The sequence below is a fragment of the Cyprinodon tularosa genome, unplaced genomic scaffold, assembly GCF_016077235.1.
Source record: "Cyprinodon tularosa strain WSP-4 unplaced genomic scaffold, ASM1607723v1 ctg207, whole genome shotgun sequence".
NCBI lineage: Eukaryota > Metazoa > Chordata > Actinopteri > Cyprinodontiformes > Cyprinodontidae > Cyprinodon > Cyprinodon tularosa.
The window spans coordinates 2,240,265-2,296,041 of NW_024038767.1; the positions used below are offsets into that span (position 1 = coordinate 2,240,265).

At 38.3% G+C, this 55,777-nt stretch overlaps 3 protein-coding genes and 2 long non-coding RNA genes across 6 annotated transcripts; 1 reads left to right on the forward strand and 4 right to left on the reverse strand.

The window, feature by feature from the left end:
* Nucleotides 1–733: 733 nt before the first annotated feature.
* On the reverse strand, nt 734–21,314 carry wdr35 (WD repeat domain 35). The gene is made up of 28 exons (XM_038285167.1): nt 20,952–21,314; nt 20,758–20,875; nt 19,053–19,124; nt 17,511–17,603; nt 17,302–17,430; nt 17,034–17,167; nt 16,653–16,818; nt 16,421–16,566; nt 16,188–16,313; nt 15,916–16,101; nt 15,768–15,803; nt 15,624–15,684; nt 13,688–13,832; nt 13,278–13,347; nt 12,991–13,044; nt 12,751–12,860; nt 12,444–12,660; nt 12,286–12,366; nt 11,912–12,048; nt 11,122–11,325; nt 10,899–11,045; nt 4,328–4,460; nt 4,121–4,231; nt 3,594–3,758; nt 3,040–3,180; nt 2,774–2,930; nt 1,323–1,563; nt 734–1,132 (listed from the first exon to the last, which is right to left on the reverse strand). The coding sequence occupies exons 1-28, from the start codon at nt 20,973–20,975 to the stop codon at nt 982–984; spliced, it is 3,555 nt and encodes a 1,184-aa protein (XP_038141095.1). The 5' UTR covers nt 20,976–21,314; the 3' UTR covers nt 734–981.
* A 3,059-nt stretch (nt 21,315–24,373) lies between these two features.
* Nucleotides 24,374–38,056, reverse strand: LOC119783584 (matrilin-3-like). 2 transcript variants are annotated; one of them, XM_038285179.1, is made up of 8 exons: nt 37,790–38,056; nt 35,747–36,322; nt 33,396–33,515; nt 32,759–32,878; nt 29,892–30,011; nt 27,768–27,887; nt 24,716–24,817; nt 24,374–24,583 (listed from the first exon to the last, which is right to left on the reverse strand). In XM_038285179.1, the coding sequence occupies exons 1-8, from the start codon at nt 38,028–38,030 to the stop codon at nt 24,531–24,533; spliced, it is 1,452 nt and encodes a 483-aa protein (XP_038141107.1). In that variant the 5' UTR covers nt 38,031–38,056; the 3' UTR covers nt 24,374–24,530. The 2 variants fall into 2 exon arrangements, with proteins under 2 accessions (XP_038141107.1, XP_038141106.1); XM_038285178.1 differs by having other exon boundaries at nt 35,654–36,322.
* Nucleotides 38,057–40,685: 2,629 nt separating this feature from the next.
* LOC119783553 (G-protein coupled receptor family C group 6 member A-like) lies at nt 40,686–55,424 on the forward strand. Its single transcript, XM_038285136.1, has 7 exons — nt 40,686–40,888; nt 40,965–41,277; nt 49,382–50,143; nt 50,259–50,471; nt 50,544–50,664; nt 55,058–55,245; nt 55,419–55,424. Exons 1-7 carry the CDS (start codon nt 40,722–40,724, stop codon nt 55,422–55,424), a joined length of 1,770 nt encoding a protein of 589 aa, XP_038141064.1. The 5' UTR covers nt 40,686–40,721.
* Nucleotides 44,652–45,745, reverse strand: LOC119783535. Its single transcript, XR_005280814.1, has 2 exons — nt 45,566–45,745; nt 44,652–45,012 (listed from the first exon to the last, which is right to left on the reverse strand). It is a non-coding gene; the product is annotated as an uncharacterized LOC119783535 (long non-coding RNA).
* Nucleotides 48,386–48,798, reverse strand: LOC119783534. Its single transcript, XR_005280813.1, has 2 exons — nt 48,587–48,798; nt 48,386–48,478 (listed from the first exon to the last, which is right to left on the reverse strand). It is a non-coding gene; the product is annotated as an uncharacterized LOC119783534 (long non-coding RNA).
* Nucleotides 55,425–55,777: the final 353 nt, after the last annotated feature.

A 55,777-nucleotide genomic window follows, 5' to 3' on the forward strand; every position in this document is an offset into this window, starting at 1 on the left:
ATTATACATAACTATGTTATTTATCATTACCTATGAGCTCAGCCTCTTAACCTTAATATTTGCGTCGCAGAGCCAACAAACTAGCGATTGCGAGATCGCCAAAACGTCACAACGATGTAGAAAAAATAACGGGTATATTTATTATCTAAAGTCTACATGAAATCTATACCCTACACAGACTAATGAAATACTATCTGTAAAATTATCTATGTAAACAAACCTCATCACTTGAGAAGGTAGGTGATGTGGACGTCGTGGAAGACATTTTGTCCCATAACGCTCGCCGTACTGTTGGGGGGGAGAAGCGGTGGGGGGGAGATGTTCATGTTGCTGCGGTCTGCAGTCTGACCGCTAGATGTCGCTAAAAGTTACACACTGTAGCTTTAAATATCCTGAGAAAAGGATGGTTTTCATAATCTGTAGCCATAACCATCAGAAATGTTTCAATCTATGTGAAATGAATCTATATGAAATGATCAACAAAAATATCAAAGTTTTTTTACTATATTCTAACTTTTTGAGATGAACCTGTTGATCTTTTTTTTCTGGAAGGATGTTGGAATTGCAGAGAATGAAATAAAAAGAGAAAGATATCTGCGTTTCTCTCCTGGACGGTAAGATTTATGTTCAAATCTCACAGAAACGGAGGAAATGGATAAATAAAGGTTTAGCAGAATTAGCGTGAGGAAGGAAACACTTAAGCTCTTCCTCCAAAGGAAAAGAAGCTCTCCAAAACATTGAAAACAATTTATTTATTATAAAAGCAGATAAAAAGTTACATTGAAGCATGTTTGATGTTAAAATACATTTAACTGTAAAGAAACATAAAGTAAATTAAGCTAAAGACTAAATTTCCTGCTTTTAAGATAAATTAAGCTGCTTGTCATATTTTACCATCTTATGAACACTTTGCACAAAATAAATCAGTTAAAACCGTCCTTTATGCTGCGTGGATCAGAGTCCTGACAGGAAATAACTTCTTCATGCTACCGTACTGTGGCACAGCGGGCAGCAGCTGTATTTCCTGATCTCATGTTCCAGAGCGCAGTGTTTACACACGCCGCACACCCAAAACTGGTACTCCTGGATAGGACGCCCCGTTACTATGCAAGTGGGCAGTTTCTCCTCAGACCTAAGGAGAAAAGAAAAGCAGGCTAAAGGAATATCGGGAAATTCACAGCAGTGAAGATAAAAGTCTAGAAAAGGTCTGATTTATTGTTAACATTCAGAAATAAACTCAGTGGAGATTCATGCAGAAGGTTTATTGCTAACACTGGTTTACTGAGAGTCAGGGTTTGATCGGATCACTGTGGCGCTCTCACCCTTCTGATAATCTTGTGGCCTCCATCATGCGGCTGTCCTTTGGAGGGTGTTTAGTGAAAATCTGCAGGGCCAGATCCTCATAGAGCTGCTGCTGTTCAGGGCTCAGGCTGTCCAGAGATTCCAGCTTGATGAAGGCCTTTGAGCAGGTCCCAAAGGCCCGGTTGGCTGCAGAGCAAAGAGCCAGCAGGGAGTAGATCTCAACTGCAGGGATGACATCCTCGTACTCACGAAGGTGAAGCGCTGCGAGACGGAAAAACACACAGAACTCAGTCCGGTAGAAACCAGTCATCATTAACCCTTTAGAGGAAATGTTACTGTTTTTGATCACTTCCTGTGTTTCCTTACAAATCAAACCCCCAAAAAGTCCTGCTTTCTCGGAGTGCTTTTCATGGATATCTTATAGAAAAACTTTTGTTATTTTTCTGAATATATTCAGACAGGTTGGCGTTTTTTGTTATTACATAGATATTAATTCTTGCCATCAAAATATAATTTTTTTTTATGTTACAAAGGTAATAAGGTTTTATTCTGGGTTCCAATGAAACTATTGTCTTGAAATTTTTATTTTCAAAGTATTTCACTGAGCGCCCTCTAAAGTTATAATTTTAGCTCTCTGAGAATATGATCAGAAAAATACTTTAGGTGGTTTAGAGAAAAAAAAACTTCATTTGAATTAAAACTCAAATATCTGTTGGTGGAATAAATTCAGAGGTCTGAAGTTTGAGGAGCTAACAGTCGACTGCAGTGGTTGTTAGAGAAGTTGAAGCTGTGATCCGTCAGGCAGGTCTTTGACCTCACCTGCAGTCAATCCTATTGGATCCATTTACCTGCTTTAGGTCATCTAATCAGATCCAGTTTGTTGAAATTGGCAGAAAATAAGACACCATGGAAGATTAAGACCAGCTGAGTTATGATGAAGGAGGAAACATGCAGGGATTTGGTTACTGTGGTTTTTGACCACTAGGTGGCGGAAGACTCAAATAAAACCAAAGCTAGCGCTCAGTCTGTAGAAGCTGTCCTGCTTCATCGTGTTAAATAATCACAAATAAAGGTGATCATTTTATTTATTACTTCTAAAGTATCAATTCATTAAAATAAGACATATAAATGTTATTTACAAGAATCACACATGTAAGGATGTTATTATAACCTAGAAGAATTAGAGAATCCTGTCTTTATTATAACACGTATAGATATATTATACATCATAACATAAGAATAGAAACCAGAAAACATATTTTGATGCAGTCTTTCCCTGATATTGTCAACCTATTAAATTATTTCTGCATTTCCAAAACAGTTAATCCAGCATACAGTGGGTAAAGGCTGTCAGGCTAGAAACACCACAGTAAAGGTGGGCTATAAAATCTCTGCTAATTTTTCCATTGCTAATGGCTAACATTTCCACACCCCCCCCCAAAAAGTGGTAATAACTGTAAACTGTTGGAACCTGTGCGCATGGCGTTCTCTGCGTAGCCGGCATGGAGCTGCCTCTGAGCGAGCAGGAAGAAGTGATACGCCTCGGCTCCTCGCCAGGCGCTGTCAATGATGCGACTCTCTGGGGATAAAGCATCTTCTTCCAGGAGGCCAGTGAGTGTGAATGTAGCCTAAGAAAACACAATCATGCATGGATGAGTAGGCTGAAAAAGCTCACCGATGGTCCAAAACATTATGTTAAAGAAAAACTAAATGTTGAGATAAAGTTCAGTCAATCACCTCAGATTTCTTCCCTTTGGCTTTGGACTGCTGAGACGCCTTCACCTGATCGTGATAATCCTCAACAAGCAGAGCTGCCAAAACGTACAGCTTCTTCACCCTCAGAGGTCGGCTCATTTTCTTCGTCTCTTCGTCGGCTATCTGCAAACAGAAGCTGCTATCACACTCATATATTCAAGGTTTGAGATTTAAAAACGTCACATGACGTCTTTTGTTCTGTGTAGAAGCTCAGGCTGCGTTTAAAGGTTACTGCAGACAGACTGGAGCAAATAAAAATAAATTTAACAGTTTTATTCAATGTAAAAAGAAAATCATGCAAAGTCTGAATCATCCTGCTGAAACAGAGTAAAAGAGTTGAAACAAAAAATAAATATTCGTTGTTTAACAGACCAGTGTGTCATTTGGCCAAATCCTTTCAGCCTTTTTATTTTAGTTTAACTCTGGGGAGCCGAATATATAAAACAGGATAGATTATTTGATGTGTAAAAAAACAAAAACTTTAAAAAACAAACAAACCTTTTGCTGTAATGATGAAGATAACATCTTAAGCTTACCTTAAACATGAGTTTGGCTGCATCAAGGAAGTGGTGAGCCTTCCGGTAAAGTTCCACTGCTTCCAGAGTTTTATTTTCCTCTAGAAGATGAGAGGCGCGTTTGGAAAGAATTGATTTGATCTCCTTCATGTTGTGGGCCCTCGCCAGTTCCACGGCTTTGTTCCACTAACAAAAAAACATTCAATAAAGAGGAAGAGCTTTTGATTGTAATTCAATTCTATAATCAAAGACATTAATTGTAAAAATAAACACTTCTTTAAAGCCTACTTATAATTACAAGAATTGAATGAAAAAGCTTGAGCTCTATAAAAGTGGGGCAGCATGACGGTTACTAGGAGAGAGTTGAGATCATGTTGATGGCAACAAAAGACTAGTTTGTTTAACATTGTGAGAAAAACATAGACGTTCACACTGCAGAGCTAAAACCCAGAGGCTGGGTGGGCAGGAGCAGCCAGGCTGGCTGCTGATGTAGGATCCATGCGTCACTCAGAAACTGCGGCGCCAAAGTTTGTCTCTCCACTTCTCACCTGGTTCAGATGGACGCATTTGTCCACTGCTGCTTTTGGCTGGTTGCATTTAAGGTAGGCCTTCACAGCCTGCTCACACATTCCCACGGTGACAAACATCTGTCCGATTTCCTACAGATGGGCAGTAAAAGCAGAGCTGCATCAATTGAGCAATTCTGCTAAACGCCAGTAAATGTCATAAAGAACGGGTGTCTCTCTGTGACGTACTGCTAACAGTTTGTGATTTTCAGGGAGATCCGCGGCTAGCTGCTCAAGGCTGTCATAGTCTTCCAGCCTGTAGTAGCAGTCTGCTAACCTTTCCTGGTTTCGGCCCATGCGGTAGGATCGAACTGCTTCCCCCCTTAAAGGAGGATGTTTAAAGGTGAGAACAATGAACATGAACATTTCCTCCAAAAACAGGGTAAACTGTTGGCCTCCTCTCATCTGCAGCTGTCCATTCTCAGAATCAACCTGTCTTCCCCATTTCTTTAAAAGTTTTCTTTGACAAAATATCTTTGAATTCAATTAAGCATCACTGATGTATTTGAATCTAATTATATAATAATAAAAACAACCAAAAAAAGGGAAACTTTTTGGAGCAACTGGTGATCTGTGAAACCACAAAACTTCGAACGAAAGGTGTGTTTGTTAGGACTTGACTACAACATAGAGTCTCGAAAGGTTTCATCTTATATTTGAGAACCAGAGACCAGGGGGGGGGGATTAGCTCTGGGGAAGTGAAAAAGGTTCCCGTTTTCCTCATCCACTAAAAACATTCCTTCTGCTGAAAACACTTTCTAACCCCAGATTATGACACATCTTGTATTTCATAACAGTGCAAGGAATTGGTTGGGTGGGGAGTCAACAGCCTGACCATTGAAACAATATAGTTGTTTACAGAAATAATGGTTTTCAGTGGAGGAAATAATTCTTCCAGTGCATCAACTGATGTCCTCTGATTTTATTCATGATCTTTTCCAACTCTTCCTTCTTCCTCTCCTCTCTCCTGCTCTCTGTGTCAGATGTTCAGTTATTCCTCTGCCTCCTTTAGTGATAATGGGATGTGTAATAAGTGTAGTATTTTTGTAGCTTTGGAGGCGAGGGTGTCAGAGTTAGAATCCAGGCTTCAGGCTGTTGAACATCCAGGAGTTAAAGTAGGCCCCCCACGTAGCTGTCCTCCAAAAGTGCCTGAGCAGCCAGGCGATTGGGTAACTGTACGCAGAAAGCGTAGTCGTGGATCTCTGCCCACTGGTCACCACCAACCCGTTCACGTTTCTAACCGGTTTTCCCCACTCAGTGACACACCCACTGAGAAGCCCACTCTGGTGATTGGCAGCTCCATAGTCAGAAACGTGGCATTAGAGACACCAGGGACCATAGTCAAATGTTTGCCGGGGGCCAGAACGGGCGACATCAAATCCTACCTGAAACTACTGGCTAAGGATAAGGTTAAATACAGTAAGATTGTTATTCACGCTGGTGGTAATGACACCCGGTTACGCCGATCGGAGGTCACTAAAATTAGTGTTGCTTCGGTGTGTAAGTTTGCCAAAAAAATGTCGGACTCCGTAATTTTCTCTGGTCCCCTCCCTGATCTGACCAGTGATGACATGTTTAGCCGCATGTCGTCATTCAACCGCTGGTTGTCTAGGTGGTGCCCTGAAAACAACGTGGGCTACATTAATAATTGGCAATCCTTTTGGGGAAAGCCTGGTCTGATTCGGAGAGACGGCATCCATCCCACTTTGGATGGTGCAGCTCTTCTTTCTAGGAATCTGGCCACATTTATTAGTCCTCCAAAACCCTGACCACCCAGGGTGCAGACCAGGAAGCAGAGTTGTAGTTTAACACACATCTCTGCAGCTTCTCTACTGTTACCCACTCTTTACTCCATCCAGACAGTGTCTTGCCCACGACCAAAATCTAATAAATTAGCAAAGATTCCCAAAGGAGTAAATCATGATAATCTAATTAAAATCAAAATAACTCAAATTGGGGAAAAAGTTAAAACAATTAAATGCGGTCTGTTTAACATAAGATCGCTTTCCTCTAAAAGTCTACTAGTTAATGACTTGATTTGTGATAATCACATTGACTTGTTTTGCCTTACAGAAACCTGGCTGCAGCAAGAGGATTATGTGAGCATAAATGAGGCAACTCCTTCAAGCTATTTAAATTTTCACATCCCCAGAAGTTCTGGGCGAGGAGGAGGAGTAGCAACAATCTTCCAGTCTGACTTACTGATTACTCCCAAAACAGTTAATACCTACAACTCTTTTGAACATTTAACCCTTAATTTCCCTGATCCAAATTTCAAGGCAAGAAAACCTCTTCTTTTTGTAACTTTGTATCGTCCACCAGGTCCTTACTCTGAATTTTTAGATGAGTTTTCAGAGTTCCTTTCTGATTTGGTATTAAATACTGACAGGGTCATCATAGTGGGAGATTTTAACATCCATGCTGACATTGAAGGCGATAGCTTAAGAGCAGCCTTTAATGCTATCTTAGACACTATTGGCTTTGTTCAAAATGTGAATAGTCCCACGCATTCTCATCTTCATACTTTGGATCTTGTGCTGACATACGGCATAGAATGTGAAGAAATAACAGTATTTCCTCACAACCCTGTCCTCTCTGACCACTTTCTAATAACCTTCAGGATTACTTTAACAGAGTTCTCCTCCCCCAAAAGAAGGTTCAATTTTAGTAGATCTTTATCAGATAGTGCAGTTATAAATTTTAAAGAATCTGCTTCACTTTCTCTCTCCTCTGTGTCACTGAGCAGTGCTGCAGAGTGCAAAAGTTTAGCTTATTCCCCTTCACAGGTTGATGATTTTGTTGATGGGGTTGCTAGTTCTCTGCGTATTGCCTTAGACAACGCAGCTCCTTTGAAAATGAAAACCGTTAAAAATAGAAAGCTTGCTCCTTGGTTTAATGCAGAGCTGCGTACTTTGAAGCAAAATGCTAGGAAACTGGAGAGAAAATATCGCTCCACAGGCCTGCGAGAGTCCTTCCTAGTCTGGAAAAATGGTTTACTGCTGTATAAGAGGACCCTTTGTAAAGCAAGAGCAGCATACTTCTCCTCATTAATAGAGGAGAATAAGAATAATCCTAGATTTCTTTTTAATACAGTTGCCAAACTCACCCAGAGCCATAGCTCTGTTGAACCGTCCATTCCACCTGCTCTTAGCAGCAATGACTTTATGGGATTCTTTATAAATAAGATTGATCTTATTAAAAATAAGATCATAAGCACTCCTCTATCCGCGATTGTACCTGAGGTAGTCATGGAATCTGAACTGGGTTTAGACTGCTTTGATCCAGTTGAACTCTCTGAATTAGCAAAATTATTGTCTTCATCTAAGCCTTCAACTTGTATGTTAGATCCAGTTCCAACCAGGTTATTTAAGGAGGTATTCCCTTTGATCTCCTCCTCCATTTTAGATGTGATTAATCTATCTCTGTTACAGGGATATGTACCTAAAGCTTTTAAGGTTGCTGTAATTAAACCTCTGCTTAAGAAACCGTCTCTTGACCCAGATGACTTGGTCAATTATAGACCTATATCCAATCTTCCTTTCTTATCCAAAATTCTTGAGAAAGTAGTTGCCAAACAAGTTTGCGATCACTTCCACCATAATGAACTTTTTGAAGAGTTTCAGTCTGGCTTTAGAGCTCATCATAGCACTGAAACAGCTCTGGTGAAAGTCACTAATGATATTCTCATGGCCTCAGATAATGGACTTGTATCTGTGCTCGTCCTGTTGGATCTTAGTGCTGCATTTGATACAGTTGACCATAATATTCTTTTAGAAAGACTTGAATATTTTGTTGGAATTAAAGGAACAGCACTAGACTGGTTTAAATCTTATCTATCTGATCGAATTCAGTTTGTTCATGTTAATGATAGATCTTCAACACGCTCAAAGGTTACCTGTGGAGTACCACAGGGATCAGTGCTAGGACCAATTCTCTTTACTTTATACATGCTCCCAATTGGTAGAATTATTAGACAGCATGGGATTAATTTCCACTGTTATGCTGATGATACCCAGCTATATCTGTCTATAAATCCAGATGAAGCTAACCCATTACATAGATTACAGGCATGTCTTGAAGACATAAAAACCTGGATGACTCTTAACTTTCTGCTTCTGAATGCAGACAAAACAGAAGTTATAGTCTTTGGACCAGAGTCTCTGAAAAAGAAACTGATTAGCCAGTCACTTCATTTGGATGGGATTAAACTGATTTCAGATAATAAAGTAAAAAATCTTGGTGTTGTTTTTGATCAGGACCTGTCATTTAGGTCCCATATCAAGGAGGTTTCTAGAATTTCCTTCTTTCATCTGAGGAACATTGCAAAAATTAGAAATATCCTGTCCAGGGGTGATGCTGAGAAACTAGTCCATGCATTTGTTACTTCAAGGCTGGACTATTGTAATTCTTTACTATCAGGAAGTCCACAAACTGTAGTTAAAAGCCTTCAGCTGATCCAAAATGCTGCAGCCAGAGTTCTAATGAAAATTAAAAAGAGAGATCATATCTCGCCTATCCTGGCTTCTCTTCATTGGCTTCCTGTTAAATCAAGAATAGAATTTAAAATCCTCCTTCTCACATATAAAGCCTTAAATGGCCAAGCTCCATCTTATATCAGAGATCTGATTGTTCCTTATGTTCCTAACAGAGCACTTCGCTCTCAATCTGCAGGTTTACTAGTGGTTCCTAGAATTTCTAAAAGTAGAATGGGAGGCAGATCTTTTAGTTATCAGGCTCCTCTCCTGTGGAACCAACTACCAGTTTTAGTCCGTGAGGCAGACACCCTGTCTACTTTTAAGGCTAGGCTTAAAACTTTCCTTTTTGATAAAGCTTATAGTTAGAGTGGCTCAGGTTATCCTGAGCTATCTCTATAGTTATGCTGCTATAGGCTTAGACTTTTGGAGGACATAGGGACCCCCATTTCATCATTCTGCTTCATTCTCTCTCTGTTCTCCTATTCTGCAGAATCTGTTAGTTCAATCTCTAACCTTCTGCTCTCTCTGCTTTTCCTCAGAGTAGCTTTGCCTCGTCTGTTCCTGTTTGGCTGTGACGTCATCCTGGAAAGAAACATCAGCTGTGCTGCTTCTATCAACACCCTTGTTTATAGATGTTGGAGATCGGCCTGTTTTCCAGTGTGGTCCTGTTTCTCTGACCGTGACTGAGTGGATGTGCTTTCTTCGTCCTCTGGCATGGGAGCTGCCTTGGAGCTCGTCTGCCTGGCTGTGTGTTTCCTGGACGGGGCCGCCTTTTACAGCTGCTTTTTGTATCTCTGCTTCTGTCTCCTTGAACCCCAGTCGGCCTCGGCAGATGGCCGCTCACACTGAGCCTGGTTCTGCTGGAGGTTTCTTCCTGTTAAAAGGGAGTTTTTCCTCTCCACTGTCGCTACAAGCATGCTTAGTGTGGGGGATTGTATTTGAGTCAATGAGTCAATGCAATCAACTGGTTTTCCTTAGATAGAAAACTTTGTATCAATTTGATCTGGTTGAACTGTAAAGTGCCTTGAGATGACATGTGTTGTGAATTTGGCGCTATATAAATAAACTGAATTGAATTGAATTGAAATACCATCTTTGAAAAAACCCCTGCAGCATGTCAAACAGTGACAATTAGCTGTTAGCATCATGCTGTTTTTTGTTCTTTCTAAAATGAATAGAGGACAGACTGAGTTTAGTCACTGTGTTGTTGTATATCAGCATTTTTAAACTTATCTTTCATCACCAGACCTAAAGCATTAGCTTGAATATTTAGCATCAAATAAGAATTTTGTGGGGAACTAATCTGTACTTGGAGGAAGGTTTTGACCGGGACACCACTTTAATTTGGATATGAGAATAATACGGACTGATTATTAGCAAAACAGTGAGTTTGGCAAAATCGCTTCATGGCTCACTAATGTAACCTGGTATAGTGTGTGCTTAGTTAGTTAGATATATTGTAATTGTCAGTAAAAATCTGGGTAAAAATCAGTGTTGCACCGATGCCATTTTTTGGCCCCGATACCTGGCAGTGCAGTATCGGCCGATACCAGCTGTGTGAAATTGATCTCTGTGTATCTATGAACAACTGCAGACTACTGGGATGTAAAATAATCACCATCATGGCTTCATGTCAAGCTGCTGCCTTCCTTTGTGAAGCAGGAAAAAGACTAAAACAAAGTGAATCCAGTAGAACTTTTTATTGCCTACCTGGAATGGGGGACAACAGTTGAAGAAACTTTTGGCTCTCAAAATGGTATCGATGCCCTATTGGTTGGTACTCACTGATGCCGATTCCACCATTTTAGTGCTGGATCGGGGCCCCGCCCCATACTGGTATCAGTACAACACTGGTAATAATGCTGGTCTGCACTGAGTCAACATCTGTCTACATGCTACCAGAATTGGAGTGTTTTAGGAATGAGAGTTCATTAAGGTTTGGTGACCTTCTATCTACTGAACCTAGACAATAGGTCTGCTGACTGCCACACCTATAGTGAAAAAATCCACAAATCTACACCTTGACTGTATCTGTCTCAGGTTTTGGATTCAGATGATGGTGCTATTACTCTTTGCTTAATAGGTCAAAAGTTTTTTAAATGTATTCCTAAGTTTTTGAACATGAAAATCAATACAATCAAATTACCCACATGCCTTAACACAACTGATTTAAAATTAAAGAGGTTTGGAGGTAAATTTTCACTGTAGAAGGCTTTTAGTAATTGCTTCTATGTAACAAATAGAAATACAGCAAACAGAGAATGATCATGTCTGAAAATAATTACCACTTCTGTCTGTCAGCGTAGTAGTCTCCGATTCCGTTATAGGCCTGTTGGAGCAGAGCATCATCACAGTCCCCAGAACCACTTTTAAGTAGCTGCTGAACCTTAAACCAGTCTCCTAGCTTGATCCTTAGATTAATGGCGAGGTCCCTTTAGAGACAGCCACAATCACCAATCAATTACCATCCAAACCCTAAGAGACTGAGAGAAAGTCAATCATTTCTACCTTCTATCCATCTGCAGATACATGCTTTCAGCTTCCTCAAATTTGCCAAAGTAAGCTGCCACATCGGCTTGCTTCATGGGCTCGCTCTGCAGGTTGGCCAGACGCTTGACAAACTGAATACCCGGATAGTCTTTGCAGCGGACGAAAGCCTCCTCGGCCGTCTTCAGATCCAGTTTCTGTAGGGCTGCCTCAGCCAGCAGGTGCCTGCAGCGTTCACAGTGAAACAGATTATCAAAGATCATGGCTGAATGACATGAAGCGTTTGGAATCAGATTCAATTCTGTTTCCTCATCATTTATCCAAATTGCACCAACAAATCACATCATAAAGTTTGAGTCCAAGTTAAAAGGAATCAAAACTTTGTGAAATGACTCTTTGATGGAATAACCCACTAGCTGATGATGAAGCTTTTTGCTATTAAATTACAGATATGGACTGATAAATTTGAAAGATCGGTTTTGTTGTTAAAGCCAAGTTTTGAGGGATCCTGTAAGAACTGACACCTAGGCCAGAGATCACACTGGGAGAAATCTCTGATAGTCTTCATGGTCATTCTATGCTAACATATCCCTGTTTGTAGATGGGAGCCAGAACTTTCTTTTGGAAAGGTAAAGGAACGTTAAAAGGCTTAGTATGATCAGGATTTTTCTGTTTACATTAATGCTAGACAATCTTTTCTCTGTACAGAACCCAGATTCAAGCGTTCATCTACTTCTCTGCCCCCCCAAAAAAATCTATTTGTACTTGTTATCTGCTCTGAAACCCTGCCTCCATGGTAAAAGGAACTTACCAGAGTCTTGGGTGAGGATTGTCCTTGATGAACTGCGAAGCGTCTTTAATGCCCACTTTCTCAATAAGAGCTCGGCTGTCTCTCAGGGAGCGGATTTCAAAATTGATGAGGTTGTCTTTGTTTGGCCGCTCTGGATCCTGCAGAGAAACATCTGATGACCTCATCAAGCTGGATGGATGGGAACTTTAATGTTCCAGAGTTTTAATTTAAGTGTTAAATTGTTTGGAAAGGAATGTGTTTTTATAATCATTATACTTAAATTCACACAAATAAGAAGAAAATAAACATATGACCTCAACTGAAGTTAATATATGCCATCAAACTTTAAAAGAATTAAAAGTGGATTTTAAACCATCACAATCTTGAAGGTTTACCTTCATAATTTCATCGAGTAAAACCGATTTGATTTCCAAATCCTCAAAGTTGCAGATGTATCCAGATGTTTGAATGGGTTCCTGTTTAATACAGATCAAGAGAAGGAATCACACAGGCGTATCCTTCATCAGCGCTCAGATCACTCCTGAAAACTCACCTCTGGATCAAGGTTCCTGAACACATACATCCTGGTCTTCTCCATCGTAGCAAACAAATCTGGATTGTCATTTGCCCACTTCATGTCCCAGACATCTTTACGCTCAAACTTGGACAGATCTCCTGCTGCTTTGTTTCCTGTCTCTTCATCTGTTGCAGAACGAACTTCCAATTCCAACAGAGTCAGCAAGCCTGAGATGTCAATGATGGCCAGGCGACTGAAGAAGATCATGAATAATGGGAATTTTAATCCGAAATGCAACATTTCTCTGACATGGTCATAAAAACACATAAAGGCCAGTCACTACCTGGAGTTACAGTTTATAGACAGATAATGGGCTCGGTTGTTCGAGGAATACTTCTGGATGAGGGTGACATTTGGAAGGCTGTATTTGTGGATGATGCCGCACTCACGAGCCTGTAACCACAAACGCTGCCTTAAAGATGCCGTTTATCAACGTAAATCAGAGAAAAAACAAGTAAACCAACAGCACGGCACTCTAGCAAGTTAAATGGAGTGATGAGGTCTTATTTAGAAAGGTACCCACCACCACCAGAGCTTCATCTGTTGCTGTAATGCAGCAGATAGGATCTCGAGTTGTCTGTAAAAACGCAAAAGAAAAGTAAAATACCTCCTACTTCGCAGTTATATCTTTCTTATTTGCCCTACCATGCTAACTACATAATTAAAATCCCTTTAATTTCTTTCTGGCATCTTGACATATAAGGGAAGCTTTTATTTTGAAATCCTTTTTGTATAATGTAAGTACTCTGAGGAACTGAAACTTCTATTCAAAGTTTTTCAATTACAGGAGGACAAGCTTCTATATCTTACTGCGAAGGCTTTAGAGTAATCGGAGCCCTCATCGCTGGCTCCGGATGGACTGCTGTCTATGTGATAGAACCTGCAGAGAGAGGAAACTGGGCACATGAGAGAGAAGGAAAAAACAACAGACAAGCATCTGTGGTTCAGCGGGTGTGATCTTCGGTGCCGCTGTGCTGCCAGTACTGGCAGAGCATTGAAACACACCCATACTGTCTGGACCCTGAGTGGCATTTCCTGAATGAATGAATCCTTTTCATTGCACTCAGGGGCCAACTCTTTACACTGTAATGATGAGCCAGTAAAGCAGAATGTAACACTGCTGTGACTCTACTCTTCAGTGCTACGTTTGTTTGAATCCTCAGGTGGGTTTTATGAAAACAGCTCATGGGTGTAAATGCTACAGACGTGTCTGGGCTCACCTCTCCCTGCCGCCCTTCCTGGTTCTGGTCACCTGGTTGATCTCCAGGGCAGTCAGCTTCTTTGCCACTCTGTACTGCCACAAATAGAAGGCCTCTTTGGATGCAGCGATGACGTGTGTCCTCGTCATGGTAACAAACAGCGGATCTAACCAGAGAGAGAGAACAACGTCTGTATGCAGCTTGGAAAGACATTTATTTGTGGTAAATGTTACATATTCTTTTCCACATTATGTGTCTAAATAGCTTGAATTATAGATAAAGAGCACAGGATCAATACAAGTTTTATGCCCTTTAATCTGAGCTACTAAATTATGGATGATGTTAATCAAACACATCAGTACAGAGGGCTGCGTTGCCATGGATAAGAACTAATGCCTCTCGATTTTTTTTCTTCCATATTCAGGTATATAAAATGTGTTTTATGGGGATTTTATTAAATGAACAATTGCAAGGAGGATGATAACAGAAAGTAAAATCAATCACAATCAAATCCCCAATGAAGGCCATTTCTGTTTGATTGATCTCAGTATAAGAACTCAGCTTTGTTAGAGAACATGTGGACAAACAGCATCAGTAAAACCATGGACTACATCAGACACATGGAGAGGTTTCAATCAGAATGCCATCTTCATAGATGAATGTTTATTCCATCATTTAAAAATGGGAAGAGAGCAGTCATCCTGAGATTTATGGAAGAATGGTAAGAGGAAAGGAAGAAGATGAAAGAAACCCACGAGTCTAGTTTCACCTTCCAGTAGATGTAGCATCAAACTGTCCCAGTTAAAGTCCAGACCAATTCTTTATTGGAATCTGTGGCTAAACTGGCAGGTAGACATCTAACTGAACATAACCTATTTAGCAGATCAGGCTGTAACTTTAGCCTCTTGATGGGAAATCACTGACTTTTACTGATAGTGAAACAAAATGGGGTTCTAGGTGTCCAATGAAGGGAACAGGATACAGATGATTAGCAGCCCATTCATTCTGTAAAACAATCTGGACACCATATATCCTTTTCCTTCTATCTCATAACGAAGAGCTAGCAAAACAAATCTAAAAAGAAAAGGTCTATATTTGTGAGATTTCATGGTAATATTTGGCCTGAGTTCAGCGTGTCCCTGGAACATAAAGGAACTGATAACACTGACTAACCTTCAGGTTCCTGCAGGGTTTATACAGGAATGACTAACTTTAAGTTAACGATTTTTAATGCTCTTAGAAATAATTTTAATCCTACCAATTGTACCCATGATTCTCACACACACACACACACACACACACACACACACACACACACACACACACACACACACACACACACACACACACACACACACACACACACACATATATATATAAAACACAGCCAAATCCTTGGTAATCTCTACCGTCGACAGGATGCAGCCGTGTCCCGAATTCCTCGTTTTCCAGCCACTTTTGTTGAAATTTGCATTTTTCCCAATCTCTAGCTTTTTCTCCGCCTCGAGCTTCTTTTCCACGCAAACACACGAATATCTGATATATCTGACGAAATTGTTTGTATAAACTTTTTTTTTTTAAAATAAAGCATTTTAAATGCCACTATAATCACATTTAATGATTTTAATGCTAATTAATTTAAATGAATCATAATTTGATGATTTTTAATGACGTGTGGAAACCCTGTCCTGTGACCAGAATCCAATAGGACCTTTTGGACAAAGCGTCTCTGTCCATCTGATGCCACCAGGTTTCACTCAGACTCTCCAGGAGCTCAGAGATTCCCTGCTATGCTTCTAATACACGATCTTTTCCTTATCACTGAGGATATTCAGCAACATATTTTTATTATAATTAAGATCTAATTTCAAAATATTCCTAATTTTTATTTTTAATTTTTCAGTCATGCATTTGCAAAGCACATTTTTTCATACTGGGGAAAATGATCATAACTAACCAATATCAATGTATTTGGAGTCCAGAGGAGTGCCAATGGAATTGCAGAGCATCAGGATAAACTGTAAAATACACAGAAGGTCAATTTAGGAATTTTATACCAAGAAAACACAATTATTTGGCAGATTTTAAAATTTAGCATTACCCTCGCAGGTCCCCTAGTTTCAAACCCCAGATCATCCTGTATATCATAAAAAAAAGATTCTGTTTCAATTTCTTAACATTAAATAGTTCAGTGAAGCTGAATGGGCTTATAAAGCATTAGTAAAGCTAATATCTTATTTCTTTATTACCTGAGGCTGCATTTCATCTGCCTTGCTGGCCAGGATGCAGAAGTCTCCACAGGTAGTGATAGACATCAAGCTCTTGACATTTTTTACAAACTTCTCATTGTTTTTGGTGTCCCAGAAAACGACACAGTACTCCTGCTGCTCTGGCTTTGTGTAGGCATACACCACCGTGCTACAGCAGTAGCCCCACTGGTGGGACACAAGGACAAGTCTTAAAAATAACTAGAGATGGAACCAAAAACATCTGGCAGTATAATTAAAGCATCTGTTTTTACTTTATAATCTGGTCTTATGTTGGCAAAGTAGATGTAAGAGTCCACAGCCAGGGCGATTCGCAGGCCTCCACCCTCCCATGAGATCCCAGACATGTGCTTCCCAGGGACTTTCAGAGTCCTAAGATGCTGCAAACAAGCAACCACCAAAGACAGTGTGCAAATAAATGTGTTTTTTGAATGATAATACTGCTGACTGTAAATTGAAGTAATGAAAACATCCTTAAAAAACTCACCTCACCAAAGGGTGTGTAGAACTGAACCACGTTGAGTTCTTTCTCCATATTTGCAGCTCTGAGGGAACCTGCCACCGCCAGCACGCTGCCGCAGTGGTTCCACTGGATGCTGATCACATTCATCAGCGTGTCAAAGTACACCGGCTCTGCAGGAAGATTACGCAGAGTCAGCTGGCTGCTTTTCATCGTAAACCAAGTAATGACGGAAATGAAGCGGTTTTCCGTTGCTCACGCTCATCGTTCTCGTAGCGCATGATCTGACAGCATCCGTTGTCGAAACAGATGGCGAGGCACGGACAGTCTGGCTCCACGTAACCCCCGGCTCCTGCATACCAGTGGATTCCAGCGATGCTCACAGCTCCGGTTGCCCCGCTGAGACAGCTGATGGTCATTTTCACCTGAAGGTCACAGCATGCAAACATTTAGAGACATTTCCAGCGAACAAAAGGTTCACTATGAATCTAATCAGCAGGTTTATAATGAAAAACATTTCAAAATGTCACATGTCATTTAAAAGATAGTAACAGATGTTATTTATTGAAGTTTTTTCATGACAACATAAAAACCTGAAGGTTGTTGAGTTCAGAGGGGCCTGATTTCATGAAACACTCACTATAAAGTTTCCTTGATTGTCATAAATGTGAACTTCGCCGTTGGCCATGCCAAACAGAAGGATTTTACTGTCAGGTGACCAAGCAACGTGAGCGAGCTGACTCCCCTTCAGCTCCTTCCCCCAAATTCGGTTGCCTGCAAACACAGTGAAAGATTAGTGCCGAACATGTTGGTTTCCATTAATAAAAAAATATCATTAATTAATGAAAATCAATTATAAAAGGTGGCTCTGACAGCTCTAATGCTGTTCTCTCTAAAGGTAACTGTACCGTCTACTGATCCAACGATGACGGCTCCATCTTCATAAACAATGCAGATCTTCTGGCCATCAGCGTTCCAGCTCATGCTCCTCACCACTGATTTGTTCCTGTTGTTGATCATCTCCTCGTACCACGCACCTATGAACACACATGTTCAACTAAACATGATGACTTCATTACAAAGCTAGATTAGACCTCAGACTAGCTGCTTTCCTCACCTTTGTACAGCATCCACACAATGATGAGTCCATTCTGGTCACTGGTTGTCAGTTTCTCATACTGTTCATTCCAGGTCACTACCTGAACGGCTCCTGGATGAAGAATGAAGATTATCTCTAAAGCTGAAACTATTTATCTGATTGATTATTGAAATAATCAAATCATTTAGTAAGCCATTAAATGTTAACTGAAGTGTGGAGAGTCTAAAACACGCCTTTAGTGGACAGAGCCACTTAGAGCAGCAATTATGCCAAGTTTGTAAAAAAAAAATATATAAACATTTTGCATTTAAGATAAAAAAAAAAGGTTTGTCAAGAGTCTCTATGCAGAACTTCTCAAGTGGAAAAGTTTTGGTTTCACCTGTTTTAATTTCGTAAAAAATGTTCTTTAAGGGGCCTTTGGCTATCCGATTATTTTATCGACAGATTAATTGATTTGCAATATAATCTTTAATTGCAGCGCAAATGATCTCCATGTGACTCCTCATATGTTTGGGGGATGCAGGGGGTATGAGGTTAAAAAACATAAACAAAACATTCAAGATAAAACAATTATACATTGAATCCCAAATATATTTAATTGATTGAACCAAAGAGAAAGATTGATCTGATTTAGCAAAGATGCTGAAAGAAGCGAAGCTCCAATAGAAACCTTTTTATCCTCAGATGTATTAGAGATGAGCTTTATACTGTTAGACGTAAGCTGCTCTGTTTTTCTGTTTGCTTATATAGACATCATGTGATGGTGGGGTGAAGACCAGGAAGCTGCAGTCCTTGCCATTGGGGGGGGGGGGGGGGGGGGGGGGGGCTGGGTGGGGGGGGGGGGGGGGGGGGGGGGGGCTGATGGAGCCTAAGGAGGTGCGGTTAAAGTATATAAGGGGGTGAAAACCCGGTTAGTTGGTCTCTTTCCTTCAGCTGATGGAGGAGAACTAAACTTCAGGTATAGGAAAAGTTTCTCAGATGATTTGCTCATAATCAGTTTCTCTGTTATATTTGATTGGAATAAATTCTGTTAAACCTTAAAATGTTTTTTCCTTTATGCGTTACATGGAGATTAGTCCCTATTTAAATACGAATTAGACCAAACAGATGGATGAACTTTTTAAGCGCCACATCTTTCAATCACAGCTAATTCATCAAATCACTTCTGAGCACAAATTCTCATAAAATCAAAGGAATGAATGTGCTGTGATTTTTCCGTATATGAAATTGTTAAGTGTAATCAGTTAACATCCAACAGAATAAATGATGCGATACTAAATGCTCAACCAACAACAAAAGGGATCAGGAAGCAAAACATAAACACAGAAAAACGTTCCTATTCAGGGAAAAGCTAAAATATTAGAACAGAAAGTATAAAAACAACTTGAATGAATGAAAGAAAGCATCTTTTATGAGATATATTAGATTTAATGTCTTGAAAGAGGCTAGACTCTAACAGAGCCACACCTGGAAAAATGAACCTATAAATGTTTGTAAGGGAGTATTTATTTTGTTTTCCATCACATTCATTTAATGATCCAGTTCTCTGATAACACTCACCGCTGTGTCCTTCTAAAGTCTGATTCATGGACAGGTTGCTTGGTGCAGCGAGACCTTTCAGTCTAGAGTCATCTGAACAGAAAAACATTTATTAATTGATCAGTTCTCTGTTGTGAGTTGCACAGCATTAGGAAAACGAAGCAATTTGCAAATATTTCAGCGGTTCAAGAATTCAATACACTTTTGTTTCTATAATCACAAGATTACAAAATGTAATCTCTAAGTTGTAACTCTTAAACCACTTTAATTCAAATCCATGAGAACTTATGTGACAGTAAAGGTGGATTCTGCTCTATTATATTACTAGAGGATATATTATCTGCAACTGACTATATTCAATCAATCTCTCCTTTCAATATAGATATTCTGCTATTTTCAAACAGCATTTCTGATCTGCTCTCTACTGCGTTCATCATCTACGCCACAGCTGCAGGCCTGGTGGTACCACCTCTGCTTATAGCGACGGTACCCTGAGGGGCCCGAGCTAAACCTGTTAAAGTTTCAGCAGATTTATTTCAAACTGTGATGCCTTTTGTTTTAGCTGCCCTTTAATCTCAGTCACACTAATGTTTAGTAACAGTTTAGGAGGCAGGAAATACACTGATGCAAAAAGCACATTAATCCTTACAACCATTACAACAGGTTTATAAAGGAGGTCTGAGGCTATCATGTCAACTTTATTTTTGATATATTTAAAGTGTAAATGTATTCATACCTTCTCAGTATTTTCTACATTTTGTATAAAGTGAAATTCTGTCCTGTATCATCTATAAACTTCCGCTTAATACAGCTACCACATATTTTTAGAGTAAGTAGGGTGTTTTCAGGTTATTTCTGTTCATTTTCAAACTCTTTGGCTTTCAATCTGTGTTTTTAATGATTTTTATGATTCTGATGTTTTTCTGTGTATTAGTTTGATGTTTTAATGATTCTACTGCACATTTGTTCGGATATTTTTATCATGTAAAGCAATTTAAACTGCCTTGCTGCTGAAATGTCTTGACTTGGTTTTCTTACATATTAGAGGTCAGACAGGTGGAATGCAGGACTGAGAGCCCAGTTTACATATTTCTATCAGAGCTGTAGATCTATGTGGGTCTTAAAAGGTTATCACTTTTTTTTAACCCTCATTATCTAATAGAACTGCAGTTGTTTAAGACGTTTACCTTTCATATCACAGACCAGAAATGTTCACAGCTTTGGATAATTTATGACCAAACATTTTTATCCCTATTTTAATTGGTTGGTTCCTTTAGCTTCATGATGTGTATTTTTCTTCTGTTTATTTGTAGGTTGCAAACATCATCTTCTGTAAACTGGCGAGGAAGATCAACTTTTTAATGCACAAAATTCAAGCAAAGCTTTTCCTCCGCTTGACAACAGCATGGTGTTTATGATATTTCCTAAATAACTGTTTCTTTATAATCTTTGAACCTAAAATACTTTCGTATTGTTAGAAATGTTCTTCCTTTCTGATTTTAAGCCCCAACTTTTCTGTGATTTTTCCAACTCTATTAAGAAATGGGAGGAAAAGCTTAGAAAACAAAAACAAAACCAGCTTTTTATTCTTGTTTATTTCAGGGTCAGCCCCTTGAGATGATAGATATAGATATAGGTCCATAGATATAATTAACAGGTAAAACAGTACATAGAAACACAGCAGCATTGGATTGTTTTAATAATCAGGATGTAAACTTCTGCTTGCCTGTCTGTGTCTCCAGCTTTAACACCCTCAGCAGACCTTCTTCTCCTCCACAGGAGATGAATCCCTGCTGTTTGTTCCAGGAGACGCATCTCAGCTGGATGTTGTTAGGAATAGCGATCTAAACAACACGGAAAACCCACATTATTTCCCCCAAACATGGATTGAAACGACTCGTTAAGGTCAGAAATGCTCACCTTCTTGCTGAGGTAGATGAACATGGTGATTTATAGAAAAATAAAGACGCATCTAACATATAAACAAAGATATCAGAGGAAATAAAACCCTTTAAAACAAGCTAACGTTTGTCGCGTGGCTTTGAAAGCTTAGCCTAAACCGTTAGCTTAGCACGGCTATCGAAGATGACCTGAAAACAAAAGAATAAACTTTTCTATATTTTAAATCCTGTGTTTCTAAATCTCCATCGGCGCCATTAGGCGAATAAAGATGGCTGAAGCGATCTAAATGTTTCACAGAACAAGTTCTCCTTCTTTTAATGGTGAACTGCAAAGGCTTTAGCTTCCATGAGTCTCCATGGTAACCGTAAACCGGAAGTGCTTGGTGCCTCTGGTAGTTGTAGTTTTGTCTTGTAATATTTCAGCGGCAAGCTCATTGAAATGCCATTTAATTTGATTTTTACTTAAAAAACAAACAAACAAACAAACAAACAAACAAAAAAAAAAAACAGATAAAGAACGATAAATAAATAAAAGAAAGAAATATCGGGGATAAATAAAAAAATGGCGATTTGTTTTTGTTTTAAAATGCAAAAAAGAAAATTGAAATTCAAAGCGTTTTTCTTTTTCATTGTCAAAAAGTGAAAAGGAAAATTAGAAAAATTATTGTAATTTTATTTTCCGTTTCAGGAAACAAAAAACAAAGAGGATTTTTTAATGCATTTTTGTTTCTAGTTTTATCATCAGATCAAAACTATAAAGTTTGATTGGCAAAAAAGAAAAGAAAAATAAATTACACCATTTCAATTGTTTAAAGTTAGAAGTAAAACTCCAGAACCGGGTCACCAACCTTTTTAAGACTGAAGGCTTCTGTCGTGTCAAAGGATGGGATCAGCTTTCAACTAAACTCTATAGACGTTAGGATAATTATCACTGATGATGTGTGAGTTTATTACACCTTAATATTAGCTGCCTGTTGCGCGTCAGAACGGATGTTTAATTAACACAGTTCCTCTGTCTGGCTGTATACAGTTATAATCTTCATTCTGTAGATTTGGGAATGGAATGAGAACAATGTTTAATATTTTGATAAGGCTGGAGCCATGGATGTCTCCTCATCTGCTGACACGTTGGATGTAAAATGTGACGATGTGGCAGACTGGAGACGTATAAAATGACTCTTTAACTGTCCAGGCCACTTCCATAGGGGTGAGCCAGGTGGGGTGCAGCTGCCTTCTGTAACTCTGAGCAACTTCTCTGATCTGAGTGAGATTATAATTTCTATCAGAATCTGTTGTCATGTCTCCTGGTTATTTAATACATATAAGTGAGGAGGTGTTATTTAAAGAGTTTTTCCCAACTGATCTTTTTAGAAAAAAGAACCAAAGAGAAAGAGCTGCAAGGTGCAAACACACAGAGCCTATCTTTAACAAAGATAATAAACATATTTCCAATATTTCTTTTCATTTCTGATTTGCTTTTAGATATTGTCATTTTGAAATCCCTGTAAATGCTTAAATGTTCTAAATGATTGATATGATAAAATGCTCTATAGATAATAAAAAATAGGAGTAGCAGTTCAACATTTCAAACTTAGTCCAATTGTGAGTCATTCAGAAATTGTGAGGACACCCCATGTGGTCCTTGAGGGCCCCTTGGTGCCCGCGGGCACCACTATGGTGACCCCTGCTCCAGAACATTACATTTCAATAAACAGAACAACTGCAGTATTACATTAGAAAGACATTTTGCCATGCTATTTCTTACTGATAAAGAAGAAACAAAGAATAAATACATCTTAGTATTATGTAAAAAAAACAAAAACAAACATATAACACGTAACAATTTACACTGTCCATAAAAACTAGGCTTTTTCCTGATCTTACAGACCCAGTTTTTAATGTCATGTTGGTGCTTTTATTTGTTAGGCCTACATATAGTGGTGAAAGGAAAATAAAAAAATACAAATATTTTTTTATTTTTGAAATGAATTTTATATTGAGTTGTGGATGTATTAATTTTTGTACAGCTGCCATCCTATGCAATGATACCAGAGGTAAGTGTTTTTGTTGTATGTCTCTAAGAGCTGTACGCAGCTAGATATTGAAGTTTTACACTCTGAAAACAAGCACAAGCTAACCCAGACATTACAGAGGGTGTCTTTACCCGGCAACACAGGCTCTAACTTTACTAATGTAGGCGTGGACATTGATTAGAGCACAAAACTCTTCAGGTATAATTATGACTGTATGATTTTCTGTAGGGTTTTTCTCTAGCTGGAAGGTAAATAACCCATTCTCATTTGCTTCTTCTTGCTTTTTTTGTCAGGATTACATGTGTTTATTTTTATAGTTGAGTCTATTTTCCCAGTCACTCTTGAGGGAAATGATTCCCATAGTATGATGCTGCCACCACCAGCGCCTGTCACTAACTTGTGTGTTGAGTGTCTGTCACACATAGTATTTTGTGCTTCCATCTGCCTGGATGTTTGCTGAGTTCTCAAAATGACCTGACTGTCGCGTTCTTAGTCACTTCTTCATGATGAAGGATATGAGGAGAGCACAAACAGTTTAGACCACTCCCTTTTAATAGAGTCAACAACTTCTGCAATTTTATAACATAACGTTGCTTTAAATGACTTTATATTTCCCACATCTGCCTGCTGTGTTCCTTGATCTTTGTGATGGATTTACTGGATTTAAACTGAGCTTAAATCACGCAATCTTTAGACTATATTTACTAGTTAAGTAACACATGAGGGCAGTTGGCTGCCTTTTATTTAATCATGGAGGAATAAAAGATATAGAAACTGAATTCGAATGCTTTTAAGAATTTTCTGGTTGTTAAATGTAAACAATAAAATCCACTTTTGCTGCTTTGTTTGTCTATCATTTTAATCCTAGCAAATAAGATCAAGTATTTTACTTGGAATGTGCCTCAATATGGAAAAGTTCTATGTGAATAATAACTTCATCTATTCTATAAAATAGTATGAATAAAAACATTTTAGCTGTTATTGATATAGAGTTTTAATCAGACTGAAGACAGACGCATAGTAAACGTTGATTCATAAACATTTATTTTTTAAGCCATTTATATTAAAAACATGTGATGACTAATGTTTTTTAATCTCAAAAAGCACCAAAATAGGACATGCAAATAAAAAAACAGACAGAAAATGAAACAAACAAGTGTTTGTTCAGCAGAAGTGACAAAATCTTACAACCTTTAGCTTAAAATAATCCATCATTAAAAGCTAGAAAAAAAAGCTTGTCCAAATCTTGAACTCCCTGAACAATTTAATCAAGCAGCAAAAAAAAAAACAGCTTTTGGCAAACAAGCTGAATTATATAACTTTTAATTTGATTATATAAGCAGTGATAAACACTTACAATATTCTTTAGGTGACGTATTTAACGTGTAATAATGCTAGAGTTCCTGTCAATAGAGGTATAAAGGAAAAACAGCACCAGTTTGTATTAATAAGAAGCACTAAGCTGATTTTTTTTTTACATCATCATGAAGAAATATAATTATTTACTACTTTTATGGAATCCTGACTGTAATAAAAGTGCCGACGTTTTTCCTCCATCTTTGTTCTCAACGCTGAAATTCAGCTTCAATGTCCGTCACTTTGTCTGAAAGTTCAGCGAGTGAGCAAACAGTCAAGGAAATTCTTAGATTCACTGTAAAGAAGTGCTACTTTAATGCAAAATATAATATAATCGAAACTTAGGAAAAAGTTGCTTTAAATAGTAAACTCCTGTGAATTCTAGAAAGGATATGTTTAGTTGTGAGCTCCTGAATGGCCGACTGCACCTTTCTCTGGAAAACAATCTGTGCTTCACACATGCAGGCATCTTCTGTTATTTCACTCCTCATTTCCTCTGAAACAATAAAAACACATGAGAGTCCAACAGAGGGAGCCTTTCACTATCTGATGCAGGACACGTCACACAGGCAGAACACTTATTAATATAAGGATCACAATTCAATGTTAGATGAAGTCAAAAGTGTTATTTAAAGGAGTGTGGTTTAGATTACACATAACAGCGATGATTAAGTGTGAATTGATTTTTGTTGGAGAGAATGATTAGTAATATTTCAAAAAAAGATTTTAAATTAAACCATTTAGCACTTATGCTTACTCGTTGAGGTCCACCTTAAATAGGATATGAAGACACATAACATTAATCAATTTAAAACTGTATCCAAACAAATGCAACATGTCACTAACAATGCCAATGACCTAACATTTTATATATATATATATATATATATATATATATATATATATATATATATATATATATATATATATATATATATATATATATATATATATAAACATCCTCTATTTTCTTGTATGTGCAATTTTTCCTGCTACTGGAAATACAATTTCCCGAAGGGAGTAATCCCAAGGGATTAATAAAGTCAAGTCTAAGTCTAAGTCTATATATATATATATATATATATATATATATATATTTATTAGTGCTGTCAAAATTATTGCGTTATTATCGCGTTAACGCGAGGCCATTTTAATGGCGATCATTTTTTTAACGTGAGATTAACGCTATGTGGTTTTTTGGTACAATTTTCCAAGTACATCCCGCTGCAGCCTGCGGGAAGGCGGGGCTATTTCCCCCCAGTGTATGCATTTCTCATAGGCTTCGAGAGCGGAGCTCCTCAAGGAAAAAAGACGCTCATACACTGGGTAGCGCTAGTGCCTTTTCTTTAAGCCCCACCACCAACAAACAAGTTGAGTGTCTGGTAACTAGTAGCAACCTGAAATACGCTGAGGAAACAGATTACTGAGGTGAAATGGAATCTGCTACGGAACTCTTGCTGTCTTTGTACGCCACAGGTCAGTATCGTGTGTGTCTGTGTGTGTGTGGGTGGGTGTGTGTGTGTGTGGGTGGGTGTGTGTGTGTGTGTTCTCATTTTTGTTAAGAGGCTGAAAAGTAACTTTCATAGACTACCTCCATCTAGTGATGTTGGTCTATTGATTTTGATGTATTGATTGAAAATTGTTCATTATTATCTTGGTTAATTAACATCTAATATTAACTCTACTACATTTTGTAGCAGTAGGGTAAAATGCTTGTCTTTGTTCAAAAGACTGTATTAACTGTAAAGACTGTCTTTTACATCAGCCTGTTTTCAGGGCCTTTTTTTGGCTACATATTTGATATTTTTTGCTACATGCCTCCCCATCTTCTTGCCATATGTTTCTATGGCATAAATCATTGTCTGTGACCTGTTTTCATTTAAAAAAAAAGAACATTGGCACAAACCTAGCCTGTATGTATTTTTTGTATGTCATCGAGAGTATTTAAATGATTTTCAATCAGAAAAAAAAATTGCGATTAAAATGCGATTAATCGCGAGTTAACTTAGGGATTGATGCGATTAATCGCGATTAAAAAAATTTAATCGATTGACAGCACTAATATTTATACATGCACTTCCATAGCACAATAAAAAAGAAAAGAGAAAAGAAAAGTGGCGGGGGCTTAGCAAACACTTAAATCCATTTCAGAGATTGACTTTTCTTCTTGAGGTCGTCCTGGGCTCATATGAAGGTATGTAGACATATCCAGTGTTTTCCATTGAAGGAGAGAGACATAAAAAGGGGCTGACAGCTTTTTATAACCCGTAGCATCTTAATCCGTGTGGCGGTTCAAAGTGGGAAATAGCTGGAGTCCATACACTCAGAAAGATGTTAATTTTTTACATGAAGTTTATCTTTATACACATTCTTCAATCTTTTTCGCCATTGTTGAAGGGTGAGAGGCAGGCGCTTAAGCCAGGATAGAGTTATCACTGTCATTGCTACTAGAAGTAGAATCCGTGGTAACTTAGCTTCCTGTCATGATCACCACCCTGATAGCTGACCTAGTTGCTCATTTCACTCAGCTGCCTAACTCTGCCCGGTTACAGATTATCAGTCATCTCAGAGGGGGGGCCCAAAAGACTGTGTTGTCCCGGGCCTAGCAGAGCTGTCAGCTGGCCTGTCACTGGGTGTGTCCTGTTCCTGTTCTTGCCTCAGTGGAGGGAGTGAGTTTTAAAGTACCGTAGTTTTCCTGTTATCATGCCTTGTTCTGCCTCTCTTCTACTGAGCATGGCCTCAGTAAACCCCCCCCCCCTCTCCGTTTTAATAAACGTTTTGAATCTTCCCACTGTCTGTCTCACCTTGAATATTGGGTCCTAAGTTCTGACTCACTTCTGACAAATGCAGTGGATCCAGTGTTTAAGTGAACTTAAATATTTTTTTAATGATTCTCTGAAGTCCTGGACAGAAAGGAATCAGTAGGGCATTAAAAATTTGAGTTTGATCCCCAGGCTACGATCCTCCAGCACACATTTGTAGCATTTCTGTCATATTTTCCAATCCTGAAAGGTGTTTTGAAGAAATTCATTCTTAACTTTCAGTGAAATTCCTTCCAACCTGGACTGTGGGTGATCTTTAACCCTTTTTCACAAATCTCCTCATTGTTATTAACAATATTCATTTCTAGTTCCCTCTTTTGTTTATATTTACAGAACTGTTAGAGAAATCCATCTGAAAGGTGCCTGTTTTAATTGATGTTTTTAACCAAAGAACCAACACAGTGGTCCTTTTCTTTATGATTCAAGCTCACACTAGTGTATATTAATTTCTTTAACAAATTTCTATTTAAATTGACAGATGGGATTTCCCAGATTGAACTTCCTAATGTAAATCCAAACAGCCTCAGGGAAACTTCTTTCAGACTGTTGATTCAGGAAATGCGTAGCTTCGAATGGTCATAAATTACCCAAGATTGGAAGATATTTTCCATACAGTATCCTTACGTGAACATGTTTTCTGGTCTGAATTTAGTATATATCCTTCTCGACACATGCAGTTGTAAGAATCAGCGTTGTTGATACAAATGTGCTGGCAGTCGTGTCCCTGGGCACATGCATCCGAACCTGGAGGATGACACAGAGTCAGTTTACTCTGTCCCAAACATGATTTAGTTTTCAATTTATGTTCAATCTATGGCATAACCTGGGAATGTCTGAACCACTTCGTTTCATAAAAAACTGAAGGAAAAAGTCACAGAAATTCATCTTGAAATAGGATGTTAAGATTTTTTACAATGGAACATTTCCATTGTAGAAAAAAGTAGATATAAAGACCAGAAAATGTAATTTCGTCGGACGAAAAATAATCATTCTTACTACTGATTTTTTGGACTTCCTCAGTATCCATGTTGAGCCTTTAACCTCCTAAACCCGACCGGCCCAGTACAGGGCCCAACTGACACCTGCTCATTTTTATCTATTTATAGAAAAGGCCAAAACACAGTCGCATGGTGTTTGATCCCCATGCCTTTCAAATGAGGCATTAAAATTTTTAAAACAAGTTTCAAAATAATTTTTTCACAAATACTTGTGCCAAAATCAAATTTCTGCCAAGTGCACTGCCCACTAAAACCTTTGTGGAAAAAACATGCTCTAAATTATTCAGTCCAAATTTGCTTGAGTTGTAGTCGAGATGTGGATCTATAAAGTCTGAGGTTCATCCAGAGTTTCAAATGGGCTTTCATGGTGTTTATTTTGGAAACAAATTTGGCGAGGCTAAATATTTTTCTTTTTTTTCTTTGTTTAATCACCTTTAAATCAGACATTTAAAATAGTGGTTCAACCTGAAAAATATTCCTCAATGCCTTTCTGTCACAGAAATGCAAACAATTGTATTTCCAATTTATAGTTTGTGAGCTGGACTTGCTTTAATTCACATGTTATTTCAGGCAGAATTTGCTCCTAAGTGCACCTGGGCCTGAGTGGTTAAATAAAGAAGATATGATCTTATCGTTTCAGTCAATGTGTGTCATGCTGCTACTTCACTCAAACAGAGAGGAAGTTTTGATGCTGGGAGCATGAAAATGTTTTCACAGAGCAGCACTGGCATCCCATTGTGTTAGAGAGTCACGGAAGGAGCCTTTATATTACATTTACCTTGCAAATCAGTAGATATCGAGTTGGTAGCTTTCACGTGATTATAAAGGTGCCTCGCACATTTAGGAAATTTAGAAGAAACAAGAGCAGATGGTAGAGCAGGAACAAACATTGGTGGCTGGTTTTGTTGTCTTTGCATCTAATATGCAATGATTCCAAATAAGGAGCTTTTAACAAAACAAAATGCTCAAAAAAAAAAAGAATTACACAGGAAATACTCAGGCGAGCGTGGTGCAGGAGATCTACAAAGATTGCATGTGGATAAGATGTGCTACTCAATTTAATATAATTACATAAGTAAATAGTTTGTGCTACTGACAGTTTAGGAGAAAGATGAAGTTCTAAGCAATAAAGATAAAGTTAATAATTATAAGAATTATTTAAAAAAAGTCATAATATTGAATAATAGTTGCAATTTACATATAAGCATATCAAATTCTTCAAAAGATTATAAGATAAAAATAAAAAATAACAGATTAAATATGAATCCTAAAACCTGGAAAAGTTCCTCAAAGACCCAACTTTCAAGTGACTCTGGCCCATGAAGCAGCTATCGTCATATTTTCAGCACAATTACGCTCTAAATAGCTTTATTTATGTTTACCAACTCCTGAGATCAGCCCAGATATGTTTATATGGACAGAAAATCTCTATCTTCTTTTATGACACAAATAACTCCTCTGTGGAGTGAATTTACAGCTGGATGTGGATCATCTTTGCACATGCTACCTTGTTTATACATGTTTATTGAGATGCAAAGCTTTTGAATATCAAACCCTTCGTGTTTTAGGAGTGAAAGCTGTGTTCCTGTTCCATGTCAGTTATTCATTGTTCTAAGTGGCTAGCATTAATACTAAAAGCAGTACAGATTTCTGACATTGTACATGTTGTTGTTTTAAATAAATAAAAATGTAAAAACTCCCAAATAGATGCTGGATCAGTTATAGAGGCTCTCAAAGTTCCTTTTCTTACGTGAGCATGTTTTCCTGTCTGTGTTGAGCAAATAACCCAACCGACACTTGCAGACGTACGAGCTTCCACTGTTGACACATATGTGTTGGCAGTCGTGTCCCTGAGCACATGCATCAGAACCTGAAAAGAAAAGTTCAAACATCAGAGTATGCTGATATTTGACCCCCCTTCAGTTCAATTCATTTCATTTCAATACAAACTAGTTCAATTCAGTTTATTTATATAGCGCCAATTCACAACACATTATCTCCAGGCACTTCTAAGCAGAGCAGGTGAACGGAGCCGAGTGCCGCGCAAGTCCTGCTCCCCGCTCAGGAGGATGTTTGCTAATTCGCTCCGCCGCTAAAAGTTGCACCAAGACGCTCCGCTACAAGACTACATTAAAAAAGATCACTTCCCATCCCATGCAAATTAGATAATAGCATTAAAATAACATATAATGCATGTATAGGATCCATTTTCAAAAACATGCTCTTACCACAACAGTCACTTTATGTAAACCAACATATATTGTATATTGCTAAGTATAGTTAGCTTCTGTTTTTATGATATTTTATCCCACTTTTTTCACACAATATCCAATCCTCATCTTGGCGATTCTGTGGTTGAAACATAGACGATAACAGATTAAAGGCACAGACTACAGCTTAGGCTGTAGGCAGTGGCTGAAGCTTGTGCAATACATATTTTTTAAGCATAAAAAAAACTATTGGCCTGCAACTGTTTTTAATTCAAAATATGTTGAAAAATATCACACTTAAATCAAATAAATGTTTTTTTATCTGTTGTCAGCTCATTGGTCACAACGCAGGACAGGGCCCGGGAACAAGTTTACCGTACGATTTGTATCTAACGTGCCCTCGTTCTTCATTTTCCATTAGCTATTTTTTACTCTGACAGTAATACGGGATAAAGTGCGTTCCTTTTCCACTAAATATGGGACTGGTACTTCTATTTCTAAATATAGAACCACTCAATTTTTCAAGGGAAGGTTGGAAACCCTAACCTTCAAAGGCACAAAAATACAGTAATAAAGTTGTCCTTCTATAACCTAAAGAACAGCTTCAGGATGAAAGGACTACGCTTTCAACACAACCTTGAAAAACAGATTTATGCTCAGATTGTCAGGACTCCAGTCTGTGTGTTTGTTTTTGTGTTTGTCTTCCTTCCACCAACAGGAGGCGCCTGGTTCCGGTTTGCCTCCTCACACACCTGCTGACGGTTACCTCATTAACGGAGTGCTCTTAAGCTGCTGATTGCCACTACCTCGACGCCAGAGTGTTTGCCAGATTTTGGTACTCTAGCCAAGCTGAGTTTTCTCTGAGTAAGACTCAGTTCTTGTCTCCCTGAGTTTTAACTTTGTTTTTGTCTTTGCCTCTCGGCAGGAAGTCGTCCTGCAAACTGGACCTTTTCGGACCTCCTTTCCCAGGAGGGATCAACTGAGTCTTAAACTGAGCCGGGGATTAAAACAGGAGGTTTGGATCCAGTCTCCTTTTTGAGGACGTTGAAATTATTCTCTGAGCAAGGGAATCATCTTCACCACGACCCGTTCAAGTACAGCAGGAAATCTGAGTGGCAATCAGCGTCTCTGTTCATCTTCACCGTCCGAGTTCTGGGTAAACCCTGTTCCACCCTCCACCGAATCAGACATACACTGGAAAACCAACACACAGATTGGAGTCATGGTTCCTTCACTTCTCTGGAAACATGAGTCAACAATCAGATCCTCTCCTTCAAGATCAACGAATCAAATTTCCCACTGAGCCTGAACTAACAGTCTGTCTTCCCCTCGCCTTCCAGTTCCGGCTGAGCGGAGTTCAGGGAAACTCTGCACCGAGCTAAACATCTTCAATAAAATCAGTCAAACTTTTCTTCCGTGTCTCTCTGTTTGGTTTCACTGCATGTGGGTCCGAGCCTTAGATAAAATCATGACACAGATGCTCCTTCAAACTCAGAATAGTCCAGCATCATTCTTACCACACAAGGTTTCCCTAATATGGTGGATTGTGTAAATAATTGTGAATCATTGTGGAGATATGTTTACGTTAGGCGGTCCTACATGCTCCTCCCCCAAAACACATAAAAAAAAAAAAAAAAAAAACGGACCTTTCTGTCTCGGGCGCCATAGACCTCCATTATTTGAATGTCAGCAGACAGCAAGAAGCCTCCCAGATCTCCAGATGCATTTGAGATATCAAAAAAGTACTCCAGAGTGTTGTTCAGCATGGGGGTGAGTAGAAAATGAAGGCTAATCATGTTTTGGGTGTACTATTCCTTTAAAGCCCATAAAATCTAATTACAGGTATCCTATGCATAAAATGTCATTATTTGCTTGTTAACAGTTTTTATTTTTACTCTTTAAAGGTATAGTGGAGGATGTTGTTTTTCCAGGTGGATCATCAAAATAAGTGGTCCTCCTAATTGTCAATCATTCTGGTGATATGCTTACGTAAGGCCGTCCTACGACCTCGTCCCAATTTTCACTTAACAGATGGGAGTCTGACATAGTGGAAAAATTCCAAACCTTCTTTTGGAAAGGAAGCTTGCAAATAGCTTTTTTTTTTTTTTTAAGCATGCATGAGGAGAAAGTGCTTGTGCATGCTCTCCTTCTTGGGAGCAGGTACATGGTTGTGCATGTGCATTTTTTTTAAGTGGAGAGGGCGGGTCATTTCAAAAATTTGCGAAAAATCCTCCACTACACCTTTAATTTGTTAAACCACTTGGCTCTGTCTAACATACGTAAGAACTTAAAACTCCTTTGACTTGTGAGCAAAAGGAGACTTTGATAACCTTTACATTTAAACCTAAAAACTCGTTCAGTCACGACAGCTGGAGATTATAATCCAATAAGAGATTTATGTTCTTACGTGAGCATGTTTTCTTGTCCGGGTTCAACACGTATCCATTTTGACACTGGCACATGTACGAGTCACCACTGTTAACACAAACGTGCTGGCAGTCGTGTCCCTGGCTGCAAGCGTCTGCACCTAAACAGAGCAACACATCAGGCTGAAACATTGTTCTGGCAGAAGATTAACAAAGACTTGTTTGATTCTGCAGAAGCTGTAAACTTGTGGTTTAATCCTACACCACTGACAGACTTTTTTTTATGCCACTTGAAACTTTGCATCTGGAATTATCACAAACCATGAAGAAAACATGCATGAAATTTTATTCACAGAATTTTGCGGTTAGAATTGACAATTCTGCAACCTACAGTTTGTTTTTCAAAAAGACAATGCAGAAAAACCTTGAAGCAAACTAAAATATAAACTGTTTAAGAAAAGTTGTCATTTATGTAATAACTTCTTTACTACTACTTAGATATCATGTCATGACCTGCATAAATTTAATAGCTTGAGTACAATCCTTTGATAAATATATTTAAATAAATTATCCAAACATCTATAAGACTTGCTTAATCTCCAACAAATGTTGGGCAAGATTAGATTAAAAAAAAGAAGAATGAAATACTAAAAAAATTTTGTTGTTTTTTATCCTTACGTGAGCAGGTTTTCTTGTCTGGATTCAAGACGAAGCCTGAGCGACACTTGCATCTGTACGAGTTGCCATTGTTGACACAAATATGCTGACAGTTGTGTCCTTGAGCACATGGATCCAAACCTAAAGGGAAACCCTTCAGTTTCTGATTGGCTTATATCTACTAAAATCACAGAACAATCTGTGTTATTTGGTTAGTCTGTGAATTATTAATTAATCTGGCACATGCAATAAGCTTGTATCATTTCTGTAATTCAACTCTAGAGAAATACGTTGATGTTATTTCTCACCAGTTGCTATTATTTGTGCAGAAAGGGTAAATATTAAATAGTGGTGCTATTTAAGAACATGCAGCTTTGGAAGGTTTGGATGTTTAACAGCAAGCTTTTCTCTGTTAGTAGCAAATGCAATCACTAGTAGGCTTAATATCTGGAACGTTGTATGACTGATACCCAATTCCACAGATCGCTAGTCTGACGGATTCAAGCTGGATGATGACACATAAATACAGTCATTTTATTTATTTAAATAATTGATAATTTTCTCTGAAATACTCCAACCTTATTACTCCAAACAGTTATCCAAAAGCATAAACTGTTGAAACAGATGAACTCTCTCTAATCTTGGCTGTGGAGAAAGATAATCTGATGAAATCTGTGTTTTTGTCTAATTTCTGAGATTTCGAGCTATTCTAGTAACAGATCTTTGGTGAGCCTTTCTAGGAATTGAATGTATTCAGAGATCGAGAGATTAAAAGTTGGTACAAACATTTTTAGATGTCATAGATGACATTTTGAGAATTTAGTAAAATTTGTTTTATTACAGAAGCAATCCATGTAAATGGTGATAATTTTGATTAAAGCTAAAAGAGTCATTGTTGTTTAAAGTCAAATGGAGAGAACTTTAAGGACAAACCTTACGCATCACAAAGCGACCTATTGCAAGCATGCATGAGCTTAAAATAGAACTTGGACAGTTTGAAAAAGGTGACAGGATCATAGAGCATGCCTAGAAGCTACCGCTTAGCTTAGCTACACAAGTTTTAACTTTAAAAGGCTACTTCATAGCCATTAAATGAGAACAATAAGACACAATTACACCAAAAATGAAAAGATGTGATTGCAAAGCACCTAACTATTTTGAGCAACTATAACAAAAAACTGTGGATATCAGTGATAACCTGTAAAAAGACTGGTTTGGATGACTTGTTGATTAACAATAAGCTAAAAGTTGCTAAAAAGCCAAATTGATGAAAAATACAAACATTCTTTAGCTGAAATATTTCAGTAATATATGTTTTAAAACAATGGTAATGGGAAAAAACGACCATTTATGGAAGACTGGTGTTCTGTTCACTCTCTCCTTTTCAAAGTTTGCAGTATTTTTTTTTAGGATACGAGTTCTATTTTTAGTAATAAAGTAGGATTTTGCCGGTATAACCTGCTGAGTTGGTGTGATTTTTTTCATACTTAACAGTAAACATTTTCAAATTAGTTTTTAAATTTTTTGTGCGTGTTTTTATTTTCAACACCAAGCTTTAGCTCTAAGTTATTCATATTAAAGTTAGTTATTGCTAATCTAAGCCAATCCATTATAGGCTTTTATGAAATCAGCTTCATTGGTTGGTTAGATCAAATCTGGAGGAGTCCTTCCAAAAACTTGGAAAAATGTCAAAATAATTTGAGCCTGTTTTTGTTTACATCATAAACAGCTTGAGGAAACAAATTCTCCAATAAAATGTATTTTAAAGGAGCTTTTAAAGAAAGATGCGACTCGGGTCGCTTGTGTTGATATGAGTGACTAATGGAAATTTAGACTTCTTAGAAAAATTTAGCAAAATAAATCTGAAATGTTTCAATGCATTTTTTTTTAAGCTCTTATGGAAACAGTAGCTTTTTTTTAAAGGCGTTTTATGGCTTGCAGCATAAATTACAGCAGCGGCACATTTCTGTGAACAAAACAGACAACATCTTAAGAGGTTTCAAACATTTTAAAGAATGTGGCCAGAATTTGAATCTTCTTTTCTTTAAGTATTGTTAGTTTGGAATATTTTATGCATGTTTAATGCTAACCGCATTAATACAACAGTTTTTTCACAGGTTCTGGACATCTTTTAAGATTTACTTAAAACAAGTGGCATATTAGTGGTTACTTTCATACTTATAACTAAAGAAGAGTACAAATAGCTTTAAAATGAAGATTCCTTTTAAGATGCTGCCCGTATGCTCACAGGTATTTAGAATAGAACCGATCTGACATACCGTTGTTCCCTTTATTGTTATTATGGTCTTTCCTGCCATTTGGGCCTAGTCCGTTATCATCAATATCTGCACTCCCATTATCATCATCCTTACCACACAAGGTTTCCCTAAATTTGGATGTGAGCTTCTCGATCACGCCATAGGTTTCCACATAGAAGACATGGTCATCATGTGGTTGGCTGGCCATAAGCTGCAGGGAAGCCATATCGGCTCTGTCGACTCCCACTGCATAGATCTCTATCCCAGCTGATCGGGCTACAGCCGACACCTCCTCCACCCTGTCCTGGGGCCTCCCGTCCGTCACTATAATCGCCACCTTAGCGATGTTGGTGGAAGCGGAGCGGGCCCCGGCCTCCTTGGTGAAGGCTTTTTCCATGGCGGTCTTGATGGCCATGCCAGTCATGGTACCTGAAGCCAGGGGCTCAACCTTCCCAAGTGCCTGCTTCACCGAAGACTTGTCAAAGTAGGTGTTGAGGAGAAACTCGATCTTGACTGTGCTGGCATAATTAACCAGGCCGACACGAGTGGCGTCTCTGCCTATGACCAAGCTGTCCACCATGTTCTGCAGGAATGCCTTAGCCTTTTCAAACTCAGCAGGGCGCACACTGCGAGAGCTGTCTATGATGAAAACCAGGTCAATTGGACGATTTTTGCAGTTAGTTCTTGATGCTGTAAATGAAAAAAATATTTTAATTCCTTTGCAAAAATGAGAGGTTTTACATTTTACGGTGTGACAGAAGAGAGAGAAATAGTGTTACAATGTATTTGTCTTTCTTTAACCTTTGTCATGCTGGTATATTCTCTTAATTTTCTTCATTTCTTGGATGACCAAATAATTAATCCGCACACAATCATCGTATTTTTCATCACTGACAACAGATCAACAGACTATACAGCAAAGAAAAAGTAATAAGGCATATCAAAATGGGTAGACAAGCATCTGGCAATAGTTGGTTATATCTTTCGATGTATAGATTTATTATGTATTAAATATTAAATTTCAAAATGTAGAAAAATATTCAAAATGGCCAGGATTTCAATGTAAAAAAACAAAAGTTGACTTTCTTCCTCCCACAGATTTAAGATGATAATAACAAATAAAAAAACACAAAATTTTTGACAGCTTTTTCTTACTTAATTGGTCAGTTACTTTTCCTTTTTCTTAGAGTTATTGCATTGGGTACAACCTTAAAAAAAGACTCCAGAATAGCAGAGATTAATTAACTCACATAAAAATCTGAAAAGGAAAAAAAAAAAGCAGCAACAACAAAACTTGTTGTAAAAAGTATAATTTATTTGTTTAGGGGAGGTCCAGTGCCTGTCCTGTTTCTGATAGTTGCTGGAGAATCTCCAGTCGGCTGCAAGCAGCCAGATGGTGGAGCTTTAGGAAGACTGAGCTTAGAGCCATAAAACCAGGACTTATTGGAAGGATATGCACTGAAGAAAAGCCAACTAGTGTAAAAGACTGAAGCAGCATCAAATAGTGGAATTTTCTACATGTTAAGACTCAATAATAAATTAAAATCAATGCTGAACTGAGTGGAAATTAATTCTACATGAATACAAGTTGATGTTCTGTCAGTTTTAACTAAAATGTCAGTGGATGTGTAAATTCAGACTGAGCGCATATCGACAGACACAGGGGCCAACAGGCGCCAACAGGGGCCAACAGGTGCCAACAGGGGCCAACGGCGCCAACAGGGGCCAGCGCCTGTAGAACTGGTCCTGGCCCCTGTTATAGTGAAATATGACATATAAGCAAGTCAATTTTTCTTGAAGTCATTTAAGCATTCTAAGTTTAATATGAATTACATTTAAAATGAGTTGAATGTATTAAAGAACTTCAAGTGCATAATATCTAATTATCTTATTTTTAAGAGCAAAACTAATTATGTCTTTAGCAGATCATCATCACCCACTAACATTATTTTGAGAATTAACATTTTTTATTCAAGTTTTTGTGGTATAATAAATACATTTCTTATGGTTATACGTGCTGACAGAATTAGATTGTAACTGATTTGGACCAATTTTAATATTTCTTCTTTACTTTCGGCGCGTTTGTTGTTTGCTTTTCTTTTGTTCTGTGGCCCCATGGAGGAACGCTGCCCCTCCATGTTGAAGGAGGACACCCACCTGCGTCATCTCTCCGTCCCCCGGTCCTCAGGTAGGAGTCTGCACCTGTGCGCGCGCCCTGACGCAGCTGCACGCTTCTCTCGTCGCTCCTTCGGACCTCCTGGAAGCGTTTTGCGTCCTGCGTTTTTGAAGAAGAGATGTGGATGGGCGTTAAGTCCTTGGACTGGTCATACCGCCGTGGTGCAGAGCCCTGAGATCCCGCCGCTAAGATACCAAAGACCACCACCATTAGAGACACCATGTTGCTCCTTCAGCTGGATGGGAGCAGAGCCCCCCTCATTTATGGGCTGCTCCACCTCTGCCCACAAGGCGGAGAGTCAGGGGTCCAATCAAGACCCTGTACATTATTAAGTGAGGGCTGATACATCTCATTATAAGAAATAAATCAAATCTGCATTTTAAATCCATGATAATCTTTAATTTTATTAAAATATAGGTGATTATTTTACAAAGTGCTTAGTAACCCCCTTTGGACAAACTTCAGAGTATTTTACCTGGATATGTTTGGCTGGAGAAAGACTCACTGAATCACTGCAAAGAAAATTACGTTTTTAAGCTTCTTAGCACTTTATTCCCATATTCAAAATTAAAATAAATTACTACCAACTTACTTTAGATATGAAATTAATAAATAAATGAGTCCATCTGTGTTTACTCAGACTAATTTCAGTGAGAGAGGAAATCCAGTTTATTATAGAACATTAGTGAACAAATAAAAAGTGAGCACTAAGGAATGGACTGATGGGTCAGGACTGCAGAGCTTTAAAGAAAGATTATATTTCAAATTAATATCCATAAGCTTTGAAGATGTCACAGAGCACAGTTCAAACTCTTTCCCCAAAGTGAAAAGAAGATTTAAATCTAAGTGAGACTTAATCATCCACCTAAGCTCTCAATAGAGCATTAATCAGAGAGCACAGATCCATCCACTGCTGAGGAGAGACAATCGGTTATCAGGAAACGTTAATAATGCAGTTTATTGAAAACTTTGAAGAAGAAAATTATTAGGTAATGAAAACCATATAAAACCAACCCATAGATGAAGCACGGTGGTGGCAGCATCATGTTGCTGAGATATTTTTTTCAGCACTTCCAGGGAGTTGAGGAGATGGTGGACAGAGATCAATGGAGGGGAAGTCCTGGACAGAAATATATGAACGGCAGCAGTAGACGAGAGATTAGGGGAAATTTTCAGCACAAAGCGCTGGAAGTCACAGCCAGATCTCCACGGTAACGGTGTTAATCAAAGCTTACTCATGTTAGAATGACATGTATGAAGCGTGTCCCTTAAGTCCAACGATCACATGTTTAAAGTTCATCTGAAGAGGATCATAAAGTTAAGAATGAAAGTTATGATAAAATCCTCTTTTTTTTGCTACTATTAAGAAACACCCAACAAACTCAGCTTATATGTCCTGGTTGTTAGTGTTTTAGTATTTCACATTTGAAAGGATTAAATATTAGTGCAATAAGCTGCTCAATGACATGTCAAAAGGACAAAGTTTTGGTGCTTTTTAATTTTATAAAAACTCTTTTAGTTTAATTAAGGATCATTTGTGCAGAATTGTTCACATTTTTCGTTTTTTTGCTGAAGCAAACCTAGTATTAATCAGTAAATAGTTCTCAAATTCTTAGCTAACACAAAGAGCCACATGATGAAATGAGCTGACAGTGAAGTGACGTTCTTTACAATGTTCTGCTGGATGGCATGTTGGAAGTCAGCCAAGTCCAAAGACTCATTTGATCCCTGCAGGGTCCTAGTTTCTCAACCACAGGTGGCCTACAGAAATACTTTCAGCATAAATCCTGCATGTTCAGCTGGTCGTGAAAGATTCTGTTTTATTACACTTAGACACATTTATTTGCCATTTTGTTTACACTACTGTAAAACAAGAAGAATTTTCGTTTGGAACAGCTCTCTGCACAATTTCATTTCTTTTTTTTAAGTGCAGCCTTGAAAAATTGTAAAAAATCTATATAAAAACAGTAATATAAACATATGACTGTAAATTTACAGTTCTAACATTTTCATTTTTATATATATAATGATAAAAAATAATAATTATAATAAAATACAATATAATAACCCATTTTACTAAACATTAATCAGTGTGATGGCGGTGGGGAAGAAGCTGCTGCAGAACCTGCTGGTCCTGCATTGAATGCTGGGAAGCCTCTTCCCTGAGGGCAGCAGGGAGAACAGTCCATGGTGGGGGGGCTGAGGGGTCATTGATGATGTCACGGGACACGCAGCGCTGGGATGAAATGTCTTTAATAATATAGATTATATATTATTATTATATATTTAGAGGGCCTAAAGTATGGTTTCAAAACAGTATTTATTTAATCAAAAACATTTTCATTAATAGGAGAGTTAATGACACGAAGGTTGATTTATATGAATCATGCTGCCCTCTCATGGACTGAATGTAAAACTACAGAACAGAGAAGTCAGAGGCCACTGCTTCAGGGGAAAATGGAAAGAGAACAGAGGAGGATAATCCAGGTCCAGAAAGTTCATAAACTTTCCCTGATTTTCCTTCATTGTACATAAAGAGGTGATTAACCATCAGTCTTTGTTTTTGAGCTGGAAATACAAGAGACTGAAACTGATCTGTGTACCTGCTTGTTACTTTTTGGACTTGGATTATCAACTAGTAAAAGACATAAACCTTTATTGATCTGCTGAACTCCGGTGGAGATCAGACGCAGTCAGAAATGAATCCCTCTTTGTGGGATTTTTAGCAGGATTCAAATTGCCTCACCATTTTCGTGTCAGTTATTCGAGAGATGTTGGTGAGAATCAGTCTGAAAATGTAAATGATTGACAACTGTGGTGAGGAAACCTTATTTGAGAAGTTTTCCAGGAAACCAGTTCACACTACAGGGAGCTGAATACAAAGTGCAAACATATGGATAAACTGTAACAGCCATGTTTCTCTTAAGGTTATTTCTAAATTTATTAGCTGTATTTCACTCTTGCTCTGAAAATGATTTTCTTCATGCATACCTTCCTGGGGACATTATGATTGGGGGTCTTATTCCCATTCACCAGCAAACCAACAGAACAGAAGACCGTGCTACAATCACCTGCAAAAAGTAAGAATGCTTTACATGAAAATAAAACAGCAAATAAATAGAAAATGCACTGTTTATTTAATGCTTTCATTTACAGGTTTACTAGTCAAACGTTTCTGCACTCCCAAGTGATGATCTACGCCATCGAAGAAATAAACCGACGTACACCGAGACTGCTGCCAAACCTCACCCTCGGATATGACATCTATGATACTTGTGGAGACGTCAGCTTGGCCATTAGAGCCGCTCTGCAGCTGCTGAAGAACCAGTCAGACCCTCAGAGGTGTCTCATACCTGCGTACATCAATTCCTCCTTGCCTGAACCCGAGACAAAGGCGGTAATTGGTGAGAGGTACTCGGAGGTCTCCATAGCTGTTGCAAGGATACTAGCTTTACCATCAGTCACCCAGGTTTGTCTTTCCAGGGCCGGTTCTAGCCCTTTGGTTGCCCTAGGCGAGATCGAGTTTTGTGCGTGCGCACCCCCCCCCCCCCTTTGCCGTGCGAAATACCAGTACTGTTTTCAGCATCTGTTTAGTGCTTCATTGTGTTGTGTTTACAGTTCCACAAAGAGTGCTGTGCGGTGGATTGTGCCTACAGTTGTGCAAAGTGTGTGTTACAAAATCGCTAATTGAGTGCAAAGCAGTGTTTGTTCTTTTAGTTTTGTGAACTCAGTGAGTGGATTTGCTATAAGTATTAATAGTTTTAGAAATTGTGCTATAAGAATCAAGGTTTTGTTTAAGCATTCAGAAAAAAACTGTAACTTAGCATGGAGTGATGCATAGACAAATACCAGAATAGGTTTCAGTACCTTTTCTTTTTTATTATTTTAAATAATTTATTACACACTCAAAGTTAGGACTGTGCAAAAACACTTTTAACCATCTGTAAGGACACTTAGGTAAAGTATAACTAAAAAACTAACAAATTTAATACACATTAAACAAATATTAAATAAATCAATTTCAGAAATTACCAAATAACAATAAAAAATAATAAATTTAAGAAATTCTTCAACCAAGGACTACATAAAAAAGTAATTGATAAACATTAAATTAAATTTTCTGCTCCAGTTCAATTAAATCATTTGAACATAAATAGAAATGAGATAAACAAAATTTTCCTCTAAGTAAAATATATCAGGTATATTTAGCCTGATTTCTGACATTGATTAGTGATTAAAGAAAGGATTAACCCTCTACAAACAAAAGTGCTTTTATGAATACCATTACAAAATTAAAAGTTTGAAGTTGTTGTTGTTTTTTTTGTTCACATATTCTATGATGAACAGCCATAACTTCATATATTTTGATGATTATTTGTACATCCCTTTTGAATACTCAATGCAGATAATCACTACAAAATATTTTATTTATATTAGTATCTTCTACCCATTCTCAAGCTAATAATATAGCACATAATTCTGCTGCATATATACTGAGAAAAAAATGATGTCAACATTAGGGATGGGGATCGTTAATATTTATTGATATCGATACCTTTATCGATACTCCTTATCGATCCGAGTCTTTATCGATACCACTATCAATACTTTTCTGTTATTTGGTGGAAAGACGATGCAACAAAATTTTTTTAACAGAACTGGTATTGCTTCTATTGCTTATTACAAGTGAGAATAACAAAAAGGTTTCTAGCCTTCAATAAACATGGCTAATGTAATAGGCCACTTCGAAATGACATAAAACTAACTAGAATATATTTTCACAATTGTTGGTTAATGTATTGTCTACTGTCACTTTTCATCATGTTTTTAGTGATTAGGAAAATATTTAACAATTAAATAATTGTATTTTAAATTAAATGTAATTTTTTATAAATGTTGGCATCAGTAGTTTAATTATATATAGAGCAATATACAACTGTATTACTCATGTTTCTCGCCAAAAACAAAATTTCCCGTTTTCTTTACGTTACACTTGAACGCATCATGATAACCTAATTGTCGTTTTACTGAGCCAATCTGAACACATCATCACGCAGCACGTCTGAAACTTTATTTACTTTTCAAGCTAACTAGCTTGTATGCTTCCGATTACAACACGGATTTCACAATTAATATTTTTAACTGACCGGACAAGCTACAAAGTCTGTGTGCGCTTACCAGTGATACTCTGAGTGGATGATTAAGACGGGCCCGACCGCGAGCAAAGTTAAGCAAGCACGTTTGCTTACAATTTCATTCCAAAATATTGGTGTACATGCTGCAGTGATTGACGTCACGACTTCCGGGTTGGAGGGCGCTTGGAAAGTGATCAGAATCTTTTTCGATTTTCTCTTAAATGTGAAAAAATAAATAAAAAAACGGTGGTATATTTATTTGTTCATATTTTGCTATTTATATATACGTAAGGTTAAGTCAAACTGACGGACGCTTCATAACCGGTTTAATTCGCTTTTTATTTTCTAATTCTATGATTAATGGGAAGTAAGCCTAAGAGCGACGCTAGAGGGCGCCCCCAACACATTTGTCGCCCTAGGCAATCGGTCTTTGTCAGCCACGTGGCTGACACGCCCCCTAGCGCCATTTTTGTGGTGAGCGGAAGAAAAACAAAACAGCAGAAAACAAGAGGAGAGCGCTGCAAGCCAGCAGCGAGGATTATCAGTTAAATGGAAAAGAACAAGAAAACTGAACGGATACCCTACCCAGACAAACTTTCTAAAGCTGCTAGGGAACGATATTATATATTATTATTACAGTGACAAGGCAGATGTTGTGGGCAGTTGCACAGATAGCTGCAGTTATTAGAGTAGTTTGTGCTGCTCATCAGACTGAACGGAAAAACTTGTCAGAATTTTTGCACATTGATAAGTTGCACACTGTATTTGCTGTTCACTTTACCCAGGCCTGTTTTCACTGGGATCTGCAGTCTTCTTCACAGATATCACCTGTTAGGTCATATCTCTACGGAAGACCACAGTGAAAACAAGTCCAGGGAAAATGAAAATAGTCTAATTTAATCTAAAGAGCAATCTGCTATATACGAGGGAGGAAGACAAAGTAAAACATTTGAAGCTTTGCACTGTTCTGCATTACTTATGTATTTGAGATTTTGTATTGCATTTTCATAAATTCTCTGCTTGATTGAAAAGATAATAACAACACTTGTTTCAAATTTCAAATCCACTCTTTATTGTACACACATTTTTACAACCTCAGAAACATTGTTAATATTTGAAGTGATGGTGAAACTTATATTTGTTTTGCTGTTATTTTTCAAAAGTAACTTTAAAAAAAGCAAAATTCTATTTGTGTGAAAAGAAGAATAAAAAAGAAGAAGAAAGTTGAAACAGTACTTGATCTGGCATTCATTTATTAGCTGGTTTCTCTGTGAAAATTTCAAAACAGTCACTAATCACTGTGACTCTATGTCCAAAGGCATCCACAAACGGATGAGGCATAATTTTGTGCAAAGTGTCTCTATCTGGCCACACAATTGCACGCTTTAGATTTGCATATAAAAATGACACCATTTCATTGAATGTTCTGTACACTGTCTTTGGTGAAACACGGAAGAGATACGCAAGGTGTTGTGAGGGCAGATCCAATCTCAGACGCATGAAGGTTAACAGAAGCATTTGAAATGGACTGAGAATTTTATTTTGAGCAGACATGAGAGGCAGCAGAAAATGAAACAAAGCCATAAAGGTCACCAAGTTTGGTAGACCCGTATAGTACTGGACTTTTTCATTAGTGTCTCCAAAGAAGCAATCAGAGATCCGCAGCTCATCAAGTTCACGCCGCAGCTCTCTGTTTTCTTCCAAAAGACGGTTCATCTCTGCACACCTGAGCACACACAGGTTACATTCTGTCTGTCCTTCCTGACGACCACCTTCTGTGTCATCCTTGGTGTTTGGCCGGCCAACGTTTTCAGCAGCCTTCTGCGTGTCAGTCTGTTGCTGGTTAGGGTTCTCTGTCGCCTCATGTGTTACTTCATCCTGTTGCTCAAGGATTTCATCAGCCCGATGGAGCCCCGTTTCAGTTGCTTGCAGGGCATTCTTTTTCAGCTGTTCCCGATAACCACGTCTTAAAGAGCGGTCTGTGTCTGTTGGTTTGATGTCAGTGTGGCCCAGATGCAGGGATGGAGCCCAGTCTGGGTCAGTCTCCATCATCTCATATGCGGGTTGACCTGCAAACTAGATGAAAGGTTGAGTGTTTTACACATCTATTCCAAACACTATATAAAGCACCTAAATAACAGAGCCCATTAGATTAGATGTGTAATAAATTAAGATAACCTTATGTGTCCCACAGTGGGGAAATTTGCTATACCGAAACAGCACAAGTACATCGGACTAGTAAGGCCAGAGGTAAATAAATAAACTGAAAAGCTTACAGACGAACAAAGGATTATAATATACTTAAGTAGATTGCACAGGATAAATAAATACAGTGAGTTGGCTGACGAGTGGGTATGTACAGTGTTTTTATATGTACAGTGTATTTACATATATTTATTCATTTAAAAAAAAATTGTATTGCAGATTGTGTAAATGATTATATACAGAGAATGCATTATTTATTAAATTTTAGCGGTCTAAAAAAGAAATAAACAAAACAAACATCACTTTCCGCTTCTCTTCCACAGCATGTTTCAGTAGGTTTACATTAACTCCTGCAACTTTATAAGCAAACCATTTCAGCGTGTTGATTTCTATTAGTGTATATTTATAAGGACTTACCTTTTTGAAAATGCCGAGAGCAAACACGAGCATGAGGAGATATTTTATGAAACGTGATGTCTTTCCTTCTTACAGCAGCGACCCATGCAGCCCGACGCCTCTTTGTTAAGTCCTCTGTCTGCGGTCCGTATTTTTTTTTCCAAGTGGGGAATACGAAAAACCGTAAGGCCCCATCTGCTGTTTTCTCTCTGTTAGTTTTCTGTTGTTAGTTGCTGCTGTCTCTTCACCACAGAAATGGCGCTAACTACCCTAAATGCATTGCGCTTTTGCGGAAGTGACGCACACTGTCAAAGACCGATTGCCTATCTCGCCTGTAGCAATCGCCGGTGTGAAAGATCAACTGGGGAGGAGATTAACTGGTTAGAATCTAAGCGCACCGCAGATGTTACTGAAGCTTAGGTGGCTGTGTTGATGCCTGGCGAAAAAATATTCCTAACGTAACAAAACTGTTCGCCAAAAAAAATCAACCGACATATCTAATGAATTAATTTCTGTTTTGTTTTTTTTTTTGTTTTTTCGGATTAGAACGATGTGGTAAAGAACTTGTATCCTCAGCAAAGCAGATAGTGCAAAGAATCCCACACAGAGAACAGCGTCGTTCACAAGAAAAAATACAAATAAAAGTCTGTCTCACACTGGAGTGTCATTTCTCCTGTTGAACGATAAATTATAAATGAAAACCTGTAGCTTGGACGATAAAGTCCGCCCACTTTATAAATTCCTGAATGTAAAAATAAATCCATTAATGAGGCCTGTCATTCAGAATGCACGTGTGTAAGCAGCACATTTTAAAGAAAAATTGACTGCAAACAGAACAATTGGGCTTCTCATCCTTCCAACTATTCCCACTTTATTTTTTGAATATTGACAAAAAGTTGTTTTTTTAGATTCAATGCGCTCATATTTCCTTTATTCTCCTGTCTGAAGTGGACACAAATACAGGTCTCTACTGCGGTGTTGTTGTTTTTTTAGTGGATCCCAAAACTTTGTTCCGTATGATGAACTGTATCAGGTCAAACACCTTTATTTTTATTGCTATTGTGTTCAGTCTGTTTATAATATACAGTTATGAGACCATAATGGGCTGCTGATGAGCTGGTTTTACTGCCCCATGTGTAAAAAGGGGGTAAAATGTATTTACTTAGGCGCATTGCAGCTAATAGAATCTGAATCACATACCTGTTGATGCGGAAACTTTACTTTTTCTGTTTTCACAGTAGAATTTAAATCCCAGAGTTAGCAGCTACCGCTACGGTGTGGGTGTGAGTCGCCATGACTGCTTTATGTTTTATCTTGTAGAAAAATGCAGATATTCTTAAACGAAGAACTAGATTAATTTGTGACGGGGTCCACAGCACAGCTGTTTGGTGAGATTAGTTGGCTGCGTGGTTGCCCGATCAAAATACCGCAAATGTAAACAAACGGGTCAGAATAAAGTTTATAATTTATCCTGGCCTAATATCTATCCAACACACGTCTGTTGTCTGTGGATAATGTGAAATATTATGAGTAATTTAAGTTTGGGGATCAAATAAACGCATCGTGAGGATCTGAAAGCGTCAGAATCTGCAGAGTGTCAAAGATTAACTTGTGATCCAGCGGATCTGGAGGAATATGGGCTGTAAAACGCTCCATCTCCTGGGATGTTTGAATGTTATTATCTTATCCTCAGTTAGGGTTGTAGCAGGCTACTTTAAGTTTTTAACTGTTATTGTTGATTATTTTTCTTACCGCAAATACGAACCTGTCATGATGTGTGACCATGTTCACACAGTCAGCTGTCATCTTATTCCCTTCTATTGTTTTGAGGACGCCACATTATTAGGTTTGCATGCAGAACAACTTTAAATCATTCGCGTTTTTCAAGTTACTGGCAATAGAGTATTGCTTTGTCTACTTTTTACTATTGGTCTAAATTGTTTGCTTCACTGGTACAATTAGAATGACAAAAAGCAATTCAGCACAAAACGTTGATTGCGAGGAAATGTTTGTCATGTCAGAGTTAGGAGATAATACTATCTTGCCCATTTGTGGAAAATCTGTTAAAATAAAAGGAGGGCATAAGAGTGTATGTGGGATCGAACCCTCGGCCGATGTTGTTTTGGTTTGCAAGGCGTCTATGTACCTGCTGAGCTATTGATATGAACACTCCATCTGTCCCCACCTGCGTTAATGAACCTGTTGCGTGTGTCTGCTTTGCCTGTTGAAGAGCTGGTCTTAGATCAACTGGTGACAGTTAGTGTTTCAGAGTCTGCTGTTCGCTTAAAACATGTTTGAATTCCAGAATATCAGATATAACTATTTTTTCCTTCTTTACTCTTAGAACAGAATGGGGCCTCCCCGTTAAGATATAGTTAGACAGTAGGTTATGCTATGCTATTAAAATAAAAAATAATAACCAGATCTTTTTTTTCGATCAGATATCTACCGTAAAATCTCCCTTTTTTATTTATTCATTGTTTGGCTGCAGTCAGCTGGAGGCTGTGCTGCTTCTTTTAATGCTTTAGTACAGCAGGTTCTGCATTTGTTCGCCCCGATGCCCAAAATATCACATATATTCACACAATATATAAACTGAATTCAGAGATTTCACTCTTCCCCGCAGCAGTTATGTTATTTTGCTTTGTTCCTGCAACACATCTTAAACTTTAAAGACATTTACAACTCCTCTGGAAACGAGTTAGACTGTAAGTGATTAGTTTCCCTCCATATAAACAGTCGGCGCTTTTGAGAAAAAAAAGGAACATTTGATTTTCGCTCGTTTTAATTTACAAGACATACAGGACGACAGAAAAATGCAGAACAATACACCGTTAGATGTTCCCATTTATCTTTTATTGCACTGGCTGTTTTTACTTCTCATACAGCTTTCTGTGGTTTTTCTACTCGGTTCTTTCTCTCATCGCTGAGGCTCTGAAACAAACAGATAAACAACAGCAGGACAAGTTCCTCAAATCTCTGTGTGCGGGTTTGGAGAAAACCCTAAAACATGCGATATGTTTTCTTAATGCAATTAAATACCTTGCTGACGGTGACTTCTAAAGATCTCAACGTATTTCGCATCGATCAGATAACAAGATAATTTGTAGTTCTTGGAGTCTACACGCAGTTTACTTCCTGTTTGAGGCGAGGGGTCCTGAAAAGCCCCGCCCACAGACACATCTGCAAAAATCAGCGGTTTTCCAGCTGCCGTCACCAGTTGATCTCCTCCCCAGTTGATCTGTCACACCGGCCCTGTGTCTTTCACTATCTGTATTATATCACACTACATGCCTTTAAACCTAAATATGTTCATATTGAAACACATTTTGTTTACAGAGTGAATGAAACCAACATTAAAAAATAATAGACCCTGATTGAGCTTCAAATTGCATCTTGTATCTTGTACAGTTGGAAAAAAAAAGTCTGTGACAAAAGAAAACAGAAAATAAAGCCAATCTAGGACAGCCTAGATGCAATAAGTTGTACACCCTTGAACTGTAATAATTCCGCAGTATTCCATTTGCTAATTCTGCCATGGTTATTGCAAAACGCTTAAGCGTGATTCAGGGATAAAACTGGCTGCTATATAAAGTTTATTATTTCACTCCCTTTAAAAAGAGTAGTATAAAGAAAATCACCTGAATTGTTTCCTTGTTTTTACATCATACATGTGGGGATGTGTTTTTTTTTCCAACTAAAAGTATCTTTAATTCACCATGCTACTTTCTAATGTCTGACTGCATTCTGGTCCATAAACTTCAAGCCATGATAGTGTCATATTTTGTATCAAAAGGTGTGTGTAAAGTTCTTACATCCTTTTCTTGCCCTCCACAGATTAGTTATGCATCAACCAGTGAGCTGCTCAGCATGAAATATAAGTTCCCCACCTTCCTAAGGACTGTTTCCAGTGACAAATATCAGACACAAGCCAATTTAGAGCTGGTGAAGAATTTTACATGGCAATCAGTGGTAATCGTGGGAAGTGATGATGAATATGGGAAGTATGGTAGTGACAGCCTTGAGAAACACTTTGAGGAGAATAATATCTGTGTGGATTTTGTAGAGATTCTACCTGGTAACTTCAATGAAAACTCTTCAACAGCAAAAGATCTGATTGAAAAGATAACCACGTCCACAGCTGAGGCCATCATCATGTTCACCAAAGATGCCAATGTTCGTATCATCCTGGAAGCAGTAATTAAACAAAATATCACCAGGAACTGGATTGCCAGTGACACCTGGTCTACTTCTCCAAAGATCTCTGAGATAAAAGGCATCAAACTGATCGGTCCAGTTTTTGGCTTCATCTTTAGTCAGAATGAGGTTCCTGGTTTCCAAAATTACGTCCGCTCTCTCTTTAATGGAACTTCAAATGCCATTTTAAGGCATTACTTGTTTTCCATAAATAACTCCAAAGAGGACATGGAATGTAACTGCCAGGAAAATACTTCCAAGCCAAACTGCTTGCACTGCTACATTGACCACGGTGAATCCTATGGCATCTATCTGGCCGTCCAGGTTATTGCTGAGGGCCTCAGAAGCTTACTAAAATGTGACCATCAGAGCTGTGAACGGACCAGATTCACACCTTTTGAGGTACAGTAACCAAATCTCTGGGTTGTTGATATAAGTCAGGTTTTTATGACAACATAATTCTGACATTGATATTCTGTTCCGTGACAAATTAATGGCTTTAAATTTGTCCCTGCAGCTTTTCAAAGAAATCAGCAATATCAAAATTACTGTGAACAACACAACTATCAACTTTGATGCGAATGGGGATCCCAGTTTGGGATATGATATTATGCTTTGGAACACCTCAGAGTCCAAAGGAGGTGTGGACATAAGAAAAGTTGGAGAATACTGGCCAAATAAGAACATTTCCTTTAGTGAAGATCTACCACAATGGAGGAATTATGGGAATGTAAGGAAGAGATAGGAATTTATAAAGTCAATGTCTGATGAACATATGCTAATTATACTGTGTCTTTCAAAGGTCTCTGTTTTTAATTGCTCCAAAAAATGCCAACCAGGACAAATCCTGAAATCAAAGAAACTTGGAGGCTGCTGCCATGAATGCAGTGACTGTTCATCTGAAGAATATTCATTTGGAAATGGTCAGTGCTGTTTTGATCTTTATGCTTACAGATTCTGCCAAAAGTTTGGAACCAGAAACACTCTACTAATTTATCTTGATCAACTTTACTTGTGTGAGAGGCTGTGCTGCTAATTATGAGTGCATATAGTACTTTGAAAAATTATTCCCAGTATATATGCAGTTCCTCTGAGGACTTAAACAGTGTTTAACATATTGAGTTGATTTCAATTCAGTTTAGTTTGTTCGTATAGCTCCAATAAACAACACATAGTCTTTACAATTTAATATAAAAATCGAATGCATGTTAACATAATGATCAAGCAAAGTTACAGGACATTATGATGTAAAATATTTCAGAATTATCCAGCCAGTGTCTTTCTGCATGGAGTCTGCATGTTCTCCCTGAGCATGCATGGGTTCTCTCCAGGTACTCCGGCTTCCTCCCACAGCCCAAAAAAACATGACTGTTAGGTTAGTTGGCTTCTCTAGATTCTCTTTAGGTGTGAATGGTTGTTTGTCTCTGTGTTGCCCTGCGATGGACTGGAGACCTGCCCAGGGTGGACCCCGCCTCTCTGCCCAGGTGGACCCCGCCTCTCTGCCCAGGTGGACCCCGCCTCTCTGCCCAGGTGGACCCCGCCTCTCTGCCCACAGACAGCTGGAGATAGACACCAGCACCCCTCTCGACCTTCCTTTGGATAAGATGACGGAAAATGGTTGGATGGATGGATGGATGGATGGATGGATGGATGGATGGATGGATTAGTGATTCTTTTCTTGCCTGGAATTTCTTTTCTCACTCCCTTCAAAGGGTCAGGCATCCTTTATCTTAAAATTATTTCAACCAGCAGTTCCATATTTTTTTCATTGAGTATTTAACAATGAATGCCCTGTCACCAGTTATTCACGCCATTACAGCAGGAAATTAAAATAACTTTTGTGTGCATTATGATAATGAAATGCCATGGACTATTTAAACCCTACCCCAAATTGATTACTATCCCATAGATAGTAATCTTTTTAGCTAAACCAACAAAGCTCCTTATTTGTTAAACGAAAAATATGTAAATATCTAGCAGGTATTTCAACTCCATAGAAACAAACTTTCATAAATATACCAGACGGCCAACTGGTATATACCATCAGTTTTGCTCTGAAGCTTATAAATACCCCTATAAGGACTTAGAATAATTAAATAAAATTATAGAGCTTTCAAGGCTGCTATGAACATTTAGTAGCTTTAGAAAGTGTAAACTAAAATGTAAAAAATAGAAGGAAACAGAAAGGAAAAAACCTCCTGAACTCGCAGGGAAACATTTCCATCTTATTTGACTAGACAGATATGGAGGAATCACGAGAGAAGACTAGTTAAAAATGTTTTTTTTTCATCTAGGCCTATATCTGAATAATCCATTGTAAATTAATGCAATATTTATTTTGGATATAGTTCAGTTATTCCTTTGAAAGAAATAAAGTAATATTTTGTGTTAGACTACAACTAACAAGCCATAAGAAAAAAAAATCTCAAAATTTAAAAAGCGTTATTCCATCTTGGTTTGTGGCATAGTTTGTTTTGCAGTAGTAATAGTTTGTTGGAATTGAGTGTTTGCAATACATGAATTGAGAATGCATGCTTAAATTGGAAACTGCAGATTTCAGTGGTTTGTGGAACCAGGTGTCTTTCATTTCACCTGTGTACATAAGGTAGTTACATAGATTAGTCACAAAAAGCTCATATCAGCTCGCTTTAGTCAACGTCCTCTTTAATGCCTCGCAAACTGGTTCCCTCAACATCCGCCCAATTCCATGCCTCTAAATTATTGCGATATAACTGCTGTCTGTACTCGCGCCAGCTTGAAGCCCCCTCTCTGATCAGCTCAATCCAATCAGGTTGCAGTGATTGCGCTTAGATTTAAATGCTGCAGCTCTAAGTAGGAAAATGTCTTTTGGAAATTGAGGCTTCCTTCAGGTGTGCTCACAAATTCTCAGCTCACTATCAGAGCCACAAATGTGTAACCAAAGCCATGATAAGAGTGTTATTGGTAAACCCATGTATCCCGCCCGTGTTTTTTTAATTCATTGGCTCTAAAGATTTTTGTAGGTGACCATTTTGGAATCAAAACATATTTTGCTGAAAGGCATGGTATTTTCATGTCTCAGTCTGAGATCATTAAAAGAAATCGCAGCTGATTGCATCAAGTCAGGGTTTGCTCCTCCTGGATGAGCATCTTCCATCAGTAGATATTTGCTTGCACATTTTGCATGCATGCAGTGACAGTGGAGGCCAAAGAACAGAGAAGGAATATAAAAGCACTGATTCATGAAAACGTTCCACGTTAGAAAAGATAATGTAAACTAGCTTCATAGGTGGCTCTGCCTAGGAAAGAAACAGTCAGGCAGGTGAGCCACAAGCCAACACCATACCAATCTACAGTGCTGTGAAAGTATTTATCTTCTTTTTTATCCATCCACCCATCCATCGTCTTCCGCCTACCAGGGGTCGGGTTGCGGGGGTAGCAGCTTCAGTAGGTCGGCCGGGACATCCCTCTCCCCTGCCACTTGGGCCAGCTCTTCCAGGGGAATCCAAAGGGATTCTCCAGCCAGTCGAGAAACATAGTCTCTCCCGCGTGTCCTGGGTCTCCAGGAGGCATCCTAACCAGATGTCCGAGCCACCTCAGCTTGCTCCTCTCGTAGTGGAGGACAAGCGGCTCTACTCTGAGTCCTCCCCCAATGACTGAGCTCCTCACCCTATCTCAAAGGGAGAGCTCAGACACACTACAGAGAAAACTCATTTCGGCCGCCTGTATCAAGGATATGACCCAAAGCTCATGAGGGTAGGAACGCAGATCGGTAAACCGAGAGCTTTGTCTTTGGGCTCAGCAAAAAGCAATGCTGTTACTTAGAGTAAAGACTAGTCAAACTAACCTGGCAACTGATAATTTCTTTCAGAAAGCCAAGTTCAATTTGACTCAGCATGCTGGCTGACCTGCAGACAGGCAAGACTTTAGCTCTCTTATTATGCTTTAAAGTTCAGAAAATCACCAAACAATGATAAAAAAACAGTCATAGACATCTATTTGTTATGTGTAGAGTTGCAAAACCATTGCTAAGGCTTTGTAATTCAGTATATACCACATGAAAAACCCATGTTCCTCAAATAGCAAAAAAAAAATGAAACCTTCTCTGAATTCCTGACCTACCCAAATTGTCCTCTGAGGGCATTAACTAATTACTTTACAGGTCACAAAAGAACCATAAACAAACCATTTCAAACACTGAAGGGCTCATTTGGATTTAATGGGAGAGTGGGCATCCTCTTGAATATTGTATAAAGTTAACTCAGCCTTTCAGAAACAGAACATTATAGCCTACCTACAGTCACACGTGGTAATGAGATGGTCTGGGTCCCCTCTTTTCCTCAGCATGTGGAAAACTTGGCATAACCGATAGAAGCACAATATCCACTTTTTTCCTGAGGGAAAAACTTTTGCCATCAGTCCCTGATCTCAGCAAAACATGATGCAAACCTCAGGGGAATGACACAAAGTACATACATTTATATATATATTTTATTATTTAACCTTTATCTAACTGGGTAAAAAAACCATTGAGATTAAAAACCTGTTTTTCAAGGGAGTCCTGGCCAAGAGTCAACATGTTTACACATTAAACACAGAGACATATTATATTAAATTGACAGGTTAATCAATTAAAAACACAAATCAGGTGAAATTATGGGATCTCCATAAAGGAGGACATTTTTTTTTTACAAATATCCCTGGTAGTTCCTTTTGAATCAAAAAGATAACCAGACAATAAAAAAATGCAGATTAAAACCACTCAAAATTTCAGTTCGATCATAAACTACTAAACATTCAAATGTTGGAAGAGTCTATGAATTTTTATTAAAAGAGGTTTGATCACTTTCCAGAATTTCTGTGGATCATTGAGGTTTTAGTGGCGACAGACAAAAAGTATTCTGCTTTGGCCCTTTTAATGAGCAAAGTACATTTATTTTGAAGGTGCCTAAAAAAGGACCAGTCATGGCAGTTACTTCGTCTTGCCTTGTCCCATGCTTAGTGCTTAGTCCAGGGTGGACCTCGCCTCTCGCCCGTAGACAGCTGGAGATAGACACCAGCGCCCCTCGCCACCCCACTTGGGATTAAGCGTGTCTGAAAATGGATGGATGGCTGGATGCATGTTTGTTTACAGCTTGCAAGAAAATGTCTCTGAATAAAGCAATCCCTAAATCTGGAATTAGATTAGATTTTCCGCAATTGTTCTTACAATTGTCATTGCTATCATCATTAGCATCAACTATGGAACTCCCATCGTTAAGGCAATTGGAGGTTGCTTGTGTTTTGTGGAGCTCACCTCTTTGCTTCTCAGTTTCTGCCTAACGTTCACCTTTATAGGGAAACCAACAGCACATTCCTGTGTAGGTATTCCTCTCTTTGGCATCACTTTCTCTCTCTGTATCTCCTGTATTTTGGCCAACCTCATTCAGATCATGGTGGGATTCAGCTTTGACCCAAAGATTTGCTCTAGGATTAAGAAGCTTAACCACCCAGTAGCTGTGGTGGTGATCATCTCCGGTGTGCAGGTGGGTGTGTCCCTGGCCTGGTTAATCCTACTCCCACGTAGTCCTCAGAAGGTGCAGTTACCTGACACCATATTGTACCAGTGTGACTTTACCAATGAATCTATCAATTTTTTTGCAACTACAGTAGTTTATAACTCTTTCTGGGGCTTTGTGTGCTTTATTTTTGCATTCAGAGGTAGACAGCTACCTGACATTTACAAAAATGCAACATTAATATCTTTGAGCATGGTGCTGTTTTTAATCATATGGATTGTTATCCTCCCAATTTACATACATTTGCAAGGGAAGAATAAACCAGCAATATGTAGTGTGGCCATTCTCATTTCTTGCCTCAGCATCCTTGGCTGTCACTTAGCCCCTAAATGTTACATCATGTTGTTCAGAAAAGAGATTAATAATCAGAATGCAATCAGTGAGTACATTAGAAAACATTATGAGAGGAAGAATCTACCTGTGGTAACATCATCATGATCAGATGCTCATCTAAATTCATACTGATCATAGGTGAGTAGAAAAGTAATTCATGTAAATC

Bases quoted from the DNA above. Each gene is read 5' to 3' on its own strand.
- wdr35 (XM_038285167.1), bottom strand. From the start codon at position 20,975: ATGTTCATCTACCTCAGCAAGAAG. The intron at 13,833-15,623 runs GTTAGTTATGAT...CTCTCTGGTTAG, and splicing joins CTCCAAATACATTGATATTG to ATCCGCTGTTTGTTACCATG. The intron at 4,232-4,327 runs GTACGTCACAGA...GCCCATCTGTAG, and splicing joins AAAATCACAAACTGTTAGCA to GAAATCGGACAGATGTTTGT.
- LOC119783584 (XM_038285178.1), bottom strand. From the start codon at position 38,030: ATGGTGTCTCTAATGGTGGTGGTCTTTGGTATCTTAGCGGCGGGATCT. The intron at 30,012-32,758 runs GTAAGAACATAA...TTTTCTTTTCAG, and splicing joins GGACAAGAAAACATGCTCAC to GTTCTGATGCATGTGCTCAG. The intron at 24,818-27,767 runs GTAAGGATACTG...TTATTGTTTCAG, and splicing joins AGACCAGAAAACATGTTCAC to AGGAAATGAGGAGTGAAATA.
- LOC119783553 (XM_038285136.1), top strand. From the start codon at position 40,722: ATGTTTCTCTTAAGGTTATTTCTAAATTTATTAGCTGTATTTCACTCT. The intron at 41,278-49,381 runs GTTTGTCTTTCC...TGCCCTCCACAG, and splicing joins CTTTACCATCAGTCACCCAG to ATTAGTTATGCATCAACCAG. The intron at 50,472-50,543 runs GTAAGGAAGAGA...TGTCTTTCAAAG, and splicing joins AATGGAGGAATTATGGGAAT to GTCTCTGTTTTTAATTGCTC.